This window comes from Podarcis gaigeae, assembly GCF_964106915.1.
Source record: "Podarcis gaigeae genome assembly, chromosome: 12".
Classification (NCBI taxonomy): domain Eukaryota; kingdom Metazoa; phylum Chordata; class Lepidosauria; order Squamata; family Lacertidae; genus Podarcis; species Podarcis gaigeae.
In genome coordinates this window covers 8,809,959-8,881,548 of record NC_139688.1, presented here as the reverse complement: position 1 = coordinate 8,881,548, position 71,590 = coordinate 8,809,959, and the positions used below count along the sequence as shown (strand labels likewise).

The 71,590-nt window shown below is 46.8% G+C and overlaps 1 protein-coding gene across 1 annotated transcript; it reads left to right on the top strand.

The window, feature by feature from the left end:
- Nucleotides 1-24,322: 24,322 nt before the first annotated feature.
- Nucleotides 24,323-57,476, top strand: GARS1 (glycyl-tRNA synthetase 1). Its single transcript, XM_083704074.1, has 17 exons — nucleotides 24,323-24,851; nucleotides 30,341-30,442; nucleotides 32,673-32,775; nucleotides 33,995-34,136; nucleotides 34,767-34,855; nucleotides 36,710-36,786; nucleotides 38,242-38,387; nucleotides 39,565-39,714; nucleotides 40,458-40,620; nucleotides 42,097-42,261; nucleotides 42,385-42,493; nucleotides 43,105-43,249; nucleotides 50,591-50,676; nucleotides 52,285-52,394; nucleotides 53,449-53,542; nucleotides 55,237-55,427; nucleotides 57,178-57,476. Exons 1-17 carry the CDS (start codon nucleotides 24,576-24,578, stop codon nucleotides 57,301-57,303), a joined length of 2,274 nt encoding a protein of 757 aa, XP_083560200.1. The 5' UTR covers nucleotides 24,323-24,575; the 3' UTR covers nucleotides 57,304-57,476.
- The last annotated feature ends 14,114 nt before the right edge of the window (nucleotides 57,477-71,590 follow it).

Genomic DNA, 71,590 nt, shown 5'->3' with positions numbered 1-71,590 from the left:
GTGTGACTGTGTGGAACCCAGTTCAGCTACTGATTGATTGACTGTGACTGCAGTACATTGTTTACTGCTTTCATTTTATGGATCAATGGTCTCCTTAAACAGTAAAATTCATGTTAAATTGCAGTTTTAGGGCTTGTTTTTCAAAGTCTGGAATGGATGAATCCATTATGCTTTCCTTTCTATGGGAAAGTGCGCCTTGGTTAGGGAACGCTTTGGTTTTGGAGCGGACTTCCGGAACAGATTAAGTTTGAGAACCAAGGTACCACTGTATTTGACACTTTCCTCAAATCCGCAAGTTACCTGGGGCAGGTGACCCCATCTGAACAGAACTTAAGAAGAGCCTTGGTTCCGGGTCAGCCCAAATGTCCATCTAGTCTGGCATCCTGTTTATCATAGTGGCCCAGCACGGGTCTGGATTAAAAGCGAAAATCTGATAAATGGATTACACGGGATACCATTATTGCGGTGCAAAGGGATTCGAACTCGGGTCCTTCCAATCCAGCACAAAACCTCTCTCTGTCAGGCTACGGAGCCTCTTAGGCTGCTGTGTTTCTACCTGGGAGGAATCGCCACGGAACTTGGTGACTCAGTGCGATTTACTTCTCAGCAATTGTGCACAAGGTTGCACTGTAAACTTATCACCATCATCGTGACTTGAGATTTCAAACAGTTGTGTGTCCTTTCCCCCTGCATTTAGTTGTGCAGCTCCTCTGAAATAAAATTCCTGTGTCTTTCTTTATATCAGACTGCTTTACTTGTTGGCTTGTAGTTCCTCCTCGCTATCAGGGCTGGATTAACTATTAAGCCTGTCAGGACTGCCGCTAGGTCCCAGCTCACAGAGGACCAACGCCCAGTGGATATTATATACAAAAGTCTTTATTGAAGTTTAGTTTCCATTTCCAAGCTCTGGGCGCACAGGCCCACGTCTTAACGCTAGACCGGCTAAGTCCCCTCTGACTCACTGCTCCACCCACACCAGTTTAAGATTCTAGCCCGGCTCCACCTCTTGCGCTGCTCTTTCCTGCGTTGGGTCCTTCTGCCCTCTGGGGTTCCCTCCTTCCTGGACTCCTCTGACGCGGAGCCTCCTGAGTCTTGCCCCTCCCTCCGGCGGGCTTTAGGACCTGGCTCCCTTCCCGGGCTCCCCGCTGTGCCGCGCTCCTGTACATTTGAACTTGGCGCGCGCGCCCAGCCGGTGACTTTCCTTCTGACCGTTTCCCCGCTTCCTGATGTGGGTGTTGCCAAACCTGACTCCTCTCCTCCCTCTGGTGGTGAGGACACTGGTCCCGACTCCTGGGACTCCCCCTCCCCACTGCGCTCTGGTGGAGACGCTGGCCCTGATCTCCAGCTGCTGTTCAGAGACTCCCCGCTGGCCCCTCCCTCTTGAGGTTTCTCCCTTGGAATCTCCCTTGCTCTGGCCACCGGCGCTCCCTTCTGTGAGTCCTCCGATTCGCTAGAGAGGCTTGTGGAATAACTCTGGCCACTGTCACTGCCTGCGCCCCCCTCGTACTCCTCCTCCTCACTCTCCATTTGCTCCCCCTCCTGTGTCTCTCCTTCTGAACCCCTGACAAAGCCAAATAAGCCCACAGAAATTTCCCATTGCCGGATTTTGAACATTCATGGCCACAGATTTCTCGGCTGAGCATCCACTTTCTCAGTTGAAGTATATTTTAAAAATCACAACAAAACAACTGTGCAACAAGGCAGGCTGGGTGTCCCCTCTCTACTAAGTATAGAAGCAGAAGTGTTACGTAAATTTAGTTTTTAGGATCTGATCAAAGACTTGGCAATTAGAAAAAGGAGGAGAAAACATTTTCAAGTGGAAATATACAAAAATAAACTTTATTTTCCTTCTTGCTTTTTTGTTTTGCTTCATTTCGAAAAGCAAAAGTTTATTTTACGGTTTATTGTTTATGTTTTGAATTCGATATATATGGGGCCACCCAAAACTGTTAAGTGCATAGGGCCTATAAAGGTCTTAATCCGTCCCTATGCACTACAGTGGTACCTCAGGTTACATACGCTTCAGGTTACAGACTCCGCTAACCCAGAAATAGTACCTCGGGTGAAGAACTTTGCTTCAGGATGAGAACAGAAATCATGCTCCCGCGGCGCAGCGGCAGCAGGAGGCCCCATTATCTAAAGTGGTGCTTCAGGTTAAGAACAGTTTCAGGTTAAGAACAGACCTCCGGAACAAATTAAGTACTTAACCTGAGGTACCACTGTATCTAGAATGCAAATTCGCGTTCGGTTCACGTTCCCCCTTGAATTAAATTTCATCTGCTTTGACTTGATTCCCTGCTTTCTTTTTTGAGGGTGCTGCAGATACCTTGTCCCCCTGAGTTCCATCACCCAGTACACTCGTATAATTTTCTCTCCCTCAATTTCTTCCCCAAGCACCGAAACCTGATTTCCTTATTTACTGCTGTCTCTGTAGCCTAGGAGATAAATGAATGCCAATGTGATTTATGAACTGGGCATTCGGGATACTTTTTTTTTTTTTTGTAAGGCTTGTCCAAGTTTGGCGTAAACAAACAGAGAGGAAATTTGTGAAACGTAGGAAAATTCAGGAGCGGAAGTGGGAGGAATTAGCTACTGTGTGGTTGGACCCAACTCCTACCAACCTCAGACTGTGTGGCCAAAGATCAGCGATGACATACCCTCCAGCATTTCTCCACTGAAAATAGGGACTTCTTATTCCATAATGATAATTTTACAAATTATACCCCACATATCTTACTGGGTTGCCCCAGCCACTCTGGGCAGCTTCCAACATATATAGAAACATAATAAAACATTAATATGTTTTTAAAAAACTTCCCTATACAGGATTCCCGTTGTCTTTGTCCATGAAGTTTTCTTGGCAGGGATACTGGAGTGGCTTGCCGGTTCCTCCTCCAGGTGGATCACGTTTGGTCAAAACTCTCCACTATGACCCGTTCATCTTGGGTGCCCTGCTCGGCATAGTTCATAGCTTCTCTGAGTTCCTCAAGCCCCTTCGCCACGGCAAGGCAGTGATCCATGAAGGGGAGAGTCCCATGGACTGCAAGAAGAACAAACCAATCCATTCTTAAGGAAATCAGACCTGAGTGCTCACTGGAAGGACAGATCCTGAAGCTGAGGCTCCAATACTTTGGCCACCTCATGAGAAGAGAAGACTCCCTGGAAAAGACCCTGATGTTGGGAAAGATGGAGGGCACAAGGAGAAGGGGACGACAGAGGATGAGATGGTTGGATAGTGTCTTTGAAGCTACAAACATGAGTCTGACCAAACTGCGGGAGGCAGTGGAAGACAGAAGTGCCTGGTGTGCTCTGGTCCATGGGGTCACGAAGAGTCGGACACGACTAAACAACAACAACAACAACAATACAGGATTGCCTTCAGATGGCTTGGGGGTCGCATAACTCCATACCCTTCAACATTTCTTCGAGGAAAATAGGGAGGTCCTATTCAATCCCCTTCAACATTTCTCCAGTGAAAATAGGGACATCCTATTCCATCCTCTCCAACGTTTCTCCAATTAAAATAAGGACATCCTTTTCCATCCACTCCAACATTTCTCCAAGGAAAATACAGATGTCCTAAGGAAAAGTGGACATTCCATGATCAAATCAGAAACTGGGACGGCTTCTGTGAATCTGGGACTGTCCCTGGAAAATAGGGACACTTGGAGGGCCTGCAGCTTGAGGACTAATTTTTGCCCGTCAAATGTATCTGAGGAAGGTGCAGGCCTCAGTTCACAGTGTCTGGTTTAGATGATGATTCTTGTCTCTGAACCCATGCCTAAGAGTATGCTGGTGTGCCCGTAATCCTGTTTCCACATGGCCAAAATAATAATAATAATAATAATAATAATAATAATAATAATAAATCTTTTTTCGCCTGATCTGCTTTTGTTCTCAGCAGTCACTTGCTCCAAACCCGTAAGCAGAGGAGAAATGAAGTTGCATTTTTTTACTTTTTATTTTTGGCCATGTGGAAGTGCCTATTTTTAATGTGAAAGCTCGGCTGTCAGATTGAAAAGCTTGTCATGCAAATCGTCCGCAGAAGAGACTACGGCTAGATTAAAAGGACCTGAGCACACAGCGCATGCAGAGAGACACAGATGAAAGAGGGCGCCGCAAAAATAGAGAGCTCCCGTTCTCCCCTGACTGCTTTCTTCCCGTCGCTCAGAATTGTTCTATCTCCGCTTTAAAAGCCTTCTGCATTGCGAGTCCTGCCCTTGAGATAGAAAAATATGTTTCAGTCTTGCCTGAAATAAAGCCTTGAACTTATGGTTGATTGCACTCGGGTGACAATAATGGAGAGGGAAGGGAAGTTAAAAAGGGAAAGGAAAAAAATTAAAGAAAATTATTAGTTCGCAGGCACAGAAGATAAAGCACGGAACTGTGTTGTGACACTCTGGGCTCGTGTGGGGCTCGAAAAGATCACATTTACAGGGTATTTACAAGGGTATTTTCAGTACAGTCCTAAAAGTGTCTGTTGTTGTTTTGTCGTTTAGTCGTGTCTGACTCTTCGTGACCCCATGGACCAGAGCATGCCAGGCACTTCTGTCTTCCACTGCCTCCCACAGTTTGGCCAAACTCATGCTGGTAGCTTTGAGAACACTGTCCAACCATCTCGTCTTCTGTCGTCCCCTTCTCCTTGTGCCCTCCATGTTTCCCAACATCAGGGTCTTTTCCAGGGAGTCTTCTCTTCTCATGAGGTGGCCAAAGTCTTGGAGCCTCAGCTTCAGGCTCTGTCCTTCCAGTGAGCACTCAGGGCTGATTTCCTTCAGAATGGAGAGGTTTGATCTTCTTGCAGTCCATGGGACTCTCAAGAGTCTCCTCCAGCACCAGAATTCAAAAGCATCCATTCTTTGGCGATCAGCCTTCTTTATGGTCCAGCTCTCACTTCCATACATCACTACTGGGAAAACCATAGCTTTAACTAAAAGTGTCTACTCAGAAGTAAATCCCATCGAGTTACACTTATGGTATGGCCTATAGAGATAAACCATGGAAACAAATTTGGATTCACACACCTGTTCACAAAGGCTGCACTGGGGGGCGGGTCAAGCCATTGTCTCTCCCTACTACATTTCTTATCTTTCCTGATAACTCGCAGGTGGTACTGAAATTGGTCACAGTCTTATTTTTAGAAAGCTAAGATATTATCTGTTATATGTATAGGCATAAAGCAACTGACAGTTAGACAAAACCACTTCAAAGATGCCTTAGCCAAAAACCATTAATGTGGCGTGTTGTTTTAAATTAGTTTTAATACGCTTTGCAAGGCATCCACTGTGGGTGCGGGGAATAAAGAAAGGACCTTCAGCATTGCATCTTCGGATTCCCTGCATTAAAGAGAATTCAGATTTGAATTCATCACCATGTGTGAGAACTTGGAGGCCAGCCAGTCTTACTATTAGGCTGTGCTTCACCCACATCGTCAAAAAGACACCAAGAATGAGTAAAAGATTTACAGAGCAGAGTGCTCCTTCGAGCTGAACCCTCGGAGGATTGCTGCTAGACTACACACTTTATGGATTCCGGAGGTCCAACAAGACAAGGAGATCCTTCGGGATTGGACTTCAGGCTCCCCAGAGTTAGTTAATTATAGACTCTGGACTTCATACTTTTGAGGGAACTGCCATATCTCAGTGGCAGAGCAGTTGCATTGCATGCAGAAGGTTGCAGATTCAATCCCCAGCATCTCTAGGTAGGTGTGGGAGACAACACTGCCTAAATTCCCAGAGAGACACTGCCAGTCAGTGTAGGCAATACTAAGCTAGATGGTTTGACTCAGTAGAAAGCAGCTTCTTGTGCAAAGGGTCCCTTTCTTTAGATGGCACTGTGCACTTCTAAAAGGTAAAGGGACCCCTGACCATTAGGTCCAGTCGTGGCCGACTCTGGGGTTGTGGCTCTCATCTCGCTTTATTAGCCGAGGGAGCCAGCGCACAGCTTCCGGGTCATGTGGCCAGCATGACTAAGCCACTTCTGGCGAACCAGAGCAGCGCACGGAAACACCGTTTACCTTCGCACTGGAGCGGCACCTATTTATCTACTTGCACTTGATGTGCTTTCGAACTGCTAGGCGGGCAGGAGCAGGGACCGAGCAACGGGAGCTCACGGGGATTTGAACTGCCGACCTTCTGATCGGCAAGTCCTAGGCTCTGTGGTTTAACCCACAGCACCACCCGCGCCCCTGTGCATTTCTACTTCACTTCAAAACATGGTGAGCCGGCCGGAGCTGCTGTATGGGATTGGGGGAGGGGGCTGGCATGAGGATTGGAGGTGCTGGTCAGAGCAGGATGACAGGTGGGAGGGTCTTGAGGAGCTGCCAGCGGATGATCCCAGGGTGCATTCCAGCGGGTTGTCACTCTGCCCGCCATTCCAGCAGTGAATAGTTCTGTGCCAGCCACATACACACCTCCAAGACGACCTCCAGAGCCAATGCTCTCCAAGGTTGTAAAGACTGCGGAGAGAATAATTGGGTGCACTCTTCCCACCTTGGATCAAATCTATGCTTCCAGCTGCCATAAGAAAGCGGCAGAGATAGCGCCAGATACTGCGCACCCCGGAAATGATCTCTTTCAGCTTCTGCCTTCTGGAAGAAGGTACAGGATTATAAAGGCTAGGACTAGCCACCTGAGAAAGTTTCTACCCGAATGCGATTTTGGTTTAAACGCAGTGCAAGTAGTCTCTAAGAGTGGTGCTGTGGGTTAAGCCACAGAGCCTAGGACTTGCCGATCAGAAGGTTGGCAGTTTGAATCCCCGCAACGGGGTGAGCTCCCGTTGCTCGATCCCTGCTCCTGCCAACCTAGCAGTTCGAAAGCACGTCAAAGTGCAAGTAGATAAATAGATACCGCTTTGGAGGGAAGGTAAATGCCATTTCCGTGTGCTGCTCTGGTTCGCCAGAAGCGGCTCAGTCATGCTGGCCACATGACCAGGAAGCTGTACGCCAGCTCCCTCAGCCAATAAAGCGAGATGAGCGCCGCAACCCAAGAGTCGGTCACGACTGGACCTAATGGTCAGGGGTCCCTTTACCTTTAAGGTAGTCTTTATGCCAGTATATTGTATTCAATTATGGGGTATCAGAGTTTTTAGGGGCTAACCAGGCTGGGATAGTTGGGATAGGAGGCTTGTTGGTTTTTCAATTTCTGATGTTGATTTTTCAATTTCGTTGTTCTGTATGGGACAATGACAATAAAGATTATCATATCGTATTGTATCTCCAGCTGCCCACAAAGGACATACCAGATACCCAGTCGAATTCTGAGCTGGTGTTGTCACCTCCTCCACCACCTAGGGCACAAAGATGCCAGCACTGGCTCAACCATAGAGCCATAGACATGAAGAGTTAGAAGTGAGCCCAAGGCTCCAAACGGCTAAGGGAGCTGGGCATGTTTAGCCTGGAGAAGAGGAGGTTAAGGGGTGATATGATAGCCATGTTCAAATATATAAAAGGATGTCACATAGAGGAGGGAGAAAGGTTGTTTTCTGCTGCTCCAGAGAAGCGGACATGGAGCAATGGATCCAAACTATAAGAAAGAAGATTCCACCTAAACATTAGGAAGAACTTCCTGACAGTAAGAGCTGTTTGACAGTGGAATTTGCTGCCAAGGAGTGTGGTGGAGTCTCCTTCTTTGGAGGTCTTTAAGCAGAGGCTTGACAACCATATGTCAGGAGTGCTCTGATGGTGTTTCCTGCTTGGCAGGGGGTTGGACTCGATGGCCCTTGTGGTCTCTTCCAACTCTATGATTCTATGATTCCTGCAATCTCAGCTAGATCATCCATAACAGATGGCCTTCCAACCTCTACTTGAAAGCCTCCAGTGAAGGAGAGTCCACCACCTACCGAGGAGACCATTCCATGGTTGAACCAGTGGCATAGCGTGGGGTGTCAGCACCCGGGGCAAGGCAAGTAATTTGCGCCCCCTAACCCGTGGATTTGCGCTCCCTAACCCTAACCCCCAGATGTTGCGCCCGGTGCGGCCGGCCCCCCCTGCACCCCCCACGCTACGCCACTGGGTTGAACAGCTCTTATCATCAAGAAGTTCTTCCTGATGTTTAGTCGGAATCAGTGGCGTAGCGTGGGTTATCAGCACCCGGGGCAAGGCAAGTAATTTGCGCCCCCTAACCCATGGATTTGCGCCCCCTAACCCATGGATTTGCGCCCCCTAACCCGTGGATTTCCCTAACCCCCAGATGTTGCGCCCGGTGCGGCCGGCCCCCCCTGCACCCCCCACGCTACGCCACTGGTCGGAATCTCCCTTCTTGTAACTTGAAGCCATTGGTTTGCATCCTACCCTCTGGAGCAGGAGAAAAACTGCCCTTTAGATATTTGAACATGGCTACCACATCACCTCCCAGTCTCCTCTTCTCAACATACCAAGCTCCCTCAACTGTCCCTCCTAAGGCTTGGTTTCCAAGTCCTTGATCATTTGGGTTGACCCCCTCTGCACATGTTCCAGCACAGACCCCGCCCACTAGGAGTTCCCGTTTGTTTCCACACACTTTTGGCCTCTGGCTCTGCCTAGCAGGGCATGTGACCCTCAGCCAGAAAAAAAACATCCCCCAGCTCTGCTCTCAATGGACAATTAAAGTACAGCGGTACAGTCCTACCTCCGGTTACAGACGCTTCAGAATACGGTTTTTTGGGGTTACAGATGTGCTGAAACCCGGAAGTACCAGAACGAGTTACTTCAGGGTTTCGGCGGTCGTGCATACGCAGAAGCGCTAAATCTCACTTTGCTGGACAGCACTTTGCACTGTACCTCGGTTTAAGAACAGTCTGGTTTAAGAACGATTTGATTGACAAACTCCACAAAACTGGAAATAGTGTCTTGGTTTGAGAACTTTACCTCCGTCTAAGAACGGAATCCAAGCGGTGGAAGGGCACCGGTGGCGGGAGGCCTCATTAGGGAAAGCGTGCCTCAGTTTAAGAATGGTTTTGGTTTCAGAACGGACTTCCGGAACAGATTAAGTCCGTAAACCGAGGTACCACTGTATAGGGGAATGGCCAGAGGGACTTTATTCATGCCCTGAACACCACAGATTTCACAGAAGCTTTTTGGTGCTCCTATGCAAACATGGAAGTGGTTGGAGAATTGCTCACCATCATGGTTAAAATCACCACAGGAGCCCTGAGAGCTACCAACTGCAACTGTAGAGGTTGTCTGGTTGGGCTATGATTCATGTCATTAGGGTTGCAGCTGAGTTGGAGGAATGTGGGTTCAGATCTGCTGCTGGTGACATCATTTGGGGGGGGGGAGCCTAGCTCACAGCAGAAGCCGAATCTGGATTTCATTTGGAAAACGGATTTGAGTTTTGATCTTCAGCGGACCAAAGCATTAGAACATAAATTACCAAGTTTTCATCAGATGTCCAGAACTTCTCACCGGGAGCTCATTCTTACCATTGAAAGCAGCTGGTTGAGAGTCAAAGCTTTAAGGTAGAAGCTGAACATTCCTCTGCTCCATAAGGCCTTGGCGAAAAGCCTGGGGAATCTGTTTGTGAGCCAACCCCTCCATTCTTGGCAAGGGCCTTCATTTCAGCACAGGATAGTCCACTGCTGTGTGTAAACATAACAGTTCGATTATGATTCTGCAGCCTGCCCTATGGCTAGGCTTGATGGAAGTTGTAGTCTGATACATCTGGAGAAATGCAATAGTCAAGACAGTGCAAGCATGACGACTGGCAATTGTCAAGAGTAAATCCAGATGAAATATACTCGGAGTCGAGAGTGGATTTCATGCTCTTTATTCAGCTCATAGTGGTGAGGAGGAATGGAAGTTTCCCCAGAATGTCTGCTTTATATACATTATTTACACAATGGGCCTCACATGATTGGCTAATTCAGGGATTCTCCTGTAGGCCAATCAGGTTGCGGATTCACTTCCAGCTGGAGCTGGACTGGACTGGAGTGGACCAATCAGACTGCTGCATTCTGGATCCTATTGTTCTAGGACCAATCAGACTGCTGCATTCTGGATCCTATTGTTCTAGGACCAATCAGACTGCTGCATTCTGGATCCTTTTCAACTCAGTACATAACACCAGGAGTGATGTGAGATCTGATTATCTGATAATCAGAACAGGGAGAGTCAGAAGCAGAAGAAGAGCGCCGACTGGATGAGGCCAATGGCCCATTCAGTCCAGCATCCTGTTCTCACAGTGGCCAAGCCAGGAGTCAACATTGATTGGCATGTGAGTCAGGAAGAGGATTGCCCCCAGTGTTCCAGCTCAAACAGGAAGCCAGTCAGTGGATGGAGCAAGGCTGAAGTCTAAGGACACTACTCAAGGATCTGCACCCAGCTACAGCCCTGGTGGGCAACCATGAGAGTTAGAGGATCCCCACATCTCTGAGCCCAATCCTGATGTATGCTATGAGATAGAGAGAGTCAATAAGATAACCCTCCTTCTCTCATTCATATATATATATATATATATATATTTGCTTTCGTAGATTTTCACGGGTACAGGAATGCAGGTTTTGGTGTCCTCGGGTGTCTTCCCGTGTAAAAGTTGGGGTGTCTAGGCGACGTTTCGACGAGGTCTCACTCGTCATCTTCAGGCTGGTGCTTTCGGCTTCTTGTTACTGGAACAGAGCGGGATCTCAATGTTTGAGTTCCTATAAATACTGTAGAGGGGGTGTGGTGTCTAGCCTCCAATGTTCTGGGCAGAGAGGAAGTTCCCAGGCTAGTGTGCCTTTTCTTCTTTTGTTCCTTAATTACTTGAGAGATACCTTGAGTGATTTCTTGAGTGATATCCTGAGTACCACTTAGGTGGGTCATTAGGTGTGGATTAGTTGCTAAAGTCTTTGTGTCTTGACCTCTTGAACTTTGTGAAGAGTTTTCCTGAGAAGATGGCTGTATTGCACTTAGTTGTGCTTTGGCTTGGCTTCGTGTATAGGGGCGAGCTGTGGTTTTGTGGCTTGTGTCAGCCAGATCTGTGTAGGGATTGCAGGGGGGTGCAGCATCCGGAGGTGCCACCATGGATTGGCTACTGGATGGTGTCAGTAATTCATCTGTGGAGAGGGTCTGGGTTTGGGTCTGGTGTGGTTGATTGGTGTTGGCGTTCTGTGTGCCTCTGGATCTGGTGTCAGTTTTTGTGGGGAGGGCTAATTTCCAGATGTCTGGCAAGCGGGATGTGTCGTCACGCTTGTTCATGTTGTGAGGGTGTTTCTCTATCTCGATGGCTTCCATGATTATTCTCTTGTGGTGATGTTCCGTGTTAAAGAGCAATTTGGAATCTGCAAAATTAATTTCGTGTCCTGTTTCTTTCATGTGTTGGAAAAGAGAGGAAGTTTTTTCTTCTTTTTTGACGGCATTCTTGTGTTCTGCGACACATCCCGCTTGCCAGACATCTGGAAATTAGCCCTCCCCACAAAAACTGACACCAGATCCAGAGGCACACAGAACGCCAACACCAATCAACCACACCAGACCCAAACCCAGACCCTCTCCACAGATGAATTACTGACACCATCCAGTAGCCAATCCATGGTGGCACCTCCGGATGCTGCACCCCCCTGCAATCCCTACACAGATCTGGCTGACACAAGCCACAAAACCACAGCTCGCCCCTATACACGAAGCCAAGCCAAAGCACAACTAAGTGCAATACAGCCATCTTCTCAGGAAAACTCTTCACAAAGTTCAAGAGGTCAAGACACAAAGACTTTAGCAACTAATCCACACCTAATGACCCACCTAAGTGGTACTCAGGATATCACTCAAGAAATCACTCAAGGTATCTCTCAAGTAATTAAGGAACAAAAGAAGAAAAGGCACACTAGCCTGGGAACTTCCTCTCTGCCCAGAACATTGGAGGCTAGACACCACACCCCCTCTACAGTATTTATAGGAACTCAAACATTGAGATCCCGCTCTGTTCCAGTAACAAGAAGCCGAAAGCACCAGCCTGAAGATGACGAGTGAGACCTCGTCGAAACGTCGCCTAGACACCCCAACTTTTACACGGGAAGACACCCGAGGACACCAAAACCTGCATATATATATATATATATATATATATATATATATATATATATATATTACATATCATTCCCAACAACCATATAATGTAATTTCTTATATTATACAGTATTTTGGACTTCCATCAACTAAATCTGAAGATTTTTCAGTCTTTATCACTTAATCTACATTTCTTAATTTCCTTATTACTTTTCATTGTCCTTAACTAACAATTCTCTTCATAATCTTCTCTGCAATATTTCGCATAATCCTCCTTACAAAACTTCTTGCAGTCCTGCTAGCGTAATCTGTTTATTACAATTGCTTTTCAAATAGTTCAAATATTTACTCCAGTCCTCTGAGAATCTCTGGTCCCGCAGGTTTTGGATCCTTCCTGTCATCTTATCTAGTTCTGCATAGTCCATTAATTTCATCTGCCATTCTTCTTTTGTCCGCCATTCTTCTGTGCCAATAATACTCTTGCTGCCCTTGTTGCATATAAAAACAATTGACTATCCTGTCTGTTAATATCTTCCCCTACAATGCCAAGTAAAAATGCTTCTGGTTTTGTTTTTTTAATAAATGTGTATTTCAACATCTTTTTCATCTCATTATATATCATTTCCCAGAAGCTTTTCACTTTCTTACATTCCCACCACATGTGGTAAAAAGATCCTTCTTTATCTTTACATTTCCAACATTTATTACTTGTTTTGTACATTTTGGCTAATTTCACAGGTGTAACGTACCATCTATACATAATTTTCATCACATTTTCTTTCCAAGCATTGCATGCTGTAAATTTTAATCCTTCTTCATTTGACGCCAGTAAAATTAGCTAAAATGTATAGGAAAAAAGAAAGGAAATGTTGGAGATGTAAAAAGGCAGATGGGGACTATTTCCATATGTGGTGGACCTGCGATAAGGTAAAAAAATTTTGGGAATCAATTTATAATGAACTCAAAAAAATATTTAGATAAACCTTCCCCAAAAGACCGGAAGCGTGTCTATTAGGCTTAATAGGAACAGAAATTAAAATAGAAGATCAAAATTTGTTCATGTATGCTACAGCTGCCGCGAGGACCCTTCTGGCCGAAAGATGGAAAGTACAAGATATACCAACTATTCAGGAGTGGCAGGCGAAGTTAATAGAATATGCAGAACTTGCCAAACTGTCAGGGAGGATCCGGGACCAAGGAGATCAAAGATACCAAAATAACTGGAGTAAATTTATTGAATACTTAAAGAAGAATTGTAAAGAGGTCAAGACACTAGCAGGATTGACATAATACCTCCAACGTATAATAGTACTAATATGAGAATGATGTGCGTGATGGAAAGAGGATAAATATACCAGTTGTGGGGAGGGAGGGGGGGTCGCGACTCGGCAGAGTCAAAGGGAATGTATGGTGCTATTACAATTTGTTGGAAAAGAATATGTAAGGAAAACAATAACAATTCACTTGGGGAAAAAATGTAAATTTTAATCCTTCTTTCCACAGTTTTCCCCAATCTTTTAACTGTATATTATACCCAAAATCTTTGGAAGATAACCCTCCTTCTCATAGTCCCTCCTCCTCCCTGCTCTTGGCTTACTGTCTGACCTTGACTCCCGCACACAATCTTTTGATATCCAAAGGCAATGCTTGACACCCAACAAATGACACATAGGGTGAATATCTGCACGCCCAGAGGGAAACTGGAGAATCCTCATCCTCAAAACTGAGTGAGGGCATCCTGGGGTCAAATCAGTTCTTTCTTTCGGTCTACTGATTTCCTTCTCTTCACCATACTTACTATAAATTCCCCTTTCTTACTTTTATTTTTTTTATATAATATTTTTTATTAGTTTTATGAAATACAGAAAAAAGAATAAAGAGCATATTATAAAAATAGAAAAAGAAAGTTACAATTTTTTCTTACTCTTTTTTCCAAATCTATTGGACTTCCCCGCGTCCTCCCAACCCTGCATTCTCTGTGATGCATAACGTCTGCAATTTGTTAACTTGTTTCAATACTTATTGTATCTTCCATTTTATCATGTTACCCAATTTCAAATATATTATGGCCCAAATCATGTACGTTTTCATTTTAACACAATAAAGTTGTTTCATTATTCTATCTCTGACTCCTTGTACCTTAATTTCCATTTCTTTAATTTAACATTACTGAAGCTAGAATTTCCTAAAAGGTGCGTTTTTTAACATTCATACAACTTATAATGTTTTTCCAAATAGTCTTTAAATTTTCTCCAGTCCTCCTCGAATGTTTCTTCTCCCAAGTCTCGGATTCTGCCAGTCATTTCGGCCAGTTCCATGTAGTCCATCAACTGTGTGTGCCATTCCTCCAGTGTGGGTAAATCTTGTGTCTTCCAATGTTTTGCAATCAGGATCCTTGCTGCTGTAGTAGCATACATAAAAAAGGTTCTGTCCTTCTTAAGCACTCTCTGGTCCACCATGCCCAGGAGGAAGGCCTCTGGTTTCTTAGGTAAGGTAAATCTAAGTACCTTTTTTAGTTCATTATGAATCATTTCCCAAAAGGCCTTCACTTTCGGGCAGGTCCACCAGAGGTGAAAAAATGTCCCTTCCGCCTCTTTACATTTCCTCCCCTTTCTTACTTTTAAAGCCATGGCCTACCCAAGACATTTTGCTGCCCGAGGCAAAAGTCAAGGTGGTGGCTTCGCCAACCTACGTAGAAAAGCCAACCAGACTGGCAACTGAATCTTACTGGTGATGATGGGTCGGCATCCACTGCACTTGGCAGACAGCTCTGTCTGCTCCCCAACCCCCTGAATCTGCCGCCTAAGGCAGCATCCTCACTCTCCCTAATGGTAGAGCCGGCCTTGTTGAAAGCTCGACGTCACGCTCCTTCCTTTCACTCCTCTTCTATTTTTCGCTCAAGTGCCCTCTTGTTCCGTTCTCTCTGCTCCATCTAATATTCGATTAGGCCTTCAATTTCCGTGTCTTTAACCTCTCCCTGCGAACACTGCTCTCTGCCTCTTAATAAAAGTCTTACCTCTACTTTTCGAAAGCTCCTTCAAGCCTCTTCTTTGGTTCTGAGTTTCCTTCCACAAACCCTTATGCAGTACAGAACATATTCTTCCTCTCGGTTCCTTGCCTCCTCCCACTCCCTTACTTCCCCTATTGTGTTGGTTGATGATAAATCGCTGGCCTATAGGAGGAAATAATCTTTAGGAGGAAATAATCTTTTTCAAAAACCCGCATTGCCTGAGAATTCCAGCAAGATCCACTAATAGTGATGGGCGCCTTTAATACCAACACATTCATTATGACATAAGCCAGGGGTTATTTTAGGGGACCGCTGACTATTAGGTCCAGTCATGACCGACTCTGGGGTTGCGGTGCTCATCTTGCTTTATTGGCCGAGGGGGCCGGTGTACAACTTCCAGGTCATGTGGCCAGCATGACTAAGCCGCTTCTGGCAAACCAGAGCAGTGCACAGAAACGCCGTTTACCTTCCCACTGGAGTGGTACCTATTTATCTACTTGCACTTTTGACGTGCTTTCGAACTGCTAGGTTGGCAGGAGCAGGGACCGAGTAACGGGAGCTCACCCTGTCGCGGGGATTTGAACCGCTGACCTTCTGATCTGGAAGTCCTAGACTCTGTGGTTTAACCCACAGCATCATCCGCGTCCCTGCGAGGGGTTATATGGGACTGATAACCCCATACAGGATGCACAGCCCCCATCAGCCACGAAACTCACTAGGTGTCCTTGGGCTGGTCACTGCCTCTCAGCCTAAGCTGTCAGGAGCTGAGCCTACACTCGAGTAGGACCCTGGCAGAGACACATGCCCGACTGGCATGTTCTCTCCCTCCTGGTCGACCATTTGGGGTCTTCAAAAGCTTTCTTCAGCCGGAACATCACAGCGACCGATGCCAACAGACACCGCCACACTTAGGGATCTGCAGAGTTTGCGCAACTTGCACAACAGACCTCAGCAACTCAGCATTTTGGCTAATCTACTTTATTTACATATAAACACACACAAGGCACTGCAACATGACTCCCTCTCTCTATAGACAGCAAAGAGGAAAAGAACAAAGGACAACAGTCCCACTTCACGGAACACAGTAACACAAACATCCTGTCTCCGTCACTTCCCACTCTGTGGAGTCAAAACATACACCGTCATGTGAAAGACAACAATCCCATGACTGCAATCATGGAGCAGGAATTCTAACATAACCTGCCTTACAGGGTTCTTGTGAGGGGTTGAGTGAGGACGGGGACAACCATGTATGCTGCCTTGAGCGCCTTAAAGAAGAAAAAAAAAAGGTGGGATATAAATGCAATAGATGAATAAAATTAAACGTTGCTGAGAGTTGCTAGGAGGACCCCATTCCCCACCGAGAGCTACAATTCCCAGCATGGTTAAACCATCAATCTCTCCTCACAGGGAGCTCTGGGAATTGTAGCTCTGGGAGGAGGAATAACAAACCCATCAGCTGCCCCAGGAAAAATGGGACACCCCATTTTTTTCCTGTGAGGGGACGGTGGCCAAAATGGCTGCAACAATCTTGTGGAATTTTGGGTTGCACTTTTTTCAGGCACAGTGCCCCCGAAACACACGTTTTGGGGCACCGTGCAAAATCAGTGTCCTGAAACAACAATTTGGGGGGTGCTGTAATCTTGCATGGGTTACGTGTCTCATGCGGAAATGCAGCCCTGGAAGATGGTGTTGTGGTTTGGGGCCACTTCATTTTGGAATAGGGGTCTCCTAGCAACTCCCAGTACGCTTAGCAAACTACAGTTCCCAGAATCCTTCAGGGGGTGGGGGTGGGGAAAGCCATGACTGTTTAAAGTGGTATCGTAGTGCTTTTAAATATATGGTCTTAGTGTGATCCCAGTGCTATGTGTGCAAAACCACACGAATTCCCCACCCTTCCAAAAAATAAGAAGTGGAAATAGGGGGTGGCGAGGCATCCGAAGTACTTTCCAAGAACTGCCACAATGCATTTTGGGTGCATTTGGGGTGTTTTCTGTTGCAAGGGCCACTCCTCCTGTGAGGCACCCCAGCATGGAAACTTTGGTGTGTGCTGCAGATTCTGTGCAAAGTGGGGTGGGGAGCAAAACCAAGTCAGATGAAATTTCAAAACCCAAAGAGGCCTCGTTAAAGGGGGAGTGGAGTTTGTGTGTATGGTTTGTGTGTAGGGGGAAAAGGGAGAGCGGGAAGAATACATCCGAAAAAAGAAAGAGGGAAGGATGAGGCCTGCCATCTAGCGGCCTCAACTAGCTGCTTCACATCAAGAGTTACATAACCCCTCTTCGGTAAGGGATTATTTTTAATGCAAATCAAGCGAGGGAGTCGAAACACAAAGGAATTTTCCTACATTGTGCGGAACGACAAGTTCTTTCCATTTTTAATTTCCCCCCTCCCAGCTGTTTTAACAGTCAGGAAGCAGTACTCGCACAAGCTCTTCGAAGCAGGACAAGCTGTGGTCTCGAAACCCTTAGAAAACAAACTTCAGAGTTGCGTAGTGCGGGAGAGTTATGTGGACAGGGCAGTGGGGGTCAGGTGCTGGTCCATAGGAAATTCAGGACTTCAGCATTGTTTTGGGATTCTCCTGACGGCGACAGATTGTTGCGGACTGGGGACTCTGCCCATTGTGGAATGTGGCCCCGTTATTGTCTACCATAGCAGGCAGCGACTAGGGGCCATGTGGCCAAATCCGTCCCACCTGAAGAGTACCAGTTGGCCAACCAGTATCTCATGATCCGGTTCTCATGAACCTGAACATCGGAGGGGGAGATATTGGAGACCTCTGGAGGTTCCCAGTATGGATCAGGACCCCATAAGTAGACCTCCTGGAGACTACAGTTCCCACCATCCCTGACCATTGGGCCATGCTGGCTGGGGATGATGGGAATTGGGAGTCCAATGAGTTCTGGAGGTCTGCAGGTCACCCATTCCTGAGCTAGGATTTGTTGTGTGGGCCCTAGACCAGGCTTCCTCAACCTCGGCCCTCCAGATGTTTTGAGACTACAGGTCCCACCATTCCTGACCAGCTAGCTAGGGATCATGGGAGTTGTAGGCCAAAAAGATCTGGAGGGCTGAGGTTGAGGAAGCCTGCCCTAGACCTTCCCAAACCAGAAACCCTTGATGAACTAACTGTGCGGTTCAGGCACGCTTCATAAGACGGGGGCAACATTCACACCTCTGGGAAGAGCATTGCTGCTTTGCTGTGTAATAGTTTGGCATGTCTGATCTAAATACTGTGCCAGGTAACACGTGGGGTAGCCCTAAAAGAACACACCCTCCAACATTTCACAGGTGAAACACAGATCTTGTTGTACACAGAAACGGGGGGCCATCACAAAAAAGTCCCTGCCATGGCTCAACACCAGCTGGGCAGCCCCCAGTGGCAGCATTACCATTCATTCATTCATTCATTCATTCATTCATTCACACTGTAAATCTCAGATTGTAAATTACAATATAAAAAACACAAAATACCAAACAAAAACAAAACAATAACCCCCTCTTCCACAACACATTTAAAAGGGCAACCCAAAGCCTGGTTGAAGATGAATGTTTTTGTCTGGTGCCAGGCAAACCTCCCTGGGGAGAGCATTCCATAGAGGGATAAAGGCCCTGTTCTCGTGTAGCCACCCTCCAGACCTCTCATGGAGGAGGCATATGAAGAAAGACCTCAGAGGATGATCTCAGGGTCCCGGTAGGTTCATATGTAGAGAGGCAGTCCTTGAGGCTTCACCTGCCAATCATAGTTTCCAAGACGGTTGCTTTTAAGACAGGCTCTTTTAGGAGAAAAGCACCTCTTCAAATTACAAAACAGGGACAGTGATTTATCAGGGCCAAGAGCCAAAAAACAGACAGTGCCAGGTAAAATATAGGATGCAGCAAAAAGCAACAGCAAGTGTGATGGAGATTCCTGCTTTGCAACTAGCCGTGGGACTAAAGGCCACCATTTCCTGCAGCAGTCTCTCCCACCCTGGTGCACTCTAGTTTTTGGACTTCAAATCCCATCAGCCCCAGCCAGCATAGCCAATGATTGGGGATGATGGGGGTTGGATTCCAGCACCATCTAGGATGCAGCAGATTGGAGGATGCCGTCCTGGAAAGACATGTAACCTTCTTACCAAGATCATAATGTCTGCTTGTTTCCTCTGCCACTTCAGGTTTGTAACGTACAGTGGGGATGATTTATGGCTTCGCAGCAAGGTGCACTCAGGTCTTGCTGTGATGGATATAACAGATTGATCCTGCACCAAAAAGTGGCATTTGCAATTGGGGATGCTGGAGAATATGCCAGGATTGCTGCTTGCATTAAGACTGCTGATTTGTTTAACGCCACATCTCTCTCCTGAACATCTCCCTTACAGCATGTGTCGATCAGCCGTATGTTTCCAGTCTGCAATGAGCAGATGGAGACAACAGTGTTCGCTTACAATGCAACACACCCTCTTCTTGTGTATTTGTGCAGGATTCAAAAAACACCTGGTAGTAGGGACACTTTCCAGTAGTTGTTGTTTAGTCGTTTAGTCGTGTCCGACTCTTTGTGACCCCATGGACCAGGGCACGCCAGGCTCCCCTGTCCTCCACCGCCTCCCGCAGCTTGGGCAAACTCATGCTGGTAGCCTCGAGAACGCCGTCCCACCATCTCGTCCTCTATCGTCCCCTTCTCCTTGTGCCCTCCATCTTTCCCAACATCAGGGTCTTTTGCAGGGAGATCTCTCATGAGATGGCCAAAGTATTGGAGCCTGTCCTTCCAGGGAGCACTCAGAGCTGATTTCCTTAAGAATGGATAGGTTTGATCTTCTTGCAGTCCATGGGACTCTCAAGAGTCTCCTCCAGCACCAGAATTCAAAAACATCAATTCTTTGGCGATCATCCTTCTTTATGGTCCAGCTATCACTTCTATACATCACTACTGGGAAAACCATAGCTTTAACTATACGGACACTTTCCAGTATTTTCCTTCAAATACATCTGTGGTTAAATATTGTACTCTTCAATTTTGCACAACAAAGTTGCCGCTGCCTTAAATTTTGCATTTCCCAAAGAGCACTTATCTCTACTTTTGTACAAGCCAAGTAATCCATACCCAGTGGTTGCATATCCCAAACGAGGAAAACTCTAGCTTTGGCAAATCCCCCCCAATAAATGAGATTTTCTCTACTGACTTTCTGAAACTGTTCTTACTTTCTGTTTTGGTCATTTATCTGTACCTTGTCAGGGAATCTTAAGCTACATACTCTGATAAAGTAGGTCCCAGTGCTGAATCGCTTGCGCTACCGTAGCAATATGCCCAAAGAGGAAAGTTACTTTTGAACCTCAGGAAGAGGCAGGATAGAAGCTTATAAAACTCTTTGTGATGAGAGTGAAATTTATCTCCATCTCTCATAATTCAAGAACCCATTGGCAGCACAGTCAGGGGAGACAAAAGGAAAGTACTTCTTTGTACAATGCATAATTCACTTATGTAATTTGCTGCAAGGCACAGCAAATTTTGACAGCTTCTTGCTTAGATCCCTTCAAAAGATTAGAGAAATTCAAGGATAGTAAGTCCACCGGCTGGATTTGATTGTCACCAGGAAATCAGCACTGAACTGTATTCATGTCACATGGAGATACCACATGGATGACTCCCTGGTGGCAAGCAAGGTCCATCTCAGGTTAAGGAGAGCCCATAGCACAAAGGAGAAAGAGAGACCTCAAATCAACAGTGCCATCAACTCTCAGGCATGTGGGAAAGACCCAGGACAGGCCAAAATCCCAACAGAAGTGCAGAAATTCCTTCAATTCCTCCCTTATGCCAAGGATCTGTGCCACAACACAATTTTTTGATTGACTTGCCTAATATCCAGGAGAAAGCGCCGCCTTTCAGAAATCCCCCGACGTCAATTCTGCCTTTGAAATCCCGCTAATGTCCCGGGAAAATCCAGACATATGACAGCCCTAGTACATACAGTGGTGCCTCGCAAGACGAAAATAATCCGTTCCGCGAGTCTCTTCGTCTAGCGGTTTTTTCGTCTTGCGAAGCATCCCTATTAGCGGCTTAGCGGATTAGCGCTATTAGCGGTTTAGCAGCTTAGCGGCTATTAGCAGCTTAGCGGCTAAGCGGCTTAGAAAAAGGGGGGAAAGGGAAAAAACTCGCAAGACTCGCAATATGTTTTCATCTTGCAAAGCAAGCCCATAGGGAAATTCATCTTGCGAAGCGCCTCGAAAAACGGAAAACCCTTTCGTCTAGCGGGTTTTTTCGTCTTTCGAGGCATTCGTCTTGCGGGGCACCACTGTATTTTCATAGACCTGTCGAAGGCCTTTGACCTTGTCAGCCGAAAAGGACTCTTCACCCTGCTCAACAAGATAGGATGGCCACCGAAACTTCACAAGATGATTGTATTCCTCCACAAGAACGTGCCTGGCACTCTCCAGTATGATGGCTCATCTTCAGATGCCTTTCCTACAAAGAGCTGTGTTTTCTTGCCCCAACTCTCTTTGGCACATTCTTCTTGATGGTGCTTTCAGATGCCTTCAGCTTGACTGAAGGTGTCAGGAGTGCGTGCAGGAGCCAGGCCCTGTGTCCAGTAGGGCTTTGCAGGACTGGAGCTTTCCTAAGTTTGTTCTCAAGAGTCAAGGCGCGGCCGCACAGGTGAGGCCAATTGGTAACTCACAGTGAACAGCACCTGGTGGCAAGAGCCGGGAAGGGATATAAGGGCAGCATTTCCCTTTGGCTCTTGGCCACAGCAACATGCTTCCTGCGTTTGGCTTCTTCGCTCCTTGCTGCCTGATCCTCGGACCCTTGGCTTCTTGACTCCTTGCTTTCTGATCCTCGGACCCTTGGCTTCCTGACTTCTGGCTTCCGGGCTCTCATTCCTGCTCCCACCCTGCCGCCTCGCCCCAGGTCCCGCCATCCTCCACCAGGACTTTGACCGCCTGTAAACCGGACCGTGGCAGAAGGTGGTCCATACTGCCATTCAAGGAGTGATGAGGGTCTGTTTAACCTGGCAAGTCTCCACACCAACACAAAAGTGTGGTGGGTCCTTACCTGAGAGATGTTGTTTGCAGATGACACTGTCTTCACTGTACACTCTGAAGAAGCTCTCCAGAGACTCATCACCTGTTTTGCTCAAGCTTGCAGGGAGCTTGGCCGTACCATCAGCCTCATGAAGACCAACAACCTGGGTCAGGATGTCACTGGCACTCCACACATCAGCATTGACGACCATATGCTTGAGGTGGAAGGCCATTTTGTCTACCTGGGTTCCACCATAACCAGAAACCTCTCCATCAATGTTGAGCTGGATAAGCCTCTCCGAAAGGGTATGAGAGAATGAGATGCCCAACAAGATGGTCTGCCAGTCTTGTGTGGTGAGCACGCTACTTTATGGAAGTGAGTTGTGGGCAACTTGAAACTTCCAGGAATTGTGACACCGCATAGATTGGATGGTGATTAAGAATGTGGGGAAACTGGGGGGCCACTAGGGGGCGCATTGGAAGATGGCCGACAATACCATCTCTCCGACCCACACGGGGTAATTAAGAGGCTGTTATGGGAGTAGACAGCCTCCCTTGTTGCCCCAAGGAAATGGGGAACACTGCCCTTGCCTGCTGTGCCCTAATTCGAAAGAAGGGGGTGAGGGCCCTAGGCAGAATGCCCCCGTGTGGACCTCGGCTCTCCTGGACGCTGTCTCTGATCGCGCACTAGTTGCAGCAATTTGGAATAATTAATTACAAAAGAAGCAAATGCACATATTTCAAGTGAAGAAGGGGAGTGAAGTCTGCTAATTTAAGTGACCTCTGCGAAAGAAGACGACGGGCTGGAGAAACAGGAATATTTTACGATGAAGATACACCAAAGGCGGGGTATGTTGACAACGGGGCTGAATGGGGGGGGAACCTTTTTTACTTTACTTCTATGTGATTTACAAGAACCCCTCCTCATTAGAACCGTCGGTTGAACTGACCCAAGCAGGATGATTAAGGTCTCTGTGGGGATAAACTTTAACCAAAAGTATGCTTTATGGAGACCGAGAAGCAATAAGAGCTTTTGGGAATGGCGCAGCAATTAATTCGGAGTCGCCATCTTGCCAAAGGATTTATAGCCGGGAGGAAGAACGGATTTGTTTTCAGACTGCATTCCTAGTGAATCTCCTCAGAGGTTTTGAGAAAGGAGGCAGATTGGTGAAGATTGACTGTTTTGACTCTAAGACTGTTTTGATGTATGGAAGTGACGTTATATGGAAAACGTCTGGATATGGCTACTGGATAAAAAAAAAAATATCCACGCAGGATTACAAACTGTTCTAACCAGCTTGCGGAGACTATCAGAGGTCACAAAGAGAAAGGAAAAATATATGAAAATAACAACAAGAGATGTGGAAAAATAAGAAAGGACTGGATAGTACTGTGAACATAAGATTAGATTTGTGGACATTAAAACAGCAATAAGAAGCAAGAAGTTGATTGGATCCCTTCGGAACTTGAAATATGGGTACCCCCAACAAAAATTTAAAATTCGGCTGTGTAATTTGGAATTTATGTAATTTGGTTTGATTTGATGTGATTGGTCGGTTAATAAAAAATTATTCTTAAAAAAAGAGAATGTGGGGAAACTGAACTGTGATTGCACGAGCCTGTTTGTTGAGTACGCACATTAGATCACATTTGCCCTGCAACATGGACTTTGTAGTGTTTAAGAAGGAGACCAACGGTGTTGGTAGCAGCCAGTGGGAAGGGCTGCTGTCATGTGCCTGACCTCCCAGAAGTGAAGCGTCTGCAGATTTCCGAGAGGGAGATGGGGAGCAACGAAGCACCAAAGACTTCGGCATTGTGCAGCTGCCAGTTTTGCATGCTCCTTTATTGACAGAGAATATTTGAGCGAGGCTGCACTGCAGCATGGGATCTGTAGTCTTTGAAATGTCTGATGAATTCTTAAATCTGGGACTCATTCAGACTAGGGTTTCTTGCATTGGGTGAACATACGTGGTACAAGGTCATGCATCTCCTCTGTGGTGTTTACTTCTGTCCTCCTGCAGTGTTTTTCGCTGGTCATCAGTGTTTGTCAAACTTGGCTCCCCTGCTGTTCTTAAGACTACAACTCCCATCATCCCTAGCTTCTAGGGCCCGTGATCAGTGATGCTGGGAGTTGTAGTCCAACAACCTCTGGGGAACCCAAGTTTGAGAAAGGCTGAACGAGGCCTGCCTTTTTTAAAAAAAGAACACCACCCCATAATATTCCTCCCCAACATTTCCAAGTAGCAAGTGATATTGCTTCCCCGCCAACCCTCCGTTTATTTTTATTTTGTTCGCTCGGCCTCGCAGCGCCCCGACGCGGCCTCTGAGGCGGCGGGAGGCCTGGGCGTTGCCTTGGCAACCGGCGCGGCCTACTCCGGCCTAAGGGAAAGGCGAGGCCTGCGTGGATTAGATCCCGCCCGCTGGCCCGTGTCGAATCTGCGCCTGCCACTCCGCGGCCGGGGCGGGGCAGAGAAGGAGCGAAAGTGCCGCGGCGGAGCGGGCGCCGCGTCCGCCTGGTTCGAGGCGGGGCGAGCGGAGAGAGGGCGGCCTCGCCGGCCGGGGATTTCATCATGCTGGGGGCCGGGCCTCGCCGCCTCCGCCGCCGCCCTCCTGCGCTCCATGCCGTGGCCCCTTAGCGTCCTCCGCGCCGCCTCGCTCGGCCGCCTCAGAAGCAGCAGCAGCATCCGCAGCCGCCTCCTCAGCTCCCTCGGCCTCCAGCCCAGCCCCGCCGGCCGGACCCTGGTCACCAGGCGCCCCGGGTCCCCCTCCGCCGTCCCTGCCGCCGCCGCCGCCGCCTCCTCGCCCTCCCAGTGGACCAGCAACCCCGGCGCCGGCATGGACGGGCCCGCCGCCGAGGCGCTGCTCGCCCCGCTCAGGCAGGCGGTGCGGCAGCAGGTGAGGCTGGACGGGGGGCTTGTTTGGAGGGGAGGGGGTCCTTTGTCCATCAATGGGGGGGGGATGTCTGCCTGTGTTAGAAAGAGGAGGGGGGACTCCGCATACTCTGGGTCGGGGGCTTCCCTCTTTTTCATTCCAGGATCTTGCCCCCCACTCCCCCCAATCTGGATGAGGGCCTCTAGAATCTGTGCATTTCTCTCTCTCCCCCTCTGTATATATGTATATATATATGTGTGTGTGTGTGTATACACATATACAGTGGTACCTCAGGTTACAGATGCTTCAGGTTACTGACTCGGCTAACCCAGAAATAGTACCTCGGGTTAAGAACTTTGCCCCAGGATGAGAACAGAAATCGTGCGGCGGCAGCAGGAGACCCCATTAGCTAAAGTGGTGCTTCAGGTTAAGAACAGTTTCAGGTTAAGAACGGACCTCCGGAACGAATTAAGTACATAACTCGAGGTACCACTGTACACACATATAAACATAACACACATATATACACACACACTTATATACCCATACACACGCACACACATATATATCTATATATATATATGCACATAACACATAGGGATAAATAGATGCACATACATATAAATAGGGATGCACACATATATCTGGAGATACACACACACAGAGAGAGAGAGAGAGAGAGAGAGAGAGAGAGAGAAAGAGAAAGAGAGAAAGAGACATATATAGTTACAAACACAGGGTTATGTCTATAGAGGACTCCTCTTTTCCCCCTTTCAATAGGCTTCCCCTCTGTGCAGTCTGGATCTGTGAAGAGGTGAATAATCGCACCTGACAGCAATACTTTCAGGCTGCAAAGATGCTTTACTCAAGTGTAAGGCCCCGCTGGGTGCAGTGGGGCTCGATTCCGAACAACCATGCGTATAGGATTGCCTTGGGAGCCTTCTGATCTGAGGATACCCAGTGACAAGATGCACCTGCCCCTGGTTGTCTTTTACGCTTGGAACTCTGGGTGGGATTTGCTTGGGATTCTGGATCCTGGGTGTTTTCGGGGGATCCTAACCAACCCTTGATTTGCGTGTGGTGATGTGGCATCCTTTCAAAACTTGATTTAGGACAGGTGCTTCCTCTGGATCCTTCCTTTGTTTGAAGCTTTCTCATCCTAGTCATATTTCTCTGTTCCGACTTGTGTGTCACTCTGCCCCCCCATTCATGGTGTAGCTGTAGAATTAATGCTTAATTCCTGGTTATTCTCCAGAGCTTTCCCCTGTAGTTTTGAGGTGTGTAGGAAGTCACCATTGCTTTAAAATAACCCCCCTTTAGTTACAGATCTGTTTCTACCTAAAGTTAGATTCATACAAACATTCCTTAATTCTGTTTGGGGAAAGTCCTCATGTACATTTGAATTAAAGTGCTGTGTCTTTTTGCAGCATTCCTGTTCTCATAGAGAGCCAGGTGTGTGTGTGTGTGTGTGTGTGTGTGGCAGTGGATCCTTTCCCCAGGTTCCTGAGATTTGTCTTGTGTTACAGCTAATTTCTCTGCTGCATTTTCTTTCATATAACTAGGTTCCTATATTCCGTTTGGGTGGGTGAGATTTACCTGAACATAGATTTGGGTCTTCTGTGAGATTCCTGCCTTCCTCTTTATAAACTCACATGCTTCTCTGCAGTTCCTCTCCCACTGTAATAAGCTGAGCTGAGAACAAGATAGATATGAACTCTTTCCCCCTGCTGTCCCATATACTGTGGATGGTCTTTCCTCTCATTTTCTTCAGCTATATTGCTCCAGCTGTTTACTCTCTAGAGGAATGTGTTTAAGGTCCCCTTTCCCTCCTACAGTGTGAAATGATGATTCAAACCCATTTTTAGCAGAGTGGAGTCCACACAGAGCATCGTTTTCTTCTCCCGCATGTCTTACACAGCACAGTGCTCTATACATATCTATTAAGAAGTAAGCCCCATTGGGTTTAGTGGTCCTAGGTTAGTGGGGAATTGCAGCCTTAGCTTTCTACAGAGTTGTTTCACTTGGAATGCATTATTCCTAATGAACCTTTACCATGCCCCTTATCACACTCCTTTTGTAGACAGATGTGATACCTTGCAGTAAAGAATTGAATCTCTGCGCTCTCTGATTCAAAGATCTGTAGCCACTTTTGTTCATTTGAAAAGAAGCAAATTAAGCATTTTCTCAAGGTCTTTTGGGTAAGATCAAGCATAATATATGTTCTTATCAGTTTAATAGGCTGTTCACTGCTTTGGGGGCCTTTAGGCTGAAAAGCAGTTTATATGAACAAATTGTAGTCGTAATAATACAATGGTTGTAAGGATTTGGGGATATATTTAGACTCCCAGTAGGGATGAATGCCTATTGATAGACAGTGCTGCTTTAAAACATTGTACTGTTAAATTTCCTTAACTTTTTGTGTGGGGGATTTCACATGGTGGAGATGAGCTTTGCTTCCCCACATACCATCTGACTTTCAGATCTGCTTGGTTCTTGCAATACTCTTTTATATCTTTGCATCCTGGAGGGTGTATGTCTATATATTCCAGTCTAATGCAAAAATGGATCTGTTTGGTTGTCTCACAACTGAGCAGAAGGCCCTGCATACCCAGATTATTTATATACCTGATCTTTAGATACATGGTTATTTCTGTGTAAATTCCCCATTATGCCACTAAGTCTATTCTTGCTTAGCTAGTCATATAAAATGGACTCAGATGGGTGTCTTTACATAACTGGATGGGTAGCATCTTAATTAGTGTATGCTTCATCTTTGTTTTTCTTGTGAATCATCACACACCATCCCAAATTACCTGGTTATAAGGAGATCTTGCTGAATCAGGTTCTGGTGGCTTGATGCAAGAGTCGGAGGTTATCCTTTTAAAAGGAATCTCAATAGCTGACACACAAACACAGAACCTTTTCTTAAACAGGAATCTTCCTGCTTTCTCATATTTGCAATAAGGAAATGCTGAAAGTCAAGCTTGGTGTGAGAAGGGACTTTTGCCAGGCACAGAGAGTGTGCTGTGTGATGTGAAATTAGCCTGGCAGAGATTAAGATCTGGTGAATGAAGAGGAGGCTGTATGGACTGTTGGCTTGTCCCCGTCATTAGGGAAGGAAGAAACACTTTAATTACACCTCTGGACAGATCTCCTTGAGTGAGAAATCAGTCCTGGGCTGGGTTAATGTTTTCCTCCTGCAGCAGTGCCTGATGCAATAGGCTTCTGTGTGAGAGGGGTGGATCCCTTTCCCTGCCATAAGGGACAAAGCTGCAGTGAAATCTGCCACATCAGTCTAGCTGCTCCGTTGCACTTTCTTTGGGTTGGGCAGGTTCTCTCAAATAAATTGTATCCTGTCGGCATTTCCTTCCTCTCCCTCCCTCCCCCCACCTCAATTTCTGCCTTTTTCCTGTGTGCTTCAGACTTTCTCTTTCTTGACATGTGAAACTGCAAATGCTGCTGGCTTTTTAAAAATGCATGCTCTCTCCCCCCCTTTTTATTCCTGGTGACTGCAGATTTCAAATGTCTTTTTAATATTGCTTTCCTGAGGTTTTATCTCTCAGCTGACCCCCTCTTCCTCCCTCCTTTTCCTTCCCTTCTTTTCTAGCTTAAAAAAACAACCGTCAGTTCCCTCCCTTCTGCCACGTTAGCCTGCAACTGCAGTGACTTCGAGTCAAACTTTCACATTCAGAATCAAGCTCGTTGTTAGTCTGGCTGCAGCAATGGACGCTGTCGGGTTTCTCTTTCGCTTCTTCCCTGATGAGTTTGTGGTCTGTCATGCTTGGCGTGCCTGCCTCTTCTTTGATTAATCTCATAAGGATGGAGATTTCTTTCCACATCTGAAGCTCTTTCCCTCCTGCTCATATTTTCCTTTGCCCTCGACTTCTGCCCTTCCTGCCAGCTGCTTGTCGGTGGAGCGAACGGTTTACCAGCATAGAAAGAACTTACTATAAAAAATGCAGTCCCATTTGAGACCTTCAATAAGGGAAATCTATTTAGGGGGAAGATTGATGCTAAACTGTGATTTGTGAAACTAGGAAGGTGATGGAGTTTATAGTCTTTTTTAAAAAAAATGAATCCAATCCTTAAGGCATTCTGCTAGTCCGATGCCCTCCAGATGTTTTGGACAACAACTGGCTGGGGCTGATGGGAGTTATAGTTCAAAACATCTGGAGAGCACTAGGTTGGCAAAGGCTGTCGTGGGATATATCCAGCTAAGCCCTTGCATTGGTTTCTTCAGCTCCATACAGCCTCTCTCCATGGAGTCAAGACAGTGGACTTATTGAGTGGACTTTTGTGTATGCACCTCCCCATATATGCACTTACCCACACCCCAAATCTGGGGAACTATGATTGTGACTCACCAGGGTTTGTACCCTTTGTGTATATATTCACTGCAAGACTCCATATGCATAATTTGTGACAAACTACTTGGGAATTCTGAGTAGGCGTTCCAAGGTTCTACACAAACTCTATGGATGGAACCTGGGACTTTTGGAGTTATATCCACCTAAGTTTCATAGTAATGTTGCTCTGCCCTGTTTTCCATGTAAGGAAAAACTAGTATTGAATTTTGTGTGGAAATTGAAGTGTGGGATATAAGACCTATGGTGGTTCTTAGCCATGGGACCCAGTAGATACAGCGTGGAAGGGAAATTTGTCATAGCCTATCCTCCCAGGACTGTTGTGATCGTGAGATAAGAAATCCCAGTAAGAGAGCCAGTGTGGTGTAGTGGTTAAGAGCGGTAGTCTTGTAATCTGGGGAACCAGGTTCGCTTCCCCACTCCTCCACATGCAGCTGCTGGGTGACCTTGGGCCAGTCACGCTTCTCTGAAGTCTCTCAGCCCCACTCACCTCACAGAGTGTTTGTTGTGGGGGAGGAAGGGAAAGGAGAATGTTAGCCGCTTTGAGACTCCTAAAGGGGAGTGAAAGGCGGGATATCAAATCCAAACTCCTCCTCCTCCTCCTCCTCTTCTTCTTCTTCTTCTTCTTCTTCTTCTCTAACCTACATTCTTATCAACCCACAGTGAAACCTTCCTTAAGCCTTTATCAAGATGTCTGCAGTCAGTTGCATTGCTGTCTTTCAAAATCGTATGGCTTTTATCGAAATGCCGTAATAACTTGCTTCTGTCAATTATTTTTTGTTTTTGTTTACTGTCACATCTTTCAGCAAATCAATGATTCCAAAATGCTGGACACACTTCCTAGAAAGTAAATTGCATTCACACAGTGGGACTTGACTACTTGGTAAACGTACATAGACTGTGACGCACCACACTCTGTGCATTTCTGTGTGAGAGCTCACCTCCCCACTGCCTTCAAAAGGCAATTGTACTGATTTAAACATCACTGTGGGTCAGGAATCACTTGTCCCTCAAATCCATGTGTATGTTGTGAGTTTAAGTGGTAGAAAAGTGCTGTTTCTGCTGGCAATTCCTCCCTGCCACCGGCTATGTTCTTGGGATTTCTTCCAGAACTGAACCCATACTGACTGTTTGCAATTCTTTTTCTAGGGCGAACTTGTTCGAAAGTTGAAGGAAGAGAAGGCTCCCCAGGTGGATGTAGACAAAGCAGTAGCTGAACTCAAGGCTCGCAAAAGAATCCTCGAAGCAAAGGTGAGCCTTGGGGGTCAATTTTTTTGTTGACTTTTGGTTCCTGCCCCCCCCCCCTTATGCCAGAGTAAATGACCAAGCTTTAGGGTTGCGCTGACGAGTTACAATGAACTTCAGACTTATGTGCTTCCCGTGCCCTTTTATTCTTCCATTGTGTCTTCAGGGAGGTGGCTGGAAGTTTCAGTGTCCATTTCCAGATTAACCATAGTTCAGCATTTCCTGCAAATGCCAAACTGTGGTTCTTCTTGATTATGGCTAGTGATGGCATGCCAGATTCAAAGTGTTGGTACTCATGGGCAGAGACTGTCATGTCTTGGGGGCCGTATAAACACCTATTTGCATTTTTCTTCTTTCTTTTCAAACATCATTTAAGTTTTTGAAATTTGGCATCCCAGCTATGTTAGGTTTACAGTGGTGCCCCGCAAGATGAATGCCTCGCTAAATGAAAAACCCGCAAGACGAAAGGGTTTTCCGATTTTTTAGCGGCTTCGCAAGATGAATTTCCCTATGGGCTTGCTTTGCAAGACGAAAGCCCATAGGGAAATCTCCGGGGACAGCGGGGAACCCTCCTCCCACCGCAAGCCCCGGGAAGAGAGGAGAAGCGCTGCACCTTCTCCTCTGTTCCCGGACCTCCCACCGCAAGCCTTCAGGACAGGTCCGGGAACAGAGGGGAAGGCGCGCAGCTTCTCCTCTCTTCCCGGGGCTTGCGGTGGGAGGAGGGTTTTTCCTCCCCACCGCCAACATTCAGAACAGCCTTCTGAATGTTGGCGGTGGGGAGGAAAGCCCTCCTCCCGCCGCAAGCCTTCAGGACAGGTCCGGGAACAGAGGGGAAGGCGCGCAGCGCTTCTCCTCTGTTCCCGGACCTGTCTTGAAGACTTGCAGTGGGAGGAAGGTTTTCCTCCCCACCGCCAACATTCAGAAGGCTGTTCTGAAGGCTGGCGGTGGGAAGAAAAGCCCTTCTCCCCCGCCAGCCTTCAGAAGAGTTCTCCGCAGGGCTCCCCAAGCTGCGAATATCTGCTCCGCGTGAGGAGCGCTCTGCTTAAGAGCGCCCCTCGTGTGGGGCAGCAGGCTGCTATCCACAGCTTGGAGAGCCCTGCGGGGAAGTCCTGCAGGACTCCCCAAGCTGCAGATGTCTGCCCCTCGCGCCGGGCAGCAGGCTGCTATCCGCAGCCTAGGCAGCCCTGCAGGAACTCTTCTGAAGGCTGGCGGCGGGAGAAGGGCTTTTCTTCCCACCGCCAGCCTTCAGAAGGCTGTTTTGAAGGCTGGCGGTGGGGAGAAAAGTCCTCCCCCCCCCCGCTAGCCTTCAGAAGAGGTCTGGGGACAGACTGTCCCCGGACCTGGTCTGAAGGCGGTCTCCCTAGGAACGCATTAATTGATTTTCAATGCATTCCTATGGGAAACCGTGCTTCGCAAGATGAAAAACTCGCAAGACGAAAAAACTTGCGGAACGAATTAATTTCGTCTTGCGAGGCACCACTGTATTAAAATTTAGCATCGTTTCCCAATGTGTAAGTCACACAGTGATCTGCAACCACAGTAAAGTACAGAAATATAATCACATGGACATTATAAAAACATGTTGCAATGTAGCAATGTTGTTGGTGCTATATTTTTGAGGAGAGCTGGTCAGTTTCCTTCTGAATAAATGCATGTTAGTAAGAGGACTAACACTGAGATCCCTTTTTTTCAGTAGCACCCGTGTTATCAGGAAATTTCTCAAAGGTTGTCTATTGATTGCACCATATCTATAGGCTGCTTTCTAAGCCATCTGTTTTTGTAAGCTATCCTCCCCCAAGCTGGTGCCCCCCAGATTTTTTGATCTGCAATTCTCATCAGCCCTGGGTAGTGCACCTGTGTTGGGTGGGACTGATGGTCTTGTAGTCCAAAACATCTGGCGAGCGCCAGGTTGTGAGAAGCTTCCCTAAACACTTAACTGAGGACTTCAGCTACTTTTCTGGAGGTTTTTCCATCACTGGCTCCTTGTCATGTGCGCTTCAGAGTCCTGGCTCCGATGCAGCTGAAAGCAGCATGCCCTATGACAGTGTTTAAAAATAGCTTTTACAGATGTTGGGCAGCTTCAGATACAAGCAGAAGACGCCCAGCACTATTCTGCTTTATGCAGGGCAATGTATCTCTAAAGAGGGAGGTGTGTGTGCTACTGAGAGAGAGAGAGAGAATAATCGGATCAGGGAAGATCCATTTTAGTTGAAATCTATCATTCGTTTTTTTACAGGAGCTGGCTTTGCAGCCAAAGGATGATATCGTGGACAGAGCTAAAATGGAAGATACTCTGAAGCGAAGGTTTTTCTATGACCAGGCCTTTTCTATTTATGGAGGTACACAGTTTAGAATTGTAATTGTGGGCTCTTTAGAGCATGATTTTCTGTGTTCTTCACCATTTATTTATTTTTGCAGTCTTAGGCCATGATAAAATGCACAATACAGGATGTAATGGTCAGTTTTAAACATAAGGCAAGCAGTAACATAGAAATCAGATTTAACAATAAAAATAATGAAGAATGTCAGAGATCTAGCTTACAATCTGCATTAAGCTGAATGGTGCTAAAAAGTCTAGGTGGGTGTATGATACTGTCAGGGGATGTGGGTGGCACTGTGTCTAGTCTAAACCACTGAGCCTCTTGGGTTTGCCAATCAGAAGGTCGGTGGTTCAAATCCCCATGACGGGGTGAGCTCCCATTGCTCGGTCCCAGCACCTGCCAACCTAGCAGTTCGAAAGCACACCAAAAAGTGCAAGTAGATAAATAGGTACCGCTCCTGCGGGAAGGTAAACGGCATTTCTGTGAGCTGCTCTGTTTTGGTGTTCCGTTGTGCCAGAAGCGGCTTAGTCATGCTGGCCACATGACCTGGAAAAACTGTCTGCAGACAAATGCCGGCTCCCTTGGCCTGTAAAGTGAAATGAGCGCCACAACCCCAGAGTCATTTGCGACTGGACTTAACTGTCAGGGGTCCTTTACCTTTTACCTTTTATGATACTGTCATTCAGTGCAATTTATTGCTTGGGTCTAATTCTAACACTGCTCCATAGTACATCATGAGCAAATTCTTTTTATGGGTTTAAACTTCATAGGAAATTCCCTTTGAGGAGAGCCTTTGCTTTACTTAAATCTATACAAATGTTATATCTGGTTTTTGTAGGTTATTTTAGACAGGTATTACTGTAACAGACCTTTTAATCTCCACTAGTGGAGCAAAATACTTGGGATGTAATCCTATGCACACTTACCTAGTGTGTGTCTCACTGATCTTGAGGTCAGTGGTGCTTGCATCCTAGTAAAAATTGCCAGAAGATGCTTCTCTCCATGCCAAAAGGAGGTTTCTCACGGTTATTGGTAGGATCAGTTAATTGCCTTAATCTGCAAAAATTGAACTGTATAATTGCCAGCAGTAGTAATTATTATGGCACAATAAAATGTTGCAAAACTTTTTATAATGCTCATGTTGTAGATTGCAGGCCGGAATTCTGTTTTTTTGCTTATTTATTTGGAATGGTGTGTGTGTGTGTGTGTGTGTGTTCACAGCTTGTCTCTCTTGCAGGTGTGAGTGGCCTGTATGATTTTGGTCCTGTGGGTTGTGCTTTGAAGAACAATGTAGTTCATGCCTGGAGGCAGCACTTCATCCAGGAAGAGCAGATTCTTGAGATAGACTGCACCATGCTCACGCCAGAGCCTGTTCTGAAGTAAGTAGCATGTCATCCTACTGTTTTATCATTATTTTATTTGAAGTTTTTTCAGTTCTACAAAATAAAGTGAAAAAAGAGAGAGTGTTATATATGGTACCTCGGTTTACAAACTTAATCCGTTCTGGAAGTCCGTTCTTAAACTGAATCTGTTCTTAAACCAAGGCGTGCTTTCCCTAATGAGGCCTCCCGCCGCCAGTGCCCTTCCACCATTTGGTTTCCGTTTGTAGACCGAGGTAAAGTTCGCAAACCGGAACACTACTTCTGGTTTTGTAGGGTTCGTAAACCGAATTGTTCATAAACAGGACTGTTCTTAAACCGAGGTATCTCTGTGTGTGTTTATATGCATGCACTTGCACTTATATAGGTACTGCTATGGTGAGAAGGTAGATGGCTGCTCAGGATGTTTCCTGAAGTATAACCCTGTTATTTTGCGGAATGTGAATTCTACCACAGTAGTATTGCTTTTGGTTTACTGAATGTAAGCCGTTAAGTCTGTGATATATATATATATATGTTTAACGACACACTGTTTGGGTAGGTTTGCATTGTGAATTGGTTTATAAATCCGCCAATGAATAAAATAAATCTTGACGCCATGCGCGATGACGCTACTCTTGACCATTGCAGGACCTCCGGCCACGTAGACAAATTTGCAGACTTCATGGTGAAGGATGTGAAAAATGGGGAATGTTTTCGAGCCGATCACCTCCTGAAAGGTATGCTCTGCTGTGAGAGCAGGACTGGTTTCGCATGTCCACCCCCCCCCCCTTGCCTCAGCATTGATCTAACAAATGTTTTTAGATTGAAAGTTATAATCTTTCTCCTCTCCCAAGTGAAAGCCAAGTTAGTATAATCCATGTATTATGCTGGGCTAGCATATCTTCAGCACCCTATTTTCAATATCCTTCCTCCTTTCTCTGCAGCTGTCGGGGCTAGAAATTTGCCTGGAAACAGAATGCCGTCTTAAGAGTGACTTAGACAGTTTCTACTCCTTTTGTTAAGACATCCAGGTTGGTTGCCATCCCTGCCTCTTGTGGGAGTGAATGCCACAGTTTAACTACGTGCTGTGAAAAGACGGTGCTTCTTCACACAGCACATAAACTCTAGAATTCACTCCCACAAGAAATAGTGACGGTCACCATCCAAATACAGCTACAGGTCACACTCCTACCCAACAAGCCAAGAATATGAATGAGCTGTATGTGGGATGCTGGGAGACTCTTCCTGGCCACTTCAATTCCCCCTTTGCATAAGCGGCTGAACCAGGCATAGGCAAACTCTGGCCATCCAGGAGTTTGGGACTACATTTCCCATCATTGCTTGCCAACAGGACCCAGTGGTCAAGGATGATGGGAATTGTAGTCCCAAGCATCTGGAAGGCCAGAATTTGCCTATGCCTGGAACAAACCAGGACCCAGCACTTAACCAGCAACTTCCTCTTACTATGGCTTATAGCTTCAAAACAAGGCATGGTGGTCACCAACTTGGGTGTCCTTCAAAGAGGATTAGACAAATTCATGAAGAATAAGGCAACCAGTGGCTACTAGCCATGACAGCTACGCTCTTATGTTCACTGTATGCCTCACAATACCATCTGCTGGGAACTGCAGGTTTGGTGAATTTCTGTTGCATCTGGTTGGCTGCTGTGAAAATAGGATGCTGGACTACATGGGCCTTTGGCCCAAACACAGCAGCTTCTATTTTTTGTTCTTATTCTGTGAAAATGATACTAGAAACATTAAATTGTGCCAGCTCTGGGTGGGCTGAGGATCTTCTCTCCCTGGACATGTTGGGAGAAAGGGCAGAGCCAAATTGGTTTCCCTGGTTCGGTTGCTTTCAGACATTTATCTTCAAAAACTCCTTCTACATTGACACTCAAGTTGAGGAACCCTCTATGCACTATAGTAGGGACGCGGGTGGCGCTGTGGGTAAAACCTCAGCGCCTAGGACTTGCCGATCATATGGTCGGCGGTTCGAATCGCCGCGGCGGGGTGCGCTCCCGTTGCTAGGTCCCAGCGCCTGCTAACCTAGCAGTTCGAAAGCACCCCCGGGTGCAAGTAGATAAATAGGGACCGCTTACCAGCGGGAAGGTAAATGGCGTTTCTGTGTGCTGCGCTGGCTCGACAGATGCAGCTTGTCACGCTGGCCACGTGACCCGGAAGTGTCTGCAGACAGCGCTGGCTCCCGGCCTCTAGAGTGAGATGAGCACACAACCCTAGAGTCTGGCAAGACTGGCCCGAACGGACAGGGGTACCTTTACCTTTACCTATGCACTATAGAGAAGCCTGGAGGGTTTTTGAGCACAAGTCAGACCGGTTGGGCCTCAGGCTCACCTTGAACTGGGAGCATGGGACTCTCTCCTATAGCTGCGCTTTGCAGAAGGAAGTCACTAATGATGGATATGATAGACATGTTTCTCTGAGAAACCTATCATTACTGATCTCTGCTTTGGGGATCTTGGGGGCTCCTCGGAGACCTATTTTTGGAAACTGCCCATCTAGTTCTTAGAATCTGCATTCTGGTGGGCTTTGTGGTAGGCCACGAACGCTTCTTTCTGCCTTCTCTTGCAGCTCACTTACAGAAGCTGATGTCGGACAAGAAATGTACAGCTGAGAAGAAGGCTGAAATGGAGAATGTTCTGACGCAGGTCAGTATGTGGCTGTGCAAACGGAAATGGAGGCGCAAGCTTTCAATTACTTACTTTGGATTCCCTGGGAAGAATTAAGACACTGGACGAACTTGGAAGTTAACATCTCACAAATGAGTTTTCTGCAGGTCATAGATCAGTGGCGAATTCGTTTGGTGGGGTGGCTGTGTGCTTTGCGTTGCGGTGTGTAGATTGTAAAGGTTTGTTCCACATACCTGCTGGGAATCTATTACAAATGCACGGTGGTGGGCAATTGGTTCTCTGGTTCCATTACAGGCAAATTCAGAGCTCCACATGTAGCGTGAAGCCTATCAAGTAAGAAACTTTCCCCGCCCCTGTTTCTGACCTTTGAATAATTTCTAGTCCCGCTTGTCCAAATCTGTGCAGCTGACATTTGTGAAACTTGCTGCTCCGTCGATTGAGCAAAGCTGAAAGGGAGCTCTTGGCTGATCCATGCCTATTTATCTGTTTTCTTTTGCTTTGGATAAAACAAGGTGGATGCTGGGATAATAATAACAACCTGGTGGGGGAACTGAGATTTGTCAAGCTGTAGCTGTGACACCTGCCTGTGTTGAGCGTGGCCCAAGATTCAGTTGGCTTGTGGCACTTGGCCCTGGCTCACTTGGCCTATTCATTTTTTCGTTGACCCAATGTGAGTAAGAAGGGGAAGGAATGGATATAAGCAGCTGGAGCCCCTACAGCCATGTCTGCTTCCCCAAAGAGAACTCATCATTTCTCAAAGCAGGTGCAAGAGGGGTGTGTGGCGGAAACGCACACTTGATAGCTGCAGTGTAGGCAGTCAACACTTGCACTGCTGTTGCCCATCCTCTCCTGATTGGGTCCTCCTGTAGAAGTAGCTGTTGGCCAGAGAAAGGGAAAGACAGACCACCCTCCTTCTTAGGAGGCATTTGCAGCAGTTCATAACCTCGCAAGAGAAGGAAAAGGGGTTGTTCCTCCTTGTACCCATTGTGCACTAATCTCAACGTCCTTCAACTTGCAGATTTGGTTTCCTGATCCTCAAAAACAGCTGACATTGGGTTGGGGCATGAAAATATAGGATTGTGGGCTTTTTAATTTACTTTCTGAGGCAGGGAGAGGGGGAACCTGTGGCCCTCAAGATCTGGTTGGCCTTCACTCCCATTGAAGGATGATGGGAGTTGTAGTCTGGCAGCATCTTTCCCTGCCAGCCCTCTTCATAGCACACTTTGGGAAACGCGTGACAGTATTTCTGTTTGTCTGTGTTGCTCTGGCCCCTTATCCCATCACCAGGATGCCCTTGTAAGAGGCTACGCTGGCAAATCTATGCTTGTTGCTTCCCCCAGTAAAATGCCAGGATTAATGCTTTGCAGTTTCTCATAAGGGGCTGGTGTCTTTTTAGAGACAGGGTGGATAGAGTTAAGTCTTTGTTTCAGTTTCCTGTGTTAAATGGATCTGCCTTTCATGTTTTGCTCCTAGTTGGACAACTACGGCCAGGAAGAGCTTGCGGATCTGTTTGTGAACTACAACGTGAAGTCCCCCATTACTGGAAATGACCTAAGTCCTCCGGTGTCCTTCAATCTTATGTTCAAGACCTCTATCGGGCCTGGAGGAAACATGCCAGGGTATATTAAGCATGGATGTTGACATATTTATTGTGACCTACTGGGCTTGGCAAGGGTGGCTGACTCGTGCTACAGTTGAATACATTCTATTGTGATCTACTTATACCCTCCCCGAGAGGAGGTATTGGAGATCTTCAATTTGTTTGGGGTGGTGTGTGTGTGTTGGTGAACCTACTAGTGATGGAGGAGGGACTGCGGTAGTGATGTATAAAACAATTAAGACTGCTTCCCGCACCCCAAACCCGCAGATTCTCAAGAGTAGTGGTGTTTTCCCACATGCGATTTGGGAATTCTGGGGTTGGAAGATTTAGCAAGTCATGGAGCTAGGAATGAGCTAAATTCAAAAAAATCGCTTGGGAATCGATCCTGAGCCTTTGACAGGAAATATTTGCACCAGGCTATGGTAGTCAACTCAGCTCAATATGGGGTGTTTTTGTTCTTATCCTAATATAACATAAAGGTGACCAAATTTACTGCTGAGTGGGTTATTCACAGTGTCTCTCTTTGACTGGACCAGCCTTGCAATCTTTAATTTTATAAGCTTAGAAAAGCATCACGGAGTTGGAAGGGACCCCGAGGGTCATCTAGTCCAACCCCCATCAATGCAGGAATTTAAGCTAAAGCATCCATGACAGATGACCATCCAACCTTTGCTTAAAAACCTCCAAGGAAGGAGAGTCCACCACCTCTCGAGGGAATCCATTCCACTGTTGAACAGCTCTTGCTGTTAGAAAGGTCTTCCTGGTGTTTAATTATGTGGCCATAAGACAGATAAGCAGCAATGATGCCTCCAGCTGTCAGCTACTTGTATCATAGGGTGCAGTAAAGCAATAAAGTGAAAATTGGTTTAAAATCGAACAGTATTTAGTGTTCCTGTTCCTAGAAAAACAAGCACAGGAGCAGGAAGACACTGAGAATATGGAACCAGATGCAAGCCCTGATAATAAATTTGGGGGTGGGTCAGGGGGAATTATTGAGGCTCAGAACCTTTCCCCCTCAAGCCAGCAAAGGGAGTCTGAGCAGTCGGAGGAGAGATGCTGGTTGTACTTTTCAATTGCAAGACAATTTGTCCCAGATAAAAAGTTGGGGAACAAGGCCCCTCTGCTCTCAGAAGAGTTATTTTCCTGCTTCTCAGTTGCTTTCATTGTTGTATTTTATTTGTGTGTTTTTTTTTAAGTTACCTGAGACCGGAAACTGCGCAGGGGATCTTCCTGAACTTTAAACGCCTCTTGGAATTTAACCAAGGCAAACTTCCTTTTGCTGCTGCTCAGATTGGGAATTCCTTCAGGAATGAGATCTCTCCTCGCTCAGGCCTCATTAGAGTCAGGTACTTTAAGCAATCTTCTATGACAGAGTTTGTGAAAACTACACACAGACTTTCTCTTTCTCTCCCTCTCTCTCAACTTGTAAGGGAATGGAACCATGGGTGTGTCTTCCTAAAATGATCCCCATGCAGTTACCTCTCTACATGTTGATTTCTAAAAAGACCCTGTTGCATAATCATTGGAAATATCAACAGAACTGTCTGTGGCATATCATAAATTTGTGAATATTTGTCATTTTTACTTTGCTTTCCCACATTGACTTTAACTGGATCCCCAGAAGTAGAAAATTCCACAATGCAGATATTTGGTGTGGGTTTTTTTGCGAGGGAGGGGAAATGGTTTTAGGTAGACTGGTTACTGTTGCAACTGTCTTGAGATTTTCACTGCACTTATTTGTTCTTTGGGTGGCTTTTATATAGTCTCTGTTCTGTTTGTTCTCTTTACAATTGAATATATAATTGTATAATTTATAACTGTATAATTTATAATTGTATAATTTATAATTGAATATATGGTGCCAAATGCTCTCAGCTTTAGCATGAACTTTGCCCTTGGGTTCCCTATCCCAGTGTCCACTGGGTGACTCCAGCTCTCTGAGTCTGGGACGCCACGAGACATTGAGATGGCTTGAGATGTGTACGTGGTGTTGTGCAGAGCTTGTGGGTTATCTCACCTTTATGGGAGATGCTATAGTGGCTCTCAAACAGAATAGCTACTAAACCTAGGACATGCCTTTGTCTTTTAGAGAATTCACAATGGCAGAAATTGAGCATTTTGTGGATCCCAGTGAGAAGCATCACCCTAAGTTCCAGAATGTAGCAGACCTTCACATCCTCTTGTACTCTTCCAAAGCCCAGACCAGTGGGCAGTCAGCTCATTCCATGCGTCTGGGGGATGCTGTTGAGCAGGTATTGAAAGTGTGTTTTGCAGTAGAAGCGTGTGAAGGAAATGTGGAAGAGAACACCATGAATTCTGATAGATACTCACCTTCGTGGAGAACTAGATGAGGTCTGCGTATTGCAATTTCTGAACAAGAAGCAACACAGATTAATTCTGTATTCACTCTACAAGTTTAGCCTTAACTATGATGTAAAGTATCTGGTATCTGAAGAAGTGTGCATGCACACGAAAGCTCATACCAATAACAAACTTAGTTGGTCTCTAAGGTGCTACTGGAAGGAATTTTAGTTTGTTTCAACTACGGCAAACCAACACGGCTACCTATCTGTAACTATGATGGAAAGTCACAACACCTTTCCAGAACTAAAATCCTGATTTTCCAAGACAGAGACATGTTGGGTTTGCCGTTACTACACGTAGGAATCTTCACCATGTTGACAAAAAATTGGGCTTCTGATAACCATTGTTGAGATTTGGTTGTGGGCCCCACTGCTCAGCTGTGAACAAGCCCTTAAAACACCTCAGCATCAAAATCCTGTGGAATTGATAAAGATTGGTCCTAACCTAACTTTCCTTAATCAACACATGGAGGATGCTGTTGAAATTTCATGGAAAAGGGCCTGGTATGTTGTACCACAACTCAAGCAGTGTTCGAAACTCCCTAGGCACCAGGTACGATTTGCGACTGGCGCAGGTCCAGTTGCAACCATGTGGAGATCTCTGGTTGGTGACTGTGGAAAGCAAAATGCCACTCAGAGGAGAATCTGAAATACTGTCCTTGAAGCTTGAATTTGTTTAATTCTGGATCGTTCAATTCGAAGTTTGAATGTGTTATATACCGCTTTGAGATTTATAGATATAACATATAAAGTGGTATAGAAATGAACAACAGCCACAATAACAACTGCAATAGAAAAAAAACTCTGTTGTAAAAAAAGAGGCACCTAGACATTCCATTGTGGCAACCACAACCTAGGTTTAAGGTGCCATTTGGCGATTAGCTTATACAGTACATCTAACAGTGAACACAAGGTGTGCAGCACTGTTGTTGTTTAGTCGTGCCCGACTCTTCGTGACCCTATGGACCAGAGCACGCCAGGCACTCCTGTCTTCCACTGCCTCCCGCAGTTTGGTCAAACTCATGCTGGTAGCTTCGAGAACACTGTCCAACCATCTTGTCCTCTGTTGTCCCCTTCTCCTTGTGCCCTCCATCTTTCCCAACATCAGGGTCTTTTCCAGGGAGTCTTCTCTTCTCATGATGTAGCCAAAGTATTGGAGCCTCAGCTTCACGATCTGTCCTTCCAGTAAGCACTCAGGGCTGATTTCCTTCAGAATGGAGAGGTTTGATCTTCTTGCAGTCCATGGGACTCTCAAGAGTCTCCTCCAGCACCAGAATTCAAAAGCATCCATTCTTCAGTGCATATTTACTTAAGAAAACAGTTTTTGGCTTTTGGAATCCCATCTCTCTCTCTCTCTCCTTTCAGGGTGTAATCAATAACTCGGTGCTTGGTTACTTCATTGGCCGCATCTACCTCTACCTTGTCAAAGTCGGCATCTCTCCAAACAAGCTGCGCTTCCGACAACACATGGAGAACGAAATGGCCCACTACGCCTGCGACTGCTGGGATGCAGAGTCCAAAACATCCTACGTAAGTGATTTGATAGCTGCAGAGGCTTCTGTATTAATCAAGGAGAAGCAGGGAGAGGAGAAAGTTTGGCTAACTCACTCGGCGGGGTGCTGAACAGAGGCGAACCCTTTTTTCTTCTTTCAGGGGTGGATTGAAATTGTTGGCTGTGCTGACCGCTCCTGCTACGACCTCTTATGCCACGCCAGAGCCACCAAAGTTCCTCTTGTAGCTGAAAAGCCTCTGAAGGAACCCATATCCTTTCAGAAATAAAACAGTTCTAACTGACGGGGAATTGGGCTGGAAGTATGTGCGGGTTCACCTAATGGGTTTCCGTTTGTGAGGCTGCTGGGAGTAAATTCAGGAAGCTCTCTTGAAGCCAGGGGGGTGTAAAAATCGATGATATTTTACATACACACACAACACACACACATATGATTCTTTTTATTTAAAACAGATTTTTTAAAAAAATTAAATCGGATTTTAAAATAAAATGCTTTTGCGGGAAACATCTTTCTAAGGATACAGTGGTACCTCGGGTTAAGTACTTAATTTGTTCCAGAGGTCCGTCCTTAACCTGAAACTGTTCTTAACCTGAAGCACCACTTTAGCTGATGGGGCCTCCTGCTGCTGCTGTGCCGCCGGAGCCCGATTTCTGTTCTCATCCTGAAGCAAAGTTCTTAACCTAAAGCACTATTTCTGGGTTAGCGGAGTCTGTAACCTGAAGCGTATGTAACCTGAGGTACCACTGTAGTTTTCTATTACATTACATTAGAGTCCAAAGCTTGTTCATCTGGAAATAAGGATTTGTTTTAAGTTTTTCATGTTCCTCCTGTTCCCTTGGGATTCCTTAACGTAACCTGCACAAAACAGCCAACGTCGTTCAGTTCGAAGCAAATAAGGGAGCCATTGGCAAGGCTTACAAGAAGGACGCCAAACTGGTGCTGGAATACCTTTCCATCTGCGATGAGTGCTACATCAATGAGATGGAGAAACTGTTGAACGAAAAAGGGTAAGTGTTTGAGCCTGAGGGAGGTGAATCAGGCACTTTTCACCCACCAACTTGTGCCGCGATGCTCAGATTGGAGCACAAATAACTTGCGACTGAATTGTCACCCAGAGAGTGCTTTGGTTCCGGGGCTTCGCTTTCTGATCTCAGGCTATCTCGGGTTTTGTTGACGATGCGGCTGGCAAACTGTCATTTGTGTCAACCCTGTAGCATGTCTGCAGAAATCTATTTTTCGTAGATGAAATTTGCTCTTGGATCACAAGAACCAGTAGTACATATATCCTGTTCCAGCACACCCAAGAGCTTTGGCAAGGGTGAAAGAGCATGTGAAAGATCTGAAAAAGCCTGAGCAATTTTTACTTAAAAATTTGGATTAGAAGATGAAAGGAGACTGAATCGGCCACCAATCAGCAAAGGCTCCCAGTTGACCCTCCTTTTTCTTCATTAAAAAAAAAATCACAAAATCCACAGAAGTACGCTCATTTGCCAAGGGGTCAGCAAACTTTTTCAGCAGGGGGCTGGTGCACTGCCCCTCAGACCTTGTGGGGGGCCGGACTATATTTTGAAAAAAATAAAAATGATTCAAGAGCACCACGAGCCCTGGTGGCTGCTTACCTGTGTCCTGCGAGTGGAGAGGGGCTGCTTAAAATGGTGGCTTCTCGATCGCTGCTGCTGCTTGCTTCAACAAAGCCCAGCCTCCTTCCTCCTCTAGGCAGGGCAGGGAGAAGCTGGAAGGGAGGAGATGCTGCTGCTGCCGTGTGAGGGAGAGGGAAAGAACGCGTGTGCTGGTGATTCACGCGGTGATTCCTGGACCATCCGCGGGCCGGATCCAGAAGGCAAATGGGCCTGATCCAGCCCGCGGTCCTTAGTTTGCCTACCCATGGCCTACATCCGCATTAGAGCAATACCTTTATTAGGCTAATCAGTATGTTGCAAAATTGATTTGACTGGATCTTTCCCCCTCTATATTCTCCATCTGCAATACTTTCCTCCAATTCCCATAATCCCCTTCATTTCATGGATTGCATTTCCCTACTAGTTCCTTTTAAAAAGAACAAAAGATAACAAACTTCTCCCCAAACGCTCTCAGAACAAAAGGGAGAAATAATTTGATTTGGCCTTGGCTCTGTATTTTATGAGACGTTAATGATTTTATTGTACACCGCCATAATATTTTGAGTTGGAGGTTTATAGTAATTCCTATAGATAAATACATGTCAGGGAACTGCCATCAGAGAGTCAGGTGGTGGAAGGGCTCAAGGAGGCTAGGAGACCTTCGGATGCGGAGGAAGGAACCAGTAGGGGGAGAGGGAGAGTTCCTGCAGAAACTCAATTGGAGGAATGGCTCCAAGATGTTTCCAGTGAGAACAGCGGGGAGGGCTCAGGACCTCCGCTGGGGATGCCCACTCCGTGGAGGAAACTGTCACGCAGAGAATCCAGAAGGAGAGTTTCTGTCAAGGAACTCTTATGTTGGCGTAAATTCCGGAAACGCCCACTGACAGATTCTGCCAGCGATTGAGGTAGCCATGCACCCATGGCTCCTCGGACTGGGAAAGTTTAGGAACTGATGGTAAAGCTTGGAGGACTTAAACGCTTACGCACGAGCAGCCCCCTTTTCCCATTACAGCAATCCGTCAGTCTTTGACGCTGCTTGTGCGAAGGAGAGGCATCATGAGCAACCCAACCGTAGCCGGAGGAGCTGGAGGGGGACCAACTCTGGAGGAGAGAAACAGAGCTTTGGAGCACCAGCTGGCACTGCTAACGGTGCGGCTCAAGGAAAGGAGGGCGCAGGATGCACAGGGGAAACCCACCCCCATCGCAAGGAAGGTACCGGGGTTGGTACAGAAATTTGGGGGTGATCCAAGGAACTACCAAGCCTTTAAGACAGAGATGGAGTATGCACTGAACCTGCAACACGATGACTTTGCCGATGAGGAATCGAGAGTGGCTTTTGTGATTGGGCACCTCGAGGGAGGGGCTAGAGATTGGGTGAGGCCCCTGATGGCAAATAAGAATGACGCCTTAAAAGACTTGAGGAAATTCTTTAGTGCGATGGACTTGATGTTTTCCAGCCAGATTGAACACGCGTGGTACGTAGACAGTTAATGGCGTGCAAACAGGGAAATCAATCCGTCTGAGAGTATTGGACACAGTTTACCATGATTATGCATAAATTGGGGTGGGATCTGTCTTCGGACCCGATACAAATGCTGTTTGAAGAAGGCCTAGCCCCAGCGGTGAAAGATGAACTTTCCCGCGCGCCCCGTCCGGAGTCCTTGGATCAGCTGACCAAGGCAGCGCTTGCGATTGGAGAGTGCCAGGAGGCGAGAGCGCTGGAGAAGCGGGAAGGGAGAGGAGAGCGTTGGAATGATTGCCGCATTCCTGAGATGCCGGTGCAACCTTCCCCGCCAGTGGAACCGATGGAGATTGGAGGGGCGAGCGCGCGCGGAACTTCAAATGTTAACGAAGGGCAGAAGAAGGAAGGGAAGAGCGCCAAGAAATGTTTCCTTGGTCAACAGCCAGGACATTTTGCCAGGGTCTGCCCGCAAAGGAAGGGATGGCAAGGAATGGTGGGGGCTGTTGGGAGTGAGGAGGAGGGGGTTAAGGAGCAAGTAAAAGCCAACGCCTGGCTGCCAACGACAGGGCATAGCAGTCAGGCCAAGGATCAGTGAATGTGCCCAAGCCTGAACCCCCAAGAGCTGCTCTCGTCGTAGAGGTGCTGCTAGAGCTACCCAACGGACATCCACTCACTATAAAAGCCCTCTTAGACTCAGGCAGCTCCTGCAATTTCATGAGTAAGGAGTTTGCATCAGAGCACCAGATACAAACACTGCCCTTAAGTCCTCCCTTGCAGGTGACAACGATTGACGGGAGGGAACTGCTGGGAAGGGAACTGAACCAACAGACGGTCCCCATGACAATGAGAGTGGCAAGGCACACGGAAGTCATTGCATTTCATGTAGCCACACTAGCGGGACCTCCCATCATCTTGGGAATGAGCTGGCTGGCGCTACATGACCCGCTAGTGGGATGGCACCAGTGGACAGTCTCTTTTGGGTCAGCGCATTGCCTAGAGCACTGCAAGGGAAGAGAAATGCAGGGGCTGGCTAGGGCCAGTCTTGCAGGGATGGCGGTGGGGGAAAAGGGAGAAATACCCCGACAATATGCCGACCTGAGTGACGTCTTCAGTGAGAAGGAAGCAGATAGATTGCCCCCGCATAGACCCTTTGACTGTCAAGTTAACCTACTCCTGGGAGCCCAGCTACCAGTGGGCAAGCTGTACGCCATGTCAGACAGGGAGATGCAGGAGTTAAGGGAGTTCATAGACAAGAACCTGAAACGAGGTTTCATCAGGGAGTCAAGAGCGGTGGGGGCAGTCCAGTGTTTTTTGTGGACAAAAAAGACACTAATAAACCCAGGCTGGTCGTGGACTTCCGGGCCGTCAATGCAGTGTCAGAACCTGTGGCCTTTCCCATGCCCAGGATTGACGACATTTTGACCAGGGTGAGGAAGGGAAAGATTTTACCAAGCTGGACCTGAGGGGGGCATATAACCTGATACGGATGAGGAAGGGGGATGAATGGAAAACTACCATGTTCACCCCCTTGGGGGCCTTTGAGTATCTCGTTATGCCCTTCGGACTACAGGGAGGCTCAGCCTGTTTCCAATCATTCATGAATCACGTGCTGGGACCTTTGCTCTATAAGAACTGTGTGGCCTTCTTAGACGATGTGTTAGTCTACTCAGAAGATGAAGAGCAGCATGTCCGAGATGTCCGAGAAGTCCTAAGCCGGCTGCAAGCTAACCAGCTGTGGGTCAAACTGGAGAAGTGCCAGTTCCATACCAGAGAGGTGGAATTCCTGGGGTACCATTTGTCAGACAAGGGATTGGCCATGGATCCTAGCAAGGTCCAAGCGGTACTGGAATGGAAGACACCCAGAACCAGGAAGGACGTGCAGAGATTCCTGGGGTTTGGAAACTTCTATCGGAAGTTCATCAAAAACTTTGCTCACTTAACGGCTCCCATCACCGATTGTCTCAGTAGTAAGAAGAAATTTGCATGGACGGAAGAGGCGCAGCGAGCGTTTGAAAAGCTAAAGAAAGCGTTCGCTTCGGAAGAACAGCTCTTGCACGTGGATCTACAGAAACCGATGAGGGTGGAAACAGATGCATTAGATCGAGCGGTAGGGGCGGTTCTGCTCCAGCCGGGGAAGGGTGCGTTGGACTGGGGACCGTGTGCCTTCTTCTCGCGGAAGTTGAATAAATCCAAAAGGAACTACACAGTGTACGACAGGGAACTGCTCGCCATTTATGAAGCGTTTCGACGATGGCGGCACCTGCTAATAGGAGCGCAGCACAAGGTCCAGGTGTGCACGGACCACAAGAACCTAGAATATTGGCGAACGGCCAGAGTACTGAATCAGAGACAAGTGCGATGGGCACAGGAATTTTCCAAATTCCATTTTGAGATTCGCTACGTACCGGGACCAGAGAACATAAGAGCGGACGCTCTCTCTCGAAAACCAGAGTATATGGAGGGGGAGGGAGCGCCCGAAGAGAGACATGTCATCCCCGAGGACCACTGGGTGTGTGGGGCAGCATTGGTGGGGCAACGAGAACTGGTAGAAGGGACAGAGAACGATGAATACACCCAAGAGAAGCTCAGAGGGCTCAGGAGAGCCGGGGAGATCACCGGGGGGGTTGAAGAAAGGAACGGGGCGTTGTACTACAAGGGGGCCTTGTATATACCAGAAGGGGAATTGAGGGGTAGGGTACTCAAACAACTGCACGACAGCCCCACCGTGGGGCACTTTGGGCAACACAAAACAATGTGGTTAGTTACCAGGCAATTCTGGTGGCCCAAGGTGAGGGAAGATGTACGAGAGTATGTAAGGGGGTGCGACCGCTGCCAGCGAGCAAAGGGGGAGAGGGCAGCACCAGCTGGGTTGCTGGAACCATTACCCACACCCGAACGGCCATGGGAGGCAGTTTCCATAGATTTCATGACGGATTTACCAAGATCCAAGGGGAAAACTGCGGTAATGGTAGTGGTAGACCTGTTAACCAAGATGTGCCACTTTATAGCTTGCTCACATGCGGTAACGGCGGAAGAAACCGCCAGGTTGTTTGTAAAACACGTTTTTAGGTTGTATGGCGCTCCCTTGAGGGTGGTCTCAGACCGAGGGAAACTTACGTCCAGGTTCTGGAGGAAGCTCATGAGCTTACTGCACGTGGAGGTCAATTTCTCAATCGCCAGACACCCAGAAACTAATGGGCAGGCGGAAAGGGCAAACAGTATTCTGCAACAATATCTGAGGTGTTATGTAAATGACAGAGAGAATGATTGGGTAGAGAAATTAGCCCTGGCCGAATTCGCGTACAATAATGCGGAAAATGTGTCCACGGGCATGAGTCCATTTATGGCTAATTATGGGTGTCACCCCAGGGCCTTTCCAGAGGAAGGAGGGGAAAGATGGAGCGTACCGGCCGCGGAACATTTTGTGGAAGAAATGGAAGCAATACACCAACAGCTCAAAATGAATTTGGAGAGGGCCAAGGCAGAATACAAGAAGCAGGCAGATAGGAGCAGAAGGGAAGGAGAGACCATAAGGGTGGGGGACCGGGTGTGGTTGTCAACACAAGGGTTACCGTTCAAAGGGGGTTGCAAAAATTGCAGCCAAAACGACTGGGACCCTTTGAGGTTATACAGCAGGTCAATACGGTGGCCTTTAAACTCAGGCTGCCAGACAACATGAAACTGCATCCAGTATTCCATAGGTCATTACTATCACCATACAGGGAGGGGCGAGAATTTGGGGAACGTGAAGGTGAAGTTCCCGCGGCACCGCAAGTAGAAGAGAGGGAGCGGAGCAGTCATGTAGCAGAAATACTCGACTCTTGGTGGAAGGGGAAACAGGTGGAGTACTTAGTGGCATGGGAAGGGGAACCGGAGTCCAAAAATACCTGGTTACCGGCAGAAACGGTCAAGGATGAGGTTTTAGTAGGAACGTTTCATCGCCGGTTCCCAAGGAAGCCCAGCCCTTGGCCAGGTTCTGGGAGGAACACTTCGGCACCACTGATGAGGAAGAGGAGTTTGAGGGGTTCCCAGAATCAGGACAGGAAGAGGAAGAAGAATCAGATGGGGAAGAGTATGGGGGAAGAAGGGACAGTAATAGGTGGAGAGCAGTTTTCGAGTCATCCGAAGATGAGGAGGATTCTTTCAGGGGGTTCCCAGCCTCACCACCCAGAGAAGAGGGGGAAATGGGGGGTGAGGGGGGTCCTGGAGGGGAGGTGGATGTCAGGGAACTGCCATCAGAGAGTCAGGTGGTGGAAGGGCTCAAGGAGGCTAGGAGACCTTCGGATGCGGAGGAAGGAACCAGTAGGGGGAGAGGGAGAGTTCCTGCAGAAACTCAATCGGAGGAATGGCTCCAAGATGTTTCCAGTGAGAACAGCGGGGAGGGCTCAGGACCTCCGCTGGGGACGCCCACTCCGCGGAGGAAACTGTCACGCAGAGAATCCAGAAGGAGAGTTTCCGTCAAGGAACTCTTATGTTGGCGTAAATTCCGGAAATGCCCACTGACGGATTCTGCCAGCGATTGAGGTAGCCATGCACCCATGGCTCCTCGGACTGGGAAAGTTTAGGAACTGATGGTAAAGCTTGGAGGACTTAAACGCTTACGCACGAGCAGCCCCCTTTTCCCATTACACATAACCACCATTTTTGTTAGCATTTGCAATATTTACTTAATTTCTATACAGATAGGTAGCCGTGTTGGTCTGCCTATACAGATAGGTAGCCGTGTTGGTCTGCCATAGTCAAAACAAAAAAATTCCTTCCGGTATCTGAAGAAGTGTGCATGCACACGAAAGCTCATACCAAGAACTGACTTAGTTGGTCTTTAAGGTGCTACTGGAAGGAATGTTTTTGTTTTAATTTCTATAATCCCTCATCTCAAGATGCAGTATTCTAAACTTCCTGAGCATAGTGATCGTAGAGGTTAGGGATTGGCAACCAAGCGCCAAGCCTGTGGAGATGATGTTGGACTGTCTAAATCCATTGAATGAAGATTGCAGAGAAGGATTACCTGCTCTTCCTCAGCTGTTTATTTTCAGGAAGTATAAACCTAGTTAGGATGTTGTTAGGAATCCTTGAGCTGACCTGGTTGTTCATTCATAACTATTTTTTGAAATGCCTTTGATGACCGTCAACTTCTCCTGGCATCTGCTGGACCTGCTTTTTGGACTGGAAGGTCACTGCTGCTGCTGTTTTCCTTTAGCTCCACAGCGTCCCCTGGAAGGAAAAGAGCCTGGTATTGATTCTGAGCCCCCTTTTCTTCTTTTCAGGGAATTTACCTTTGAAACGGAAGGGAAAACTTTTCAACTAACAAAGGACATGGTCGGCGTGAAGAGGTTCCAGAAAACCTTACATGGTAGGTCTCCCTGTGATGTTAGTTTCTGTTTGCCACTGTGCAGTGCTTTGGAGTCACAAGACTCTGTTTACATTCCAGAGACATTCTAGGCTGTTGGAAGTCTCACGGGAGACGGATGTGACGTTACTGGTTTCCTGTTCCTTTGTTTTTTTTCAGTTGCTCTCTGCTTTCCCAGAGAGAGGATGTATTTTTCTGTCTGCGTAGCTTAGAAAATAAAGCATAGCGATGTAGCCATAAAGCTCATCACTTCCGCATGTTGCTTTGATTCTCTGCTGAATGGGAATGTGCCTAGAGCCTCATCAAAGGCTCGGGTCGTTAATCACGTCAGTGGGCGATTCCGGAAGATGAGCTTTATCAGCTCGGTCGAACGCAGATTCCGACATGTACCTGCTGCTATAAAATAGTAAAGATCACAGCCAGAAGACTGTCCCCTGCCCCAAATCAATGGGAGACTTCCTTTCCATTCACTGTAGCACATCTAATTGCAGCCTTACGCAGTATTTCTTAAATTTGGGTCCTGCAGCTGTAGTTGGACTACAACTCCCATCTTCCCTAGCTACCCAGGACCCCAGCGGTCAGGGATGATGGGAGTTGTAGTCCATCAACAGCAGGGGACCCAAGTTTGAGAAATGCTGGAACGGCTGTTTTTCATCGGCAGCGTGACAAGCACTGAAATGGCTTCCTTTTGGTCGGGGGGCACAAACCACCATTATAAATGTGATCAGACGCCATTCACTTGGTTTGACTGGGATGTGCAGTTCCCATCGCAGTGCCTTACCTATGCTGGGGCCACTAGCGTTGATATAATTCAGGCTTCCTCAACCTCGGCCCTCCAGATGTTTTGAGACTACAGTTCCCATCATCCCTGGCCACTGGTCCTGCTAGCAAGGGATCATGGGAGTTGTAGGCCAAAAACATTTGGAGGGCCAAGGTTGAGGAAGCCTGATCTACCGAATTTTTCGCCCTATAGGGCGCACCGGCCCATAGGGCGCACCTAGTGGTTTTTTTTTGGGGGGGAAATAAAGGAAAAAAAATATTATTTTCCCCCCAGGCGTAGGGCTAGGGTGGGCGAAGCCCGAGCTTCCCCCACCCCAGCCCCCAGAACAGGCTGCTATCCACAAGCCTTGGGAGCCCGGCAGGAAGTCGCGCCGGGCTCCCAAGGCTTGCGGATATCTGCCCGAAGCCTGGGGTGCGCCTCACTGCGCTCCCCGGGTTTCGGGCTGCAGGCTGCTGTCCGAAAGCCTTGGGAGCCTGACGGGAACTCTCACGGGCTCCCAAGGCTTGCGGATAGCTTCCTGAAGCCTGGATAGCGAGAGGGGTCGGTGCGCACCGACCCCTCTCGCTCTCCAGGCTTCAGCGAAAGCCTGCATTCGCCCCATAGGACGCACACACATTTCCCCTTCATTTTTGGAGGGGGAAAAGTGCATCCTATAGGGCAAAAAATACAGTAATTGCTCCGTACGGTGAAATTGAGAGAGTAATGTTTGTGGGCGTTACAGTGGCAACCTTGGAGCCCTGTCGTTGTTATGAACGCGAAAAGCTTCCATGGCTTCCAACCTGAGTTGGCCTAGCAAAACATACCCTTTTTTTTGCCTATCTGTTTTCTAGTGGAAGAGATTGTCCCCAATGTGATTGAGCCTTCGTTTGGTATCGGAAGAATCATGTACACGATATTTGAGCACACGTTCCGCATCCGGGAGGGAGATGAGCAACGGACGGTAGGACTTCCCATCTGTGACTTTGGTCTGGTTTCAGAGTTGATGCATGTCGATGGTTTCCTATGGGAGGCTCTGCGGATTTTGTAGCCTCAGCATTGTAGGCTGGATTTGGGCATTGCAGACTTGGCTTAGAGCCTACTCGACCCCCAGCGGCCTTGAGTCATAGCTCTTTCTCTCCGCTCCCTTTCTCCCGTCTGTAAAATGGGAATAAAATTAACCTCACAGACAAGCAGCAATTGTGTTAGGCTACCTGACACAATTATGACTTCCTGCACACAATTCATTTCCAGGTATGCAATTCATGTTTCTTGGAGTGTGTAAACAAGTGTGACAGCTGCAAGCACATGACTGCCTGATCAGTTTGTTTGGGGCACGTGAAACACTTGCACCCCAACTCCACACTCCACATGTCATGATAAGCATTTTCCTACTCAGAATATTTCTTTATTGGAAATCTGAAATGTATGAAATAGCTCTCTAACTCCGGAGTGTTGTAAAAAAAGTTAGGCTTCCAGCCTTATTTTTGAAGGTAGAAAACACATAATTTGTTTTCTGTTAAATGGTCATATGTTTCTATGCACATATCCAATATTTGTATATATGGAAGGAACAATTTGGTCACCTGGAGTAGCTTGTATGAACACAAACATAGGTTCTAGCTTTCTATATTTAATTCCACCCAATCCTCAGTAGCTTCCATTCTGCCTATTTTTCTGTGCCCTTTGCCCCACTTAAGATTGAGGTTCAGCTTTTCTTTTCCCATTAATTTGCGTGGGTGAAGGAATCTGGACTTGGCAAAAAAAGAAAGAAAAGAAAAGCATCTGCAGCCGAAGGTCCAAATTTCAAGATCAAAATGAATCTTCTTTTCACTACTTAATCAGAGCACAAATCAGAGTCTTCTAGTCACATAGCATACGTAGAGCAGAATTGATTGGGGTGGGGGAACCTTCCAGTTTACCCCTAATTCCCATCAGATTCAGATGAAGACTCTTCCACTCTGGATCTGTCGGCTTCCCCTGCCTGATCACCTGTTTCGCTTTTCTCTCTCCACCAGTACTTCAGTTTCCCTGCTGTGGTGGCGCCGTTCAAGTGCTCTGTCCTTCCCCTGAGCCAAAACCAGGAATTCATTCCGTTTGTGAAGGAACTATGTGAGTAGCTGCCGATGCTTCCGGGCTGCCCTGTGTTAGCAAAAGCTGCAATTGCATCAATGATTTGGGAGTGTTGAGTAGGAAAGGGGATTGACCAGTTTGTTTCTTTTTTTACACGATTTGTTTCACTGATGTGACTTCATTGTGCTTGCACAGAGGTCTGAATGCAACCCTTTGGGACTCTTTTATCTGTCTCTCAGGACTCTTCATCCCAGACCTTGCCCCTCACTGGCCTTCCCTTGCCCTATCCTGGAGTGCTTTCAGCTGACCAGCATGCATGCTTGAACTGTGATCATGCCTCTTGCTTGCTGGATGGAGAGATGTGTGGATGCAGAAAGCACTGGCACAAGTGTGGAATGTAGCCTGCAGTTGCACCTGTTGCTCTGCTTTCTTTTGCCTCTGGCTACATCCATCTGCAGGGACGTGGGTGGTGCTGTGGGTTAAACCACAGAGCCTAGGGCTTGCCGATCAGAAGGTCGGCGGTTCGAATCCCTGTGACAGGGTGAGCTCCCGTTGCTCGGTCCCTGTTCCTGCCAACCTAGCAGTTCGAAAGCATGTCAAAGTGCAAGTAGATAAATAGGTACCACTCCGGCAGGAAGGTAAACGGCGTTTCTGTGCACTGCTCTGGTTCACCAGAAGCGGCTTAGTCATGCTGGCCACATGACCCGGAAGCTGTACGCCGGCTCCCTTGGCCAATAAAGCGAGATGAGTGCTGCAACCCCAGAGTCGGTCACAACTGGACCTAATGAACAGGGGTCCATTTACCTTTTACCTTTACCGTACATCCATCTGCTGGCATGTGGCCCTCAGGAGGTTTAACTCAGAGGGAATGTGGCCCTCGGGGTGGAAAGGGTTCCCCACGCCTGTGGTTGAGCATTCCCCGACAGGAAAAAAACCACAACTGGCCATGGAAACTTGTTCATATTTAGGATATACGCTTCCCTTTTGGCTTCAGGTGCCCTTTGCTCAGTTATTAGAGCACAAGACTCCTAATTTCAGGGGTTGTGGGTTCGAGTCCCACATTGGGCAAACGATTCCTGCATTGCAGGACTAGATTAGCCTCGGAGTCCCTTCCAGCTCCACAATTCTATGATATTTCGTTTTGGCATTAGGGAAGGCATAATGTATCCAAAGGGCTTCGTGGTCTCATATATTGTATGCTGCAGTACAGTGGTACCTTGGTTTGCAAACAGTCTGGTTTGCATTCATTTTGGATTACAAACACGTCAAACCCAGAAGTGTGTATCCCGGTTTGCAAACTTTTTTTGGATTACAACCCCCCCTTCTTTCTTTCTTTTTTTGGGGGGGGGAATTTTTTTGGAGGCCCCATTGGCGAAAGTGCTCCTTAGGTTACAACCTGTTTTGGTTTACAAACGGACCTCTGGAACGGATTATGGTTGTAAACCAAGGTACCACTGTATTCTAGTTCATGGCAACGACACTGAATTTAGTTTCCAGTTACAGCTGTCTCTCTCTGTGGTTTAAATTAGACATTCCACCCAATTATCAAGGGCTGCACAAATATCCAACCCTTTAAATAAAACAAATTTGGGCTTGAGTTTGATCAGCTGAGGTTTCCAGTCATCCTTCTGGCAATCTTTTGGGGACGCTCATTTCTTCTCTTCTTCCATTTAAATTCTCTATAAAGCCAGCCGACTCAATAAAACAATGCACACCTTTGTTTCCTCTCGCAGCCGAAGCCCTCACAAGAAACGGGGTCTCCCACAAGGTGGACGACTCCTCCGGATCCATCGGCCGGCGCTACGCCAGGACGGATGAGATCGGCGTGGCTTTTGGGATCACGATTGACTTTGACACAGTCAACCGGTCGCCGCACACGGCCACCTTGCGAGACCGCGACTCCATGCGCCAGATACGAGCTGAGGTAGGCTGTGCCCTTTGCGTTGGGGCGGGGGGCAAGTTGGAGGTTTGAGGCAAGCAACTGGAAGAGAAAGGTGTGGAAAGTCCTGCTTGCTTTGAACTGTGGCCCGATTGGGGCCAGGATCGGTGTGGGCGCAGGCAGAAGCAGAAGGAGCTAAAAACACGCCATGTTGAATGAATAGAATGAGACAAGTCCCATCCTACAACCAGTGGTGGTTGGGAGACAGTATAAGGCAGCTGTCCTGTGTTCTCATCCTAAGTCAGGTCATTAGTCCATCTAGTCCAGTATTGCTTACACTGGCTGGCAGCAGCTCTCTAGGGTTTCTGGCTGCGTCCATTTCTGGGCCAGCCTGAAAATGCTGGAGTCCTTCTGCGTGCACAGTGTCTGGAGGTGGTTGGATTGAGGTTGAATCCTGACAAGACAGAAGTATTGTCTTTGGGGGAACGGGGCGGGCAGGTGTGAGGGACTCCCTGGTCCTGAATGGGATAACTGTGCCTCTGAAAGACCAGGTGCTCAGCCTGGGAGTCATTTTGGATTCACAGCTGTCCATGGAGGCGCATTGTGTGTCCAAGGGAGCTGTCTACCAGCTCCATCTGGTACACAGGCTGAGACCCTACCTGTCCGCGGACTGGTTGGACTACTGCAATGTGTTCTATGTGGGGCTACTTTGAAGGTGACTCAGAAACTGCAACTAATCCAGAATGCGGCAGCTAGATTGGTGACTGGTAGCGGCCGCTGAGACCACATAACACCGGTCCTGAAATACCTACATTGTCTCCCAGTACGTTTCCAAGCATAATTCAAAGCGTTGGTTCTGACCTTTAAAGCCCTAAATGACCTTGGCCCAGTATACCTGAAGGAGCATCTCCATCCCCATAGTTCTGCCTGGACACTGAGGTCCCGCTCCAAGGGCCTTCTGGCAGTTCCCTTTGTGAGAAGTGAGGTTGTAGAGAACCAGGCAAAGGGCCTTCTCAGGAGTGGTACCCACCCTGTGGAACGCCCTCCCATCAGATGTTAGGGAAGTAAACTGCTATCTGACTTTTAGAAGTCATCTGAAAGCAGCCCTGTTTTGGGTAGTTTTTAGTGTTTGATGTTTTATTGTGTTTATTATTCTGTAGAGAACTGTCCAGAGTGGCTGGGGAAACCCAGCCAGATGGGCAGGGTATTATTATTATTATTAATAATAATACCTCTGAACCATGACCCTTCTGTGTTCATGGGAGAGCAAACACCCGCTGCAACATGCCTGTAACTTGAGCCTCAACAGATACCTTTATTTCAAGGGTCAGGATAGGATTTTCCTGGGCTCCTTATTATAATCCAGAAATATCCTGAGAAAAGGGAAGCAGTGCCCACGCAGTGAGGCTGATGGGAGTTGTGACCAGTGAAGCAGAGAATGCACACAAGAATCTTAACTTGTGGTCTGGTGTGTGTTTATCCTGTCCAATGAGCCTTTGAAGGCGTAGCTCAGTCGGTAGAGCACAAGACTCTTAATCTCAGGGTGGTGTGTTAAAGCCCCACATTGGGCAAAAGACTCCTGCATTGCAGGGGGTTGGACTAGATGACCCCCGTGGTTCCTTCGAACTCTACAGTTCTAAGAAGGAGCCCACCCATTGCTGGGTACAACTGGCTGCCTACATTCTGCAAAGGTTCAGTCTCAAGGGGACTAAGCCCCATAGTTCTTCTGAGAAAGTTGATTAGCTCTGTGTTGATCCTGTAGTCTGAAAGTGCCCTTTCTTCTTCCTGCTTCCAGATCTCTGAGCTTCCCACCATAGTTCGGGACCTTGCAAATGGCAACATAACCTGGGCTGATGTGGAGGCCAAGTATCCACTCTTCGAGGGACAAGAGACTGGCAAAAAGGAGACAATAGAGGAATGAAACAAACTCCCCAGAAACTTAACAAGAAGTCGACTTTTTACTGTTCATGTTAATATGAAATTTATCATGTGTATTATTCAAAACAGGGACTGTCTGGTTATCTCCCCCTTCACTTCCAATTGCTGCCTAATTTTAACTCCCAGCTCCAATAAACACAGTTAAAAGACTAAAAACACTGCCGCATTAAGCTTGCTCTCTCTGTCTCCTTTCTCCTTGGTGCTGTCACCATCAGATATTCAGTGGCCTGGTTTGCAGATAATATTAAACCATGGTTTATATTACTTTATGGTTCATTAAACCATGGCTTACCATGATGAGTGAGCCCTGGTTAGCAGCTCAGCTATGGTTTGTTTACTGCCAACAATCCATGGTCTAATGCTGTGGTTACTAGCTCGCAAAACCTTGGTTTGTTGTGACAAAGGTATGACATGATGTGGTTTATTTGGTCACTCCACCCCAGAAGCTGACCAAGCTACAAAGGCAGAAGGTAAGAGCAGATGGGGGGGGGGGCAAGCTTTGGAGAAGCCATACTTTGTTCATCTGTGGGCGAATTCCATGGTTAACTTGTGACTTGTTAAACCAACCATAGCCATGGAAAAAACCCAGTGGCATAGTGCTATTTGTTAACCAGGTGAGTCTAGTTTTGGACTGTTTTCTCTGAACTATAAAGAATTGGGAGCAATGCTGTGTGCTCCTTTGCTCAACCATCCCTTTACCCAGTCTTATGTAAACATCCATTTAATTATTTTACAGATAGGATACCCAAAATAGAGCTCATCTTATTACCTCACAGGGTCACTGGTTGAACTGATGTGTAAATCTAGGGTTTGTTGTGTTTATGCTGTGTTACTGGATCAGTGCATTTATCCTGTCCCAAACTCTTTAACACACTTTCTGAAGCTGGTATCATGGTTACTGTGGATTTTATTCATAGTTTCTGATTCCTCTGTCTCCTTTCCTTTCTAAACTCATCACACCCTCCACACTGATTCTTTCTGCTCTGGAAGCCCAAATGACTATTTCAGATGTGCAGGTGTAGCAGATAATAGAGGGCTATATTCTTCAGTTTCCAATGGTTTGCTGAAACTGGAATGGATCTTAACACATATGGACTTAAATTGAGTTTTCAGCGTGTCAAACTTTGTAAAAAAAAAACTTTCAATGCAAATATCCTTCAAATTCAAACTCACACTAGAGCTTTGATAGGTCTTGAGTTTGCTCCTCGAGATTTTGAGATGGGTTTCAAGCAGATAAATGCCATAATTTGGGGGAGATTTTCCTTCCCTCTTGGGAGTGACACCAATTACAGATTAAAACATGGGTCTCAACCCACCTTCAAGGGGATTGACTAGATGGCACAAACCTCCTTGAACCTTCCAATAGCTTGGTCCTTATTCTTGGTGATTTCACACTCAGGTTTGTTCTTGTCCTAGTCCAGGGGTCAGCAAACTTTTTCAGCCGTGGGCTGTTCCACTGCCCCCCCTACCATGTGGTGGGCCAGACCATATTTAGGAAAAAATATATGAACAAATTCCTAGCCCCACAAATAACCATGAGATGCATTTTAAATAAAAGCACACATTCTACTCATGTAAAAACACGCTGATTCCTGGACTGTCCATGGGCCAGATTGAAAAGGCGATTGGGCTGCATCTGGCCTTAGGTTAAATCCTAGTCCATTAATGGGGCAAAATACTACATTGCGTGCAGTTCTGAGCTGCATTTGGCTAACAGGCTGCTTTTGGGAAATGTAAGTTTTGGATGTAATCATGCAATTTAACTTGATTACTTACAGTACATTCTGCAGCAACAGTTTCTCATTTATCAGCCCAATTGCTATGCTATTTATTATCTATTTTATTCATTTCATGAAACTTATACACTGCTTGGCTGTAAAAACAGGCAAACATTCAAGTGGCTCAAAAAAAACGATAAAATGATCGAAAAGAAAAGTATCAGTGAGAAAAATTAACAATCTAAGACTTTCAGAAAGTTTGAATAACAATGGACTAAAAGCAGATAAAAACTTCCGTTCTTTCTAAATATCTGGGTAGGCTGGTCTAAACAAAAATGTTTTAGGTGCCGAAAAAAGTACAATGGTACTTCTGGTTACGTACTTAATTCGTTCCAGAGGTCCGTTCTTAACCTGAAACTGTTCTTAACCTGAAGCACCACTTTAGCTAATGGGGCCTCCCGCTGACGCCGCGCCACTGCTGCACGATTTCTGTTCTCATCCTGAAGCAAAGTTCTTAACCCGAGGTACTGTTTCTGGGTTAGCAGAGTCTGTAACCTGAAGCATATGTAACCTGAAGCGTATTTAACCCGAGGTACCACTGTACAGCGAAGATGCCTGCCTGGTAGCAATAGGCAGGCTGTTCCCAAATGTAAGTGCTGACACAAACTCCGAAAGAGGAATTTGCCAAAAACTCAACCTTATCAGCCTCTTAGTTCTGCAAAATCGTGAAACTGAGCCTTTCACTTATGTGCCAACATCAATTATATGCCAACTTCCTCTTGCCCATTTACTTCTGGGGGAAATTCAGTGCTCCTCTGCTCTCTGGTTGCAATACAATTTCCACTAATGAACTGTTTTTCTGAGAAGTGGATTTCAAGTATGTGCACAAACACAAAAATTAAAGACAGCCGACCAAACAAACAACAGCTGCACAAAGTGAAGCAGCGCCCAGCATATATGAAGGAAAATCTCTTATTTGTTTAGCATGCATAATTATTTTTTTAAGAAGCAGCACACTCTGAAAAAACAAGGCTAAGCTAATAAACACTATCAGTAATAACTAGTAATATAAACTGCTTGATTTTAAAAGATGCCCCTGGATTATTATTTTTTTAAAGACTCAAAATGTTCAATTGACAAAGCAAGCAAATTAATTGTCTTAAAAGTTTCCGTCCTATTTGACAAAGGATGCCTGAAGTTGCGAAGTGTATTAAATCTATACTTCCAGCAGAGGGAGCTGCAGATCTAAATGTATAACACTAAGCAATAAAAGAAACATTACAGGAGTCCTGAATTTTGAATTTGTGAACATATACCCGAAGGCTGGACTTCCTATGGGGTTTAAATCCTTAGCTCTTGGGTCCTTGCCCTGCACTGCATAAGCCGGTCAGGGCTCAATATTAAACATGTGCCAGTAACAAATATGTAAGTCTCTGAGCAGAGATGGCACATGCTGACAAGGTCTCACTCCTGTCAGGAACCATGCTGCGTCATTTTGCACTAACTGCAGTTTCCAGGAAGCCCCACGTAAACAGTATATTGCATTAAAACTGTCTTGGAACCACCAATGCCCGAACTACTGTAGTCAAGCTATCTCCGCCGAGCAGTCAAAAGATAGACTGGGAGATACTCTGGAAAACAGACCTGAAATTTACGGCATGTTCTTTACTGAAAGAAAAGTATATGAAAATGATGTACCCCAGTTAAATGAGCAAAAATGTGTAGAACATGTACAAATATATGCTGGAAATGCAAAGAAAAATAAGGTACCTTTTATCATATGTGGTGGACCTGTAAAGGAATTTAAAAATTCTGGGAAATGATATACAATGAAATGGAAAAAAATGTTCAAAATAACTTTTGCTAAAAAAAACCCAGAAGCTTTTTTATTAGGCTTTATAGGTATCGAGATCTCAAAGGACCAGAAAAAAACTGTTTATATTCGCGACAACAGCTGCACAGACCCTACTAGCCCAGAGAGGGAACCTTGACCAGAGAAGAATGGCAAACCAAGTTGATGGACTATGCTGAAATTAACTGGGAGACTTAGGAACCAAGAAGACAAGAACTTTTTTAAAAAATGGGAAAAGTTTATAATTTATATACAAGATCATTGCAAGCAGGTTAAAACATTGGCAGGATTTTAAACACACTTGTAATGTAACGGAATGTACGGATATTTTAGAAAGATTAAAAATGGGAGAAGTATTGATATGCAGTGGAAAACAATATCAATAGGATCCATGGAAGCGATGGGGGGAAGTAAGGAGATTCAGAGTAAACTCGATATTTGAATTTGGAATTGTTTTTGTTATATAGATTTTAGTTTCTTGGTCTCCATGATCACTGCAGATGGTGACAGCAGTCACGAAATGAAAAGACGCCTGCTTCTTGGTAGAAAAGCATGACAAACCTAGACATCACCTTGCCAACAAAGGCAAGCTATGGTTTTCCCAGTAGTGATGTATGGAAGTGAGAGCTGGACCATAAAGAAGGCTGATCACTGAAGAATGGATGCTTTTGAATTATGGTGCTGGAGGAGACTCTTGAGAGTCCCATGGACTGCAAGAAGATCAAACCGATCCATTCTGAAGGAAATCAGCCCCGAGTGCTCACTGGAAGGGCAGATCCTGAAGCTGAGGCTCCAATATTTTGGCATCCTCATGAGAAGAGAAGACTCCCTGGAAAAGACCCTGATGTTGGGAAAGATGGAGGGCCCAAGGAGAAGGGGACAGAGGACGAGATGGTGGGACAGTGTTCTCGAAGCTACCAGCATGAGTTTGACCAAACTGCGGGAGGCAGTGGAAGACAGGAGTGCCTGGCGTGCTCTGGTCCAGGGGGTCACGAAGAGTCGGACACGACTAAACGACTAAACAAAATTCTTGTAAATCAAAAAATTATTTTGAAAAAAGGAAAGCCCCTCCAGAAAGGCAGGGGACCCCCATGAGTGGCATCTGATGCTCTCCCCGGCCATTGCAGAAGGAAATGAGCACAGACAATGTCCTGATGTGCTTGGCAGCGCATAAGAAGCATGCATTCCCGGGAAAGCGATAAGAGGGGAAGGCGGTGTATTTCTTGGTCCAGGGAGCATCGTTGGAGCCAGGGGATCAAATGCTACCGATCTCAAAGGGGAACATCGCAAAACAGGCAGCTGTACCTTGGAAATCCAGGTTTGCTCAACCGTAATCCCTTTTCAATTCCTTTATTTGCTCAGCCTGATCCTGTCCCTGCTCAGGGGAGGGATGAACTCTTCCATATGCATAAGAGGCTCAAGACGGTGCAGTGCACTCCTGCCAATGCGCTCCTTCTTTATTCATGCGCTGGGCGACTGTGTATCATGTCTGCTGTCTGCTTTAATCCGCAGCTGGCTTCCCCTCGGAGTGCGTGCAACTGCGCCTGTTCAGTCCTCGCCTCCTTCTTTTCGGAGCAAGCCACTGAAGGATTAAATGTATCAACGGCCAAAAAGGACAGGCGCTCCTCCGAAAACAGGAGTGCATTGCTCAGAAGGAGATGGCGATGGCCGAGTCAGGCAGCAGCCCATCTGTATTAGGAAGCCTCAGGTGGCCTGTAGCAGCTCTTGGTGCTGGCTGTTGCTGCTCCACCCAGCAATCTTCAGTCTCTGTCACCAGCACCGGCATCCACACACGTTTCCTTCACAACAAGGTGGCATTTATGAAAGCAAAGAGGAATAAAAGAGGCCCAGAGGCAAAAGCTTGGGGGCGGGGGGCATGTCACTTGTGTGACGTGTTATCCCATTGTTGCGTGCATGACATCAAAATGTTGGGAGGAGCCGAATGCGGTGATCATGTGCAGGGCCGAATTTAGGTTTGATGAGGCTCTAAGCTACTGAAGGTAATGGGGCCCTCTGTATGTCCAGCTGTCCTTTGCCAACAACAGATTGTTGCTGTTTTTTGGGTTTAATATATGCTATATGGTCATTTATGGACCTAATGGGTATCTAAAGCCATTTGCACCTAACAAAATATGTATTTTATCAAAGTAATTGTTGAGCTGAAATACAATTAAGAAGAAGTATATTAATACAGTGGTACCTCTGGTTAAGAACTTATTTTGTTCCGGAGGTCCGTTCTTAACCCGAAACTGTTCTTAACCTGAGATACCACTTTAGCTAATGGGGCCTCCCACTGCTGCCGCACGATTTCTGTTCTCATCCTGAAGCAAAGTTCTTAACCCGAGGTACTACTTCTGGGTTAGCGGAGTCTGTAACCTGAAGCGCCTGTGACCCGAGGTACCACTGTAGTGAGATCATTATTAAGCTCTAACCTAGAATGTAGGCACCCTATATAGAGAAATGAGCAAACCAGTGATATTTTAGGGAGCAGGCTAGCAGGCGGGGCCCATGACTTACATCATTTACACAACACAAAATACTCTTGCTGTATGTAGGTTTTATTTTATTTCTTTTTTATCTTATATTTTGGAAATGTACATCCAGTTTTTCCCCCTTTACATTTTTGTGGGGCTCCCAAGAGAGTGGGAGCGTAAACTAAACTTGTTTAGCTTATACGTAAAACTGGCACTAGCCACGTGTCACTGGCCAGAGGCTCCTCCTCTTCCCGGTGCTGCTACCGGCAGGTGATTTCTTCCATCCTTCTTCCCCTCGGGGGAAGGAGGAGGAGGAGAAAAAGCCAACCCCTGGAGCCGCCCAGCCTCCTCCACCCCCTCAACATTGGAAGGGCATGGCCCCCTCTCAAAAGATATCAAGGGGGCCCAAAACACCTCAACTCCCAGAAGCTGGTACCCCTGGGGAGCCATAATTTGCTTGCTCTGCTTGGCTGCAAGAGACCAGGTACTTCCTGAGGGAGTGGAAGGCATCAGGCATTGTTAAGAGAGACAGAAGTTCGATCTATAGATAGCAGGCAGCAGCAGCTACAGGCACTTGGAGGCTTCTGATTGTGTCCACCAACGTCTGTGTGGCCAGCTCTAAAATGTGGCGCCTATCATAGAAATTTGGTTCACAGGCACCTTGTCTTTTATTTTTAAGAGGTCAACCTGGGGACGCGGGTGGCGCTGTGGGTTAAACCACAGAGCCTAGGACTTGCCAATCAGAAGGTCGGCGGTTCGAATCCCCGCGAGGGGGTGTGCTCCCATTGCTCGGTCCCTGCTCCTGCCAACCTAGCAGTTCGAAAGCACATCAAACTGCAAGTAGATAAATAGGTACTGCTCCGGCGGGAAGGTAAACGGCATTTCCGTGCGCTGCTCTGGTTCACCAGAAGCGGCTTAGTCATGCTAGCCACATGACCCGGAAGCTGTACGCCGGCTCCCTCGGCCAGTAAAGCGAGATGAGCGCCGCAACCCCAGAGTCGGTCACAACTGGACCTAATGGTCAGGGGTCCCTTTACCCTTTACCTTTAAGAGGTCAACCCAAGTTGCTTTCTGTTCCCCCTGCCTTATAGACGTGCAATCTCTCCCACTCTGCTGGCCACTAGACGTTGTGAACTATAACTCCCAACAGAGTTGATTACAATTATCTACATGCTACTCAAATGCAGACTGCTAATATGGATTTATTCCACTTCATCTGCTCAGTGACCATTCCAGATGTTGTTGGGACTCCCAGTTGCCATCAGCCTGAACGTTCAGGGCCAATGATGAGGAATTATGGGAGCTGTAGTTGTCTAACCTCTGGACATCCATCCTTGATTTCATCAAACACCCTAGTTAATATGTGAAAGTTTGTAATCCTACTCAAACCGCAAAGTGACTGTGGCTCTAGAAAACTTGTGGGGAAAGCCAGCAAGATGTATTTGCTGTAGTAAAATATGACTAAATTCCAAATTGACAAGCGCCAAGGAAATAAGAGTTTTCTCTCTTCCTAGATGATGGATTATGATGTTCCCAACGTTAATCTAATGTTAATCTTGTCCAACGTTCAAGCTCAGAGGACAAAATGTTTCTGAACAGTTTAGTCCTCTGCGTTATCTATAGAACATGATTGAAGTTACATAAAGGCAACCTTTATTTTCAAACATGAGATTGTTTCCGTAAGCAAAGGAGCCATAATGGGACAGAGCACATCGCTCATCGAACATTCTCGCTTGGGAGGGATTACACAACTGATCTGCTGGCCTTAGCGATCCTGGGCTTTCACCCTCTTGATGTGCTCCATATTTATTTGCTTGATATCTGACTGCTTGCACCACTTGCACAGCTGATTTATTTTGCAAATCAGATGGGGAATTAGCAAACGAGATTCTCTCGACCCCCTTTGATTGAACAAGTCATCCATTTGCTGTGTTTTGGATGCTAATTAGTTCTCCCTGGGCCTTTTGCTAAACTATGCACAATCTTTACTATTCACAAACTGAACGCGCCCTTGAGGGATGAGTCAAACTTTTGCATAAGAACATTTTGGAAAGTGAAAAATGAAGTGCTTTTTTGGGGGGGGGGAGGGATTATATTCACATTTTTTGCACACCAGACTGAGATTTGTGTTGGGACTTATTTTGAGTTGGATTGTTTCTTCTTCTTCTTAAGTAACGGAAACACTGTTTACCTTCCCGCCGGAGTGGTACCTATTTATCTACTTGCACTGGCATGCTTTTGAACTGCTAGGTTGGCAGGAGCTGGGACCAAGCAACGGAAGCTCACTCTGTTGCGGTGATTAGAACCACCGACCTTCTGATCAGCAAGCCCAAGAGGCTCAGTGGTTTAGACTGAGCTAGATGCATCAGTGGCCTCAGATGATGTGAGGATTTTTAATGGCAGTTTTCGTTATTGCTTCCATTAAATGTAAAATGAAATTTAAAGGTAAAGGAACCCCTGACCATTAGGTCCAGTCGTAGCTGACTCTGGGGTTGCGGTGCTCATCTCGCTTTATTGGCCGAGGGAGCCGGCGTACAGCTTCTGGGACATGTGGCCAGCATGACTAAGCCGCTTCTGGCAAACCAGAGCAGCGCACAGAAATGCCGTTTACCTTCCCATCTGAGCAGAACCTATTTATCTACTTGCACTTTGACGTGCTTTCGAACTGCTAGGTTGGCAGGAGCAGGGACTGAGCAACGGGAGCTCACCCTGTCATGGGGATTCGAACCACCGACCTTCTGATCAGCAAGTCCTAGGCTCTGTGGTTTAACCCACAGCGCCACCTGCATCCCTTAAATGAAATTTACTGCCACACTATAAATGTAATACACTTTCCAGATTTTTCAACTGACGCTGGTTCCCAACAAAGAAACCTTGGGAACTATAGTTTTATGAAGGGACTAGGAATCCACGGCAGCCTTGCAAAAGGGGTGCTTTGGAGACGTTCTTCATCTATATTAACATTTCCTAGAGGCGTTGTCTGTTGAAGCTCAAAGAGCGGCCCTGTGGCCTTAAAGACATATACATGTATTAGGGCACAAGCTATTGTGGACTGGAGTCCCTTCCAGAGTCTATAAAAATAACCCTGTTAAGTCTTGAAGGTGCAACAAGGTTTCTTGCTGTTCAAATACAGTGATACCTTGGTTCTCAAATGCCTTGGTACTCAAACAATTTGGAACCCAAACGCTGCAAACCTGGAAGTGTTCCGGTTTGCAAACTTTTTTTCAGAAGCTGAACGTGCCCCGTTCTGAGTGTTACACTTCTGATTTGAGTGCCATGCTTCCATTTTGAGTGTTATGGATCCAATTTGAGTGTTCTGTTTTGAGTGGCACACTTCTGTTTGGAGTGTTACACTGAGATCTGTCTGTTTTGCTATTTATTTTGCGTTTTTGTTTTTGTGGCTCTTGTTTATTGCCTTCATTTTATGGATCAATGGTCTTGTTAGACAGTAAAATTCATGTGAAACTGTTGTTTTTTAAAGTCTGGAACGGATTAATCCATTTTGCATTACTTTCCATGGGAAAGTGCACCTTGGTTTTGCAACGCTTTGGTTTTGGAACAGACTTCCGGAATGGATTAAGTTTGAAAACCAAGGTACCACTGTATATCGCACTGGTGAGCCTTTAGTTGGCTAAACAGAAGCATAAGGGTTCTCAATATAGAGTCAGAGATGGTTCTCCCATGGTGGAAGCATGCATGACACTGGAATCCTTTCCCCTGTTTCAGTCTAGGTTCTCCTTTGCACTTTACGGTGGTACCTCGGTTTTCGAACTTAATCTGTTTCAGAAGACAATTTGAAAACCGAAAACTCAATAGCCGACAGCTAAGCCTAGCAGAAGTTGCGTGGCATGTTCGACTTCTGAGGTGTGTTCGGAAACCGAACAATTTACTTCCAGGTTTACAGCGTTTGAAAACCGAAAGGTTCGTCAATGGAGATGTTCGAAAACCGAGCTACCGCTGTACATTTAAAGCACCACAATACCACTTTAAACAGTCATGGTGTTCCCCTGGGAGGTATAGCTTGTTAAGCGTCCTGAGAGATGTTTAGGAGACCCCTGTTTCCCTCACAAAGATGACGACAACAAGAATAATAATTTATATTTCTATGCTGCCCATCTGACTGGGTTGCCCAACAAAATATTAAAAAACACAATAAAACATCAGACATTAAAAACTTCCCTGTACAGGGCTACCTTCCGATGTCTTCTAAAAGTCATTGAGTTATTTATCTGTTTGACACCTGGTCCTTTAGGGGTACAATTACCCCATTCAGGATCAGGGAGTCCCACCCCCCCGCCTACTCCCCCAGAAACAGTAATTCTGTATTGTTGGGATTCAACCTCAATCCATTAAGCTACAATTCCGAGTTTGCTGGGAAGTGCAATTAACGGTTAAACTACTGTACTATGGGAATTGTTGCGCTGGAAGCGGAATGGTTATTTTTATTATATTTTTATTTTTAGACTCCTGGCTTTCTTCCTTAGCTCTGAGTCTCTGGCACAGATCCTGGCTCACCCGGGCAGCTACCTGCAGCTCACCTTGGCACTGAATATTGCTGTCAATGGTCATGGACCATTTTGCACTGAGGTAAACAAAATCCTCTTTGCCCCTTTAGCAGGACAAAGCAGGCAATCAGCTTCCCAAGCAATTAGCACCATAGATACCACTTGGTAAATGGGCAGCAATGTTTGTGTATGCAGTAGTTCATTTATTTTTTTAAAAAATGTAGATGTTGCATCTGTGCCATCCAAAGTGCGTGCCAAGAAAAATCAAATTCTGGCCAATCCTGTATAAATTATGCAAACGGGGCACATTTGTATAAAACATCAACAGTTTTGCATAATCTATTCCGTTCTTGCTAGCCATGGGGGGGGGGGGGGAGTTAAGGAGTTATGCAAGAGAGTGAAGACACAGGTCCCCTAGCTGATGAAAGTCTAATACAGTTGTTGTTTAGTCGTTTAGTCATGTCGGACTCTTCGTGACCCCATGGACCAGAGCACGCCAGGCACTCCTGTCTTCCACTGCCTCCCGCAGTTTGGTCAAACGCATGCTGGTAGCTTTGAGAACACTGTCCAACCATCTCGTCCTCTGTCGTCCCCTTCTCCTTGTGCCCTCCATCTTTCCCAACATCAGGGTCTTTTCCAGGGAGTCTTCTCTTCTCATGAGGTGGCCAAAGTATTGGAGCCTCAGCTTCAGGATCTGTCCTTCCAGTGAGCACTCAGGGCTGATTTCCTTCAGAATGGAGAGGTTTGATCTTCTTGCAGTCCATGGGACTCTCAAGAGTCTCCTCCAACACCAGAATTCAAAAGCACATTCTTCAGCGATCAGCCTTCTTTATGGTCCAGCTCTCACTTCCATACATCACTACTGGGAAAACCATAGCTTTAACTATACGGACCATTGTTGGCAAGGTGATGTCTCTGCTTTTTAAGATGCTAATACAGTAGGACCAGCCAACTGTTTTTGACTCCAACCCCCATCCTCCCTCGCCACTGGCCAAGCTGGCTGGCGCTCATGGGAACTGGAGTCCATCATCTGGAAACCACTGTTTTGGCTACCCCTGTGGTATTGTAATAACCCCCGCTTTGGCGAATTCATGTTTTGAAGGATCTCTTCGCAGTTAGAAAAAGGCAGGAAGTTATAGCTGGAATCTGTGCCCAAGGCAAAGTTCTGCATCCTTGCAGCAAACACTCAAAGCTGGGAGAATTTGCCCAACTGCAGCCTTTGGCAACCTTGTTGGGTCTGATGGGAACTGTAGTCTGGAGGGCACCAGGTTGGGGAAGGCTGGCGTACTACCCAGCCCAAACCTACTCTTTCCCAAGTCCCAACACCTTTTTCAACAGCAGACCTGAGCAATCTGGACTGGGAACCTATGTCCCTCTAGCCAATGTTTCCCAAACTTGGGTCTCCATCTGTTTTGGGACTGCAGTCCCCATCATCCCTGACCCACTGATCTTGCAAGCTAGGGATGATGGGACTTGTAGTCCAAAAAGAGACGGAGACACTGCTCTAGATGTTCCGGGGCTACAACTCCCATCACCCACAGCCCAAAAGGCCAATGGCCATAGATGATCCACTGTTGTGGGTACTATGCTTCTGAATGTATGTGCTCCTGGTAACGGCAGGAGGGGAGAGGGCTCTTGTGTTCAAGTCCTGCTTGTGGATTTCCCACAGGCATCTTGGTTGGCCACCATGAGTAGAAGATGCTGGACTAGATGGGCCATTGTCCTTCTCATAAGTTCTTATGATGGGAGCTAGAGAACCAAAGGTTGCTGATCCTTGATTCCAAATCCAGAAATTTGGTCCATCTCTGCATTACACTGGGAATTCACGGGTCTAGACATCTTCATGATAGTCTCAAGCTTCCTCGCTGTCCGCAGACAGAGATGCCCTCTGCTCTTTGTTAACTACGTGGAGACCTCCAGAGCTTCTCCCAAGACCAAAACCATCCCTGCGCCATTTACGGCTATACGGTGCTTCCTGGCTGTGGATCTTCTGATGTCGCCGGAGGTATTTTCTTAGCCGGAACTGCTTCCCACACTCGCAGCACTCTGTCACGTGGAGTTTCTGGTGTTGGATGAAGTTCCTCCTCTGGGAAAACGGCTTCCCACATTTGGTACAACTGCATGGCCCCATCCGGACGTGGATTGTCCGGTGTCGGAAAAGGTTGCCCTTCTGGTTGAAGGTTTTCTCGCATTCCGGACACTGGTAAGGGGCCTCCTGAGTGTGGATCCTCTGGTGTCTAAGAAGGTTGGACCTCTGGTTGAAGCTTCTCCCGCACTCTGTGCACTTGAAAGGCTCGCTCACGTGTGTCCTCTGGTGCCTGAGAAGCTTCCGGTAGATCCTGAAGCTTTCTCCGCACACGCCACATTTATAAGGCCCTTCCGTGGTGTGGATTTTATGGTGCCTGGTAAAGTTGGATTCTGATTAAACCCTTTCCCACACACAGGTCACAAGAATAGCCTCTTGCTCTTCCTTACGGAGATACCTTTCTCGCCTCTTGCAAGGTCGTTGGCGAACTCAAGAACAGCTGCGTCTTTACTGCTGAGAAATGGGGTAACGTTTCCTTCTGTTGAGTTTCTAAAGGATATTCGTTCCCTTGACCCATTTCTTCCTTGACCAAGTCTCTCTGGGCTTTCACCAGAGTGGGATGTGGGTTGCAGATGCTCTTGTATCCAGAACCCTCCAGAGCTCCTGCTTGGATGCACATTTTCCGAACATCCCCAAAATGATCTGCAGAAGCCATGGGACCTTCCAATCTGCACCCTGTCTGAGTTTCCAGAGCTGTGGGAGACATATTTGGACTTTGGTGGTGGCCTTGATAGGTAGGTTCTGGTGGTCCATCTTCACAAGGAGACTCAAAGTCCTCTACCATGGCTACCCTCCATTTATTAGTCTCCTCAAGTTCCTCTTTCACCTGATTTTCCCAAGATGAATGGACAACCCTCTTTGGACCACCTACATCTCCACAAACAATCTTCTTCTGGGACCTTGTTTGGACAGAACTTCTCTGTACCTTACTCACCTTTGGGAAGGTTGCACCCGCTTCCAGAGTCAAGCCCGCTTCTCTTTTCTGAGCCATTTGAAACAGACGCGGCCTGCTAGTCCCATTTACATGGCTTTGTTAGTTTCTGTTTGCGCCACTGTGCAGTGCTTTGGAGTCACAAGACTCTGTTTACATCCCACACATTGTTGGAAGTCTCAGACAGGAGACGGATGTGACGTTACTGGTTTCTTGTTCCTTTGTTTGTTTCAGTTGCTCTCTGTCTTTCACAGAGAGAGGATGTTTTCTTTTCTGTCTGCGTAGCTAGAAAATAAAACCTGGGGATGTAGCTCATAAACCTCGTCACTTCTGCTGCTTTGAAACTCTGCGGAATGGGAACGTGCTTGGAGCATTATCAGAGGCTCAGGTCGTTAATTATTGTTGGAGGGCGATTCTGGAGGAGCTCAGAGGAGCTTGGTAGAACACAGGTTCCGACATTTTTGGTTCCAGGCCCAGAAGAACGGAATGCAGCTTATCTTCTCTGCGTGTCAAGACAGGCTTCCAAGAAGCTTCCTGTCTCACATTGCCCGTTTTTCATGTGGTTCCTCCGACGAGCGCCCAAACGCCTCTTGGTGCCCAGTCTCTCCCCTCGCTCACCACATACAGATGACCCCTCTTCCGGCACAGATTTCCCAGTGAGTCATTGGGGTCCCCTTGTCAACAAAGCTCTGCCCTTGACCTGT

What these genes read in the sequence shown, in the direction of transcription:
- GARS1 (XM_083704074.1), top strand. Translation starts at nt 24,576, where the DNA reads ATGCCGTGGCCCCTTAGCGTCCTCCGCGCCGCCTCGCTCGGCCGCCTC. An exon ending in TGGGGGATGCTGTTGAGCAG is followed by an intron (nt 40,621 to 42,096) that starts GTATTGAAAGTG and finishes CTCTCCTTTCAG; the next exon opens with GGTGTAATCAATAACTCGGT. An exon ending in CAGAGTCCAAAACATCCTAC is followed by an intron (nt 42,262 to 42,384) that starts GTAAGTGATTTG and finishes TTCTTCTTTCAG; the next exon opens with GGGTGGATTGAAATTGTTGG.